We start from the raw sequence: 72,089 nt of genomic DNA, 5'->3' as shown, positions 1-72,089 counted from the left end.
TCCTAATTTGTATTTGATCTCATCGTGTCTATATCAATGACAATATATCATTATTTTCGAGGTTTTGAAGATATCATTATTTCTTAATAGGTCACCTAATCTGGAAAGTAAGCAATGACATTTTTTTTCTTTCCTCCCCCAGTTACAGTCATACAAAAGTGGTTGAATCGAGCAGTCGTATTAGTGTGAATAATGAAGCGCGAAAGGCCTAAATAAGGCGCAGTCAAAGTCAACTCTTTCTCCTCTCATTTGTTTCTTTCTTCATATCTAAAGGCTAATCAACAAATTAAATAATTTTTTTTTCATTCATTTTTAAAAAAATAGCAATAGTAGTAGCTAGTACACATCTCACCAACCTTCGATGGTGGTGGTGGACCCATGATTCTTCTGGTGGAGTAGTGGAGCCGCATTGTCCGTCCACCAACCTCTACACCTCACCAACTCCCTTTCTATTCCTATAAACCTTTTCTTTTTGTTTTTTGTTTTAATTTACAGAATATATTGAAACAAATAAAAAGATAAACTTAAATTATCATATCACCAACTCCAATGGACCCCACCAAAGCCAGCCATCGTTTATGTCATCAAGCCTAATCTCAGCTCTTACGTCCCTGAACTGATCAACCTCCATCTCATTCTCTCTTTCCTTCTCTTTCTCTCAATCTTGGAATTCAGAAGCCATGGCGTCCCAAGCGCCACCGAATTTCTGGGGTGACATGCCGGAGGAGGAGTACTACACCTCCCAAGGAGTATGCAACACCAAATCCTACTTCGAAACACCCAACGGCCAGATCTTCACCCAGAGCTTCCTTCCCTTGGATTGTCCCAAACTCAAAGGCTCCGTCTACATGACCCACGGCTACGGCTCCGACGCCGGCTGGCTCTTCCAGAAGATCTGCATCACCTACGCAACCTGGGGCTACGCCGTCTTCACCGCTGATCTCCTCGGCCACGGCCGATCCGACGGTCTCCGTGGTTACCTCGGTGACATGGAGAAGGTCGCAGCTACATCTTTATCCTTCTTCCTCCACGTTCGCCGTAGCGAGCCGTACAAGGACCTTCCCGCTTTTCTCTTCGGCGAGTCCATGGGAGGCGCCGCCACCATGCTCATGTACTTCCAATCGGATCCCGACGCGTGGACTGGGGTGATCTTCTCGGCCCCACTTTTCGTTATGCCTGAGGACATGAAGCCCAGCAAGGTGAGATTGTTCCTCTACGGTCTGCTCTTCGGTTTGGCTGACACGTGGGCCGCTCTGCCTGACAAGAAAATGGTTGGAAAATCGATAAAGGACCCCGAGAAGCTTAAGATCATAGCCTCAAATCCAAGGAGGTACACCGGTCCCCCTAGGGTGGGGACTATGAGAGAGTTGGCTAGGGTGTGCCAGTACATACAGGATAATTTCTCTAAAGTAACGGCACCGTTTCTGACTGTTCATGGTACTGATGACGGGGTGACGTGTCCTTCGTCGTCCAAGCTGTTGTATGAGAAAGCATCCAGTGCGGACAAGAGTTTGAAGATCTACGATGGGATGTACCACTCGTTAATACAAGGGGAGACTGACGAGAACGCTAATCTTGTGTTGAAGGACATGAGGGAGTGGATCGATGAGCGGGCCGAGAAGTATGGGCCTAAAAATCATTTCTAATTATTTTTTCTAAATCTTCGTTAATTAGGCCCAAAGAAAAAAATGAAAATGACACACTGGATCTTGTAACATTACGAAAAATGGCAGTTGCTTGTGTGTTTGAATGTGGGAAGTGACAATGTGGTTTTGGGAATTGAGAACGATGATTTCACTTGTAATTTCATAAATAAAATGAGCTATATTAATTTGTTTATTTTTGTTTAAAAGATACGAATCTCAAAAGAGGAAATTACACCAAATATGAGAATTTTTTATAAACTTTAAAAAATATGGCAGTTTTTTTTTTGAAAGTTTTTTATGGCATATTTTTTTTATTTACATTTTTATGGGAGTTTTTTTTCCATATTTTTGTAAAACTTTATTTGTATACCATATTTTATCTTTTATACTTTTTTTAGTACTTATTTTTTATTATTTTGAGATTATTTTTATAATTTTAATCTATTTGTGTTAATTTTTATTATTTATATTTGATAAAATATTTTAATCTATTTCTTCCTTGACCTGCCACACAGAGAAAGACTGACAAAGGACCACTCAGACTCCATGACAACTTAATAAAACAATTTAATTAAACTTAAAGCCTAAAATGAAAATCAATTTGTGATTCCTTTTCCACGTTTCTTTCTTGTACGCCTTTTCCTCTTCTTCTTCTTCTTCTTCTTCTTGCATCGTCAATATTGCAGCAAGCTCCAAGGCAGATGTCGATCTCCGTCGACGGGCAAGCAGAGGCGCTCAGGCATGGTCATGGTATCGTGATGCTCGCGATGCAAAAATCTAGGAAGGTTGGCGAAGGGCAAGGCTAGATCTGGGGCTGGAGCTTATCATATACCCAGAAAGAAGAACTTCACTGAGTACTGGAGACATCTTTTAGCTACTGGTTTTGGTTGTTAGTAACATCTAGCTAAGATTAGATTAGATCTATCTGTGGAAAAAATATATGTATATATATATATGTATATATTGAATTGAGTAAAAAGAAAGGAATTTTAATGGAGGTTTTGTGAAGAGGATGGGGGATGAATTAAACTACTGAAGAATGAGGAGAAGAAAAAATGGCTGAGAGGCTCAAAGCTTAGTAGGAAGATATGGTAACTGGTTACAGCGAGGTTTGAAAAAAAAATCAAATCTAAAAAAAAAAACCAATGGCTATGGTACCTGGTTACTTAGTAAAGTGTAAAAACAAAATCAAATCTAAACAAAAGAATCTAAATTAATCGTTATCGTAACTGGTTACTCATAGGTCTAAAAAAAATCAGATATGAATCAGGCGTCATGGTACCTGGTTACTTAAACAGATTTGGCAAAAAAAAACTGATATGAAAAAAAATAAACTAAATTGATCTTGAAGGTAACTGGTTACAACTAGGTCTGAAAAAAAAATGAAAAAAACAAAGACAGTTGCGGTGGTAACCAGTTACTTAACTGACCATGATCATAACCGGTTACAGCGATGTTTGAAAAAAAATCAAATCTAAAAAAAAGAACCAATTGCCATGGTACCTGGTTACTTAGTCAGGTGTGAAAACAAAATCAAATCTAAACAAAATAATCTAAATAAATCGTTATTGTAACTGGTTACAGTTAGGTCTAAAAAAAATCAGATATGAATAAAATGAATCAGGTGTCATGGTACCTGGTTACTAAAACAGATTTGGAAAAAAAAACCTAGAAAAATAAAATATGAAGGAAAAAATCAGATATGAATAAAATGAATTAAGTGTCATGGTACCTGGTTACTTAAACAGATTTAGAAGAAAAAAAAAACAAAAAAAAATCAAATATGCAGTACAGAAAAGAATAAGAAATACAGAAGAAGAAGAAGAAAGAATTGAGAAGAAGAAAAAGAAGATGTATATATATATAGAAATATCTTTTGATTTTGATTCAACTCTAAGTATGGGACTATTGGAATCATCAACTTGAAGTTATACTCAAATCTGGATATAAGAGGGAGAGAAAAAAAGAGAGAAAGAGTTGTTCAGAAATTGGACCAATATTCTCTTTCTTGGCACGTTTCACCTTCGGTTTCTCGGATTGGACCTGAACAATTTCAAGCTCCACGCATGAGGAGGAAGAGGAAGAAGAACAAGACGAAGAAGGTGACCTCTTCATACCTTTCTCTCTCTTACTTTTCCTCTCACTTTCCCAGAAAATTAAATAAGAGAAAAAGAAAATAAAAGAAAGAAAATAAAATATACAAGTTGATGAAAGACATGTTGGGTAAGTATATATTTTAATAATCTCACTTTTTCTCCGTTAGTTGTTAGAAGAAAATAAAAAAACAGTAGAAAAATTATGGTAATCTAAGTGGTTTACTGAAAACAGAGAGAGTAATTAAGTATATGGTAATTTTTTTTTTATATTTTATGGAATTACTATATTTTAAACTTTTTTTTTTCCAAAACTTACCATATTTTGTATAATTATTTTTTTTCCCATAAATTTAGAAACTATATATATTTTTCCCATATTTATGTAAACTACTCATCTCAAAATCCATTTTGTCATGGTGTGAAATTCTCTTGTTAATTTGACTTGTAAGGATTCACTTGTTGAGAATATATAATAAAACTCTTGTAAAATTTTATGAGGTGGTTATAGATTTAACATACACTTTTTAGTTATTTTAGTTTTGAAATAATAATAATTAAGTACCAACTTTGGAACAAACTTGGGTTTATTTTACCTTTTTCGTTTTTGTTTTCTTTATAATATTCCATTTCATAAATAAATTTAAGTCAAGTAAATACAAACTATTAGTGTTGAGTCTTAAACAATAATTTTAATAATTATTTTCATAATTAGAATGATCCAATTCTAAAATTAAGATGCAAATCATTATTAACTTTGCATTTAAATTTATATTGATTGATTTAATCAATTATTTAATACATTCTTGAATGAAATAAGAAACATAAATCAACTAATTAAACTCATGTTTCTATAATCAATTCAATTTTTTGAAGGTTCTAAAACTTATTCCGCACATGTCATACAATAAAACGCTTTGTCTTTTAAAAAAATGTAACTAGATATTTGAGGAAAAATATAATACCAAAATATTTGCTTCTTACAATGAACTTCTTTCTAAATACTCTTGGTAAAGTATTCATTAAAAGTTTAGTTGGAGGTTATAAACATTAAAATCATAAAATGGCTATACTCAATAACACTACTAGTCTTTTCTAAAATATAAAATAACAACATTAGTAGTTATTTCCAAACTCCTCCAATTATATTATTTATTTTTGAACAAATGCAGTTTTTATCAAAACTAATTACATGCACTTGAACTGAACGCTATCATGGATGGCAGAGGTCATATATGTGGTTGAACCTTGAAGATTTCTTCATTGCCTTAGATTTGCCTTGGTGCCGTAAATTTGCCTAATTAATGGCAGAGGTCATATATTTGGATGTGGTGATCTTGATGTGGTAGCTGCTGATATTCTTCTTCAAGAAGAAAATTTCCTTAGATTTACTTCTACAAAAGCAAATTTGTCCGTTTTACATCTTACAAAATATGCTTTGACTAGGAAAGCAAAGCTCTTCTTTGGATTTCTTCTTGTTTGGTTGTATTGCCCAACAATAAAAGTAAATAAATGGACTTTAAAGCGGGGAATAAAGATGAATTGATAGATAATTGAGTGGCAAAGTCTGAGGATTATTCAGTAGGTGCATCTGGTGTTCCATTTTTCTGTGTTACTTTTGAGAGTTTCATATTTTTTTCCTCTTACTTGTAAAGTTGTTTTTATAATTAATTCATTTACCAATAAAGTCGCTTATAAATGTGTCTAAAGACTCTAAAATGATGTCTTTATTTAATTATTTTTAAAATCCCCTAATATCTTTATGTTTAGAACCTCTCTACTTCTCTACCCAAAAATCTTATAAGACCAGACCGTCAAAATTTAATGGCATTAATTTTTTAGAATGACCATTAAGTTTTCTATATATACAGTATAGTATCTCTATATTCATTTTATTTTTATTTTAATTGTAATCGTAACATAACATTATTCTTTTGCAATTTATATAGAATCATGGCACAAATTACATTAAAATGAGATTTATAAAAATTAGTGATATTTGCGGTAAAAATAGCTAATGTTTGTGATTTGCAATATGTATACACCCAATTTTTTTTAGCGGATAAAATATAGTAAAATAGTAATATTAATTTTAAATTTGAAAAAAAAAATAAAAAATCAATTTAAAATAATAAAAATAAAAAAGAATAACAAATATTTAATTAATCTCTTTATCTAGTTCGTCTTTCCCAATCTTCATCTTCTTCTTCAATTTTTTTCCTTTGATTGTAACTATTGAGCAAGCATCATAGAAAGAAAAATGAAGCAAGATCTTCCCACTTTTGGGACCCCCATGATCTAAAGAGAAATGGTCGCGCCTCCCAAATTTGCCCACCCTTGGGATCCCCCTAATCTGAAGAAAAATGGCTGCGACTCTAGATTTGCCCATCCCCACCCCTAAAGCTGAACAACAACACCAAGTTGACGAATGGAGGATGATGAGGATCGGCCTGGTTTGATGCGAGCGGACGACAACACGGATGGTGGAGGACAATGAGGGTTGGCCTGGGTTGACGCAAACGAAGGACGACGAATACTTGGTTGGGTCGATGCAGCGGTGTAGGCGGGTGACAGGGACTTGATGTGGTCAGAGCCAGCAAGGGCGGAGGCTGCAAGCCTGCAGCAGGTTGTGAATTGTGTTTTTGAGATTGATTTTTTTTTCTTTGTGATTATGAGTTTGTTCAATCTGTCTATTTTGGTTGAATATAATTTGTGCTTTATATTCATCTGGGCTCAAGGATGAGTTTGATAGAACTCGTGAATTGGTTATGGTAGGATAATGATGATGTTGATGAAGAATATAACAAAATGAATATCGTTTTTGGGTTTCTTAATGGAGAGAGGAAGGAGGGAGCGATGAATTAAATATTTTTTTTAAAAATTGTTTTTATTAATTTTTATTTTAAATTTCTTTTTTCAAATTCTAATATATTTTTTTAAAATATTTATGAGATGTTTCAATTGATGATCCAATCAACACTAATAGAGTATAATGAACTTAAACTAACAGAATTATTATTTTACTAAGTACTTTACCGCTAAAAGAAAATATTGAGTATGCTATTTACAAACTGCCATAAATATCCATAAAAAATTATTAGCTAAGGATTTTATTTCCATTTACAACTAATAAAAAATAAAATATTATTTTTTGTTAATAAAACTTATTTTTAATATATAATTATATGGTCTTATATAAAGAGTATAGTTATGAAGAGATCTTGATGGAGTGAAATAAAAAGTTAATCTTAATAAGTCTAATAAACCAATTACTGAAAACAATAAATATTACTGAACGAATTCCATATTTATTCTCCATATATAAAATGTGTGTATTTAAAGATTTTTTTTGTTTTATGTATTAACGGTTTTTTTAACTTTAATTTAATATTTTAAATATTTAACGTAATATACTTATCAAACTAATTAAAAAAATATTTATATAAATTTAAATATTATAAAATATCATTATTATAATAATATTTAATACAAAACTAAATATTTAATAATTATATTAATGTAAATTTAAATTTAAATACTATAAAATATCACTATTATAATAATATATAATACAATACTAGATATTTAATAGTTAAATTAAAATAAATTTAAATGTTATAAAATATTATTATAATTTTTTTTTTAAAGAAACGAAGATTTTATTAAAAGGCAACTGCCTAACACCAAAGTCAAGGACTCATACATCTTGAGGTTTTATGCCCTAATTAAAACTCAAATTCTTTGTAATCTCATTTTATTATCAATAAATGAATAAAAATCATTTTTTGACTTGGTCAATCACTTTGCTCACATGTTTTATTTTCATGATTATTTGTTTAATATAAATTTTTATTAAATCCCGAGCATACAGCTAATCTTATTTATAGTGATGTAATCACAGTGGAATATAAATATGATTGTATGTTCAAAATAAGTTAGTCCTAAGATTAGTCAGTGCACAGGATTTACACTGACTTGCCAATCTACGATATAATCTACTTACGCATTACAGTGTTATGTTCTTGCCAGAACATTAGCAAAGTAGATAAGATCGGATGTATTTGTTACATCGGACTGGACCGATATTGACAGTTGATAAGATAAGTAAACATACCGTTATTATCTATTCTAGTCATATCATATAGTTGATCATTGCTCAATTCAATCTCAATTCTGAATGGTTAGTGTTAGAATTTCTAATACACTCAAATAACATGAATAAACAATAATCTCCAACACATAGTCCAAAATCATGTTATTATAAATGCATATATGAGAAATCCTAAATCATAATTCTATAGATACTTTGCTAAATTAAAGAAGAATATTAACACAAGAGCGGAAGCACTAACCTGAGGCCATTGTTGGAGATTACACAGAGGGTTTAGATCTTCCTATATAATATGTATCTCTATGAGAGAATAGTCTCTCTTTTCTTTTCTGTTAATGGGATTACAGACAGAATAGAATAATACATATATATAGGGGACCACAACCCTAATTTATAATTAGTGATTTCCAATTTTGCCCATTATAAAATTAAAAATTCACTTTCCTGTTTCTACACATTAAATCAATGACACTTTAATACCCTATGATATTTATAACATAATTGGTCACTTAATTTATATCACACTTTATAATAGCATTATACATTATACATATGTGCCCATAAAATAGGATTTTAATCCAACAATCTCCCACTTGGGCAACATATGTTTCCTTATAAATGTACAACCTTATGAGCTCAAAATTTGCTATCATATAAAGGTATTATTTAACAATCTCGTCCATCAACCATATCCATATAGGATCAAAGCGGTCTTTGTCATATTAATCATGACTAAACCTGTAACGCCCCAACTCCAGGGACCGCTACAGTGCATATTGCAAACAGTGCTAAACCCGCTAATCGGGTCGTTTGGCCATAAACGTGTAACTAAGTATGATTAGCGGTTTAGGGGTTAAAAACTTTGGTTAAGATATAACATTTCATTAGAACGTTTACTGTATACATTGGGATCCCAAAAATATAAATTAAGAGTTTATTACAAGAAAGTGTTTACAGCAGGTCGTTCTAAGCGGCAAAACAGGATTCAGCCCTAGTTCCACTTTCAAACCTCGCCCAAGTATTGGTCGAGCAGCTGCATATGTACACGTCATCACCTAAGCTCTCCAACTCAAGGATGGTCCAGCTTCCTTTTGCCTTTACCTGCACCACAAAGCACCCGGGAGCCAAAGCCCAGCAAGAAAACTCATATGCTCATAAACAGTCATATCATGATATCAAATCATATCTGGCGTGCCTAGCAATCATAGCTCTATTCAGCATGCAAATGAATTCCAATAAATGCTGGGGTATCCAGGATAAGAAATCCTGGTCTTCTGATTGGAGGACTATCAAGTCAATCCTAATCAGATGAGTGTCGCAACACTTGAGATTCCGATAAACCATGCTGAGTGACCGACAAACGAGTCACTAATTCAAGTGGAAGGGTGGCTGTTGGGTAAGCCTCTAGCCTTCAATAGGTTCTGGTAAACCATACTGAGTGACTGATAAGCAAGTCACTAATTCAAATGGAAGGGTGGCTGTTGGGTAAGCCTCTAACTAGGGGTGAGCACGGTGTGGTTTGGGCGGTTTGAACACTTTTTAATACACCACGCCATAAGTGCGGTTTAGTAACTAGAATACACCATGTGGTGTGATTTGGTTGCACCAAACCGACCAAACCAAACCATTTTTTGCGGTGTGGTTTGGGCGGTTTTCCACGGTTTGTGTTAAAAAATATGTCATAACAAAATTTAAAATTTTAAAAAAATACTAAATTCTTAGTTCATAACAAACCCTTAATAAGTTCTAAACAACATCACAAGTTATCAATTAAGTTCAGTGAAACACAAAAAAAATATACAAGTCTCTCATATTGGGTAACTATAAAAAATGGTATATATGTAAAGTTTATTTTTTTTTAATATATTTGTAAGTATGCGGTGCGGTGCGGTGCAAACCAAAATTTCACACCGCCAAACCGCGCACCGCACTGTACGGTTTAGCTCAAATACAAACCATACCAAACCATTACACTTTTGACACCGCAGTTTGCTGTGTAGTATGGTGTGGTGCGGTCGGTTACCGCGGTTTGTCGGTTTAGATGCTCACCCCTACCTTTAACCTTCAACAGGTTCTGGTAAACCATGCTGAGTGACCAACAAGCAAGTCACTGGGGCCTCAGTGCCCAAAGCCATGCATATGATGATCATACAGAGCTCATAACTCTGATCAGATGACTGAATATCACTTTGAGGTCCTAGTAAACCATACTGAGTGACTGACAACCAAGTCACTAGGGGCCCAGTGCCCATAGCCGTGTAACAACACTGTTACCTAGGCTTTCCTGCAATGGCTCTTATCAAATGAGTGACTGACAAGCATGTCACTAAGGGGCCGGTACCCATAGCCATGTGACCTCACAGTCACGGGGCTCGCTGGCCCTGGCTCTAAATGACTAGCCTTTGGCTAGATAAACGCTTGTTTATATTCATCGAACTTGAGGTTGGTCCCGCATTAATGCTCTTTAAGTCATTCAATGCAGAAGGTCGATTAGGTCTAATCGACATAGCTTGCACTAAACACACTAGGGTTGTCCTGACTAGTGAGTTAGCCCAATGTGACCAGTGCCCAGTACCACTGCCGAACCTGACTAGTGAGTCACAGCTTCACAGTTGATACTAACACCTTTGCCAAATCTGACTAATTAGTCAGTGCCATGCACAAGTAAGCGATGCTATCAGTGAGTATCATATGCCAATTATCCAAGAGTAGGGCATTCAGCATGCTTACTTAACAGTTTCCAGCATAATCATGATCGTGCACAAACACAGAGGCTCAAGCTCTGACCAATCTCATATTCATCATTCATGGCATGCCCTAATCACATGTTTCTCGTGCATCACATGCATCACACTTAATCATCCAGCATACCTCAATAATAATCATATGCAAATGGGCAAGATTTCCAATCATTCATTATGCTATCAATGTTTACATTTAAACATCCAACATGCATCAAACACAACCATGCATGTCACATATGGGGTGCAGTTTTCTTACCTTGGGTTCGAGCAAGAATTAATAAAAGAAACGACCTTTGAGAACGATCAGCCCTTTGGTCCTTTAACGGTCACCTAGTCATAACCAAAAATATAGGATACCATCAATGAAAAGTGAAAGCAAAGGTTTCCAAACCAATAACTAGCCTCCGGGACATCAATCCACACTTAACCGGGTAGTAGGATCGACCCCGAGGCCTTAAGCTAGCATCCCCAAGTCAAAAACCTATTTTTGGCCAAATCTGCCCTGATGGGCCGCGACTCACCATAGCCATGCCACGGCTCACCCTCAGACAAAGGCAAGAACTCGCCCAGAAGCACACTCAGGCCGCGGCACGCCATAGCCAGGCCGTGGCACATTACGCAAACAAGCAACAGTCAGATTTTCTTCCCCTGCGTTTCCCTCGAAACCAAATCTTCAAACCAGTCCCAAACCTCAACCTAACACCCAATTCAACCACTAAAAATTATCCACAACTCACCCACATCAAAACCCAAGTTAAACATCAATTAAACTTCCATTAATTCCAACTAACCACCAAGAAATCACAAGTTGAAACTTAAAAGAAAACAAAGTATAATTGTAACGCCCTGGCTACCCCAGAACAGTTACGGTGATCGGTGGACCGGAAATTTGACTCGTTACCTGAGTCCTTTGGTCAAAAACGTGCTCTAAGTGTAATTAACAGGCTAAGGTATAAAACCAGTAAAAAGGAAATGGAGATTTTATTACAAACTGCTCTGCAGAGCTAAACAAAACATTTACAAGTGGTTCTCAGTACAAAAAGGTCACTATAGTTGTAAAGTTACAATCCCGCCGACCTAAGCGGCAAAATAGGGTAAACCCCCTAGTTCCTCTGAGAACTCCTTGGCCGTGGTGGTCAAGCGGCCGCATATGTACACAACACCACATCAGCTCTCCACTCAAGGCTAGGTGAGCTTTTCTTTCCCTTTACCTGCACCACATAGCACCCATGAGCCAAAGCCCAGCAAGAAAACATAACACTTTTCATAAACATTATCAAATGATTATCATTATAATCACACTGAGCAATAAGCTTTAAGCAAATGAGTGAATATCACATGAGGTCCTGATAAACCACACTGAGTGACTGACAGGCAAGTCACTAATTCAAATGGAAGAGTGGCTGTTAGGTAAGCCACTAGCCTTCAACAGGTTATGGTAAACCATACTGAGTGACTGACAAGCACGTCACTGTTTTCAAATGAGAGAGTGGCTGCTAAGTAAGCCACCAGCCTCCAAGCGCTTATTTCATTCATCGACCCTCGGGGTCGGTCTGGCATTGATGCTCTTTGAGTCACTCAATGCTGATAATTGATTAGATCAAATCTTATCGGCTTGCGTAATACACGCTAAGGCCGTCCCGACTAATGAGTCAGCTCAACGTGATCAGTGCCCAGTACCACTGCCGAACCTGACTAATAAGTCACAGCTTCACAGTTGATACTAGCACCTTTGCCAAACCTGACTAATGAGTCAGTACCGTGCACAAGTGAGCAACATATGCTAAGCATTCTATATTCAATCCATGTCCACATTCTCACAACCAACATGCCTCATGAACATCCATGCATGTCACACTTGGGGTGCAGTTCTCTTACCTTTGATTCGAGGTAGAATGAACAAAAGAACGACCCTTGAGAACGGTTTAGCTTTTAGTCCTTTAGCGGTTACCTAATCACAACACATATGGGATACCATCAATAATCAAGATAATCAAGGGCTCTCAAACCATTATCTAGCCTCCAAGAGATCAATCCAAACTAATCCAAATAGCAAGGACACTCCCGAGGCCTAAAACTAGGTTCCCGGGGTCAAAACGAGCAAACGGGGCGAAAACAGGGCAAGGGCTGCGGCCCTAGCACCTTGGGCCGCGGCCCCTAGGGTTCCCAGAGGCTAGGGCCGCGGCGCCCAGCGAGCACAAGCTCCCCACCTGCTTCTTCAAAGAAGGGTCGCGGCGCCTCAAGAACAGGGCCGCGGCGCTCCACCCTGGGCCATTCCTAACCGTGTTTCTAACACTTCAAAGCCTCTAAAATCATCCCTAAACATTCCCCAATCATCAAAGCAAAGTTCCCAAGCTTCCCCACATATCAAAACCCTCAAAACCCAAGGCTCGAACGAACCGAAAACTCAACAATTCACAAAATCAATTCAAAGCTTAGAAACTCGGAAAAAATCAAAACTTAAACTTCGATTACCTTCAATTGGGTTGTTTTACATCGAATCCTTCGGTTAAGAAGCTTCTAATCTTCCCTAGGATCGCTATGCCTCGATCCTCACTCGATTCCGACTCCTAGAACTCAAGATTTCGTCAAAAAGGCTTAAACGGTAAAACGAACTTTGAAAAGGGAGAACGGAAGGTTTTCTTATCGTATGTTCTATCTGATAAGCTACTTCAAACTTAAATAACCTCAAATAAAACCTAATGCTCGAGGTCCCGAAAACACCCCCGGGGACATTATAGTCAAAACCTCCAAAATTTCACCCTGATCTCAAATATTCCCAATTTATCATCAAATGAACATTTCTATTACCCCAAAATTGACCCTATTATGGTAAAACCGCTAATCCACTAAAAATAACCGTCTCATGTTGCTTAGCTCGAATATATCTCCATAATAATGGAATCTCATTCACAAACCAAGTTATGCACCCAAATACACAAATTACCCTCAACGGGCCAAATTACCATCACACCCCTGTAATGAGAAATATGGACTCACATGCATGCATTTCACATCATATCATAATATAATCAACATATACATGCATTTAATCAATTAACAACATATTTAAGCAAGTATGGCCCTCCCGGCCAACTATTCATGCCGTTAAACACATCGGCGAATTCGAGGCATTTCAATAATCAGACTTTCATGGCTGAGTTTCCTTACCTCAAGCTTGGTTTTCAATCCCCTTCAATAGCTGAAACAAGTCCCTAAGCCCAAACCTTGATTTCCTAGCTTGTTATCTCAAATTGGCTCTCAAGATTCCAAAGGAAGAAAGAAGGAAAATGGTGTACGGGTGAGGAGAGAGAGGAGGTTGATGTTGCTTTGTTTTCTAACAATTCCACAGCCTTCTAAACCCCAAAGGCTGATATAAATCCTTAAGGTCAAAAGACCATAATGCCCCTAGGACAATTTAATCCCTCTAAAGACTTCCAAGGGTAAAATTGTCATTTCCAACCTATACCGTTAATTATAATTAACGCTCTCCAATTCCCGCTAATCTCAATATTCTCAAATACCAATTATTCACATCCCGTTACCCTTTAATTCCCAGCAACGTTCTAATCACCAAATTACCCCGAGACTTACTCCGAGCCCCGAACTTAATCCCGTTATGACTAGACCGAAAACTTGCATTCCCACGATCGTCTCACGCTGAATGGCTCGAACCAATCCACATATGATGTGGTAAAATTATAATTACCCCATATGCATGAAATTACACAATCACGCCCCCAACGGCCAAATTACCAAAATGCCCTTGCAATTAAAATATGAGCCCATATGCATGCATTCACCATCATATAATAATGTAATCAACATAAACATGCATATAATCATTAAATATCATAATGAATCAATTATGGCCCTCCCGCCCTCCTAATCAAGGTCCTAAACCTTATTAGGAAATTTGGGGCATTACAAAACCCATCAATGGTCACATATACAAATATAGTTAAATGACATAGATCAATCATGGATGCGTAGCATGGAAATTACATGCAATGTGAACCAAACATGTCTATTTCCAACTGGTCCTCCTTAAACTTTAGTGAGGTCAAAATAATTAAAAAAAAAAAAAAGAGTGAATGAACTGAAAAACTTCATGTCTGATCATAAAATAACCAAATACATAAATGTTTGAAATAAACATAAAGCAAATAAAATACAAACTCCCACTAAATCATGATATCCTCAAATAATACCACACCCATATGAGCAATGTGCTCATGAAAGACCTTCGGTGGTAATCCCTTTGTGAGCGGATCCGCTTTCATGGAGTGTGTCCCAATGTGCTCTATGGATATTTGTCCACTCTGCACTCTTTCTTTCACAACTAGGAACTTTATGTCAATATGCTTTGACTTGGATGAGCTCCAGTTGTTGTTGGAATATAATACTGCTGAATTATTGTCACAAAATAACTTGAGTGGTCTTTCTACATTCTCCAAAATGCGTAGCCCAGTGACAAAGTTTCGTAGCCATATTCCATGATTCGATGCCTCATAGCATGCTACAAATTCTGCTGCCATTGTGGAAGAAGCTACAAGTGTCTGTTTGGCACTTTTCCAAGAAATAGCTCCTCCAGCTAACATGTAAATATAGCCTGATGTAGACTTTCTGCTATCTTGGCACCTAGCGAAATCAGAATCAGAATACCCTACGACCTCCAAACGATCTGATTTCTTATATGTGAGCATGTAAACTTTTGTTCTCTGAAGATACCTCATAACCCTCTTGGCTGTTATCCAATGGTCCATACCAGGGTTGCTTAAATATCTGCCTAACATTCCAACAATGTACGCAATATCCGGACGCGTACAAACTTGAGCATACATCAGACTCCCAACAGCTGATGCATAGGGAATCTTTTGCATTTCTTGAATTTCAAGCTACTTTTAGGGCACTGACTAAGACTGAATTTGTCTCCTTTAGCAACAGGGGTATCACTTGGTCTAAAATCTTGCATGCCAAATCTTTTGAGTACTTTATCGATATAGCTCTTTTGTGATAATCCAAGAATACCTCGAGAACGATCTCGATGTATCTGAATTCCTAATACAAAAGAGGCGTCCCCAAGATCTTTCATCTCAAAATGCCTAGATAGAAATCTCTTGGTTTCGTGCAATAAGCCTATATCATTAGTGGCAAGCAATATGTCATCGACATATAGAACCAGGAATATATACTTACTCCCACTGAACTTGTGATATACACAATCATCAACAACATTCATCTCAAAACCGAATGAGATAACTACTTGGTGAAATTTGTGATACCATTGACGAGAAGCTTGCTTGAGTCCATAGATGGATTTTGTCAATTTGCAAACCATATTCTTTGGGTCTCCCGACACAAAGTTTTCTGGTTGCACCATATAAATTGTCTCGTCAATGTCTCCATTGAGAAACGCAGTTTTAACATCCATCTGATGTAGTTCAAGATCAAGGTGAGCAACAAGTGCCATTGTTATTCTAAAAGAGTCTTTCGATGAAACTGGAGAGAAAGTCTTTGTATAATCAATGCCTTCTTTCTGAGTATAGTCTTTAGCTACAAGACGCGCTTTATACCTCTCCACATTACCATTTGCATCCCTCTTGGTTTTAAATATCCATTTACAACCAATTGGTTTTGCACCGTCTGGTAATGGGACAAGTTCCCAAACTTTATTGTCTTGCATAGACTTATACTCTTCTTTCATGGCATCAATCCACTTTTGAGAGTTAGAACTTTTAATGGCCTGATGAAAATTGATTGGATCATCTTCCATCATTCCATTGTCATCCTCATGTTCTTGAAGAAATAAAGGATAATCATTTGAAATGGCATTTCTTCTTTCTCTTGTGGACCTTCTTAATGGTTCTAGTTCTTGAGGTTGTTGAGTTTGTTCTTCTGGAACAATGACCTCATCTTGATTTGGGGGTTGTTCAACATTGTCTTGTTGAGGTTTTGGATTCATTTCTTGAACAATGACAGGTGTAGAAGCCTGAACATTGTCAAAAATGATAGTAGGAACTGAGTTTGAACTCAATTCCTCCTCAAAAGCAATGTCTCTAACCTTATTTCTCCCCCCAAACTCAACATCCTCAAAAAATGTTGCAGTTCCCGTCTCAAAAATATTTTTAATTGTGGGATCATAAAACTTATAGCCCCTAGATCGCTCAGAATAACCAATAAAGTAGCTGCTCACTGTTTTGGAGTCCAATTTTTGTTCATGTGGCTTATAAGGCCTTGCCTCAGCTAGACATCCCCAAATGTGAAAGTGTTTTAGACTAGGCTTTTGACCTGTCCAAAGCTCATAAGGTGTTTTTGCAACTGCTAGTTGGTACTCTATTCAGTATGTAAACTGCTGTCTTTAATGCTTCTCCCCAGAGGGACACAGGTAAGGTAGAATGAGCAATCATACTTCTTACCATATCCTTAAGAGTCCTATTGCGTCTTTCAGCAACACCATTCATGCTAGGTGATCCTAGCATGGTGTACTGTGGGATAATACCGCATTCCTCTAGGAATTTAGCAAACGGTCCTGGACGTTGTTCGCCTGAGCCATCATATCTACCATAGTACTCACCACCACGATCAGATCTGACATTTTTAATCCTTTTGTTGAGTTGATTCTTAACTTCATCTTTATAAGCTTTGAACACATCCAGAGACTGGGACTTTTCATGAATGAGATATATGTACCCATAACGTGAGTAATCGTCTATGAATGATATGAAATATTGTTGACCATTCCATGATGTTGTAGGAAATGGCCCATAAATATCTGTATGAATCAATTCTAAGACATCTGAAGATCTGTTGGCACCTAATTTCTTAGTTTTGGTCTGTTTTCCCTTGATACAATCGACACAAACATCAAAGTCTGTGAAGTCAAGAGATTCTAAAATGCCATCAGACACAAGGCACTCAACTCTACCTTTTGAGATATGACCTAAGCACTTATGCCATAATGATGCTGAATTGTCCTTATTTAATTTGTGTTTAGTACCACGTGATTCCACATGCAAGGTTTCATTATAGGATGCAATTGTTTCTAGCAAATAAATGTTGTCATAAGCATTCAAGTAACCAGTTCCAACAACATTTGAATTTAAAGACAAATTAAACTAATTGTTTCCAAAAGAACAAGAATATCCAAATTTGTCCAACAAAGAAACATAAATTAAATTTCGTCTAAAAGACGGTACAACAAAAGTGTCTTTCAAATCCAAATAAAAACCAGTTCCTAACAACAACCTAAAATGCCCAATTTCTTCCACTTCCACCGATTTTCCATCGCCCACGAAGATGTGTCTTTCACCATCACTTGGCTTTCGGTAGCTCAGGCAACCCTGCATAGAAACACTTATGTGAGTAGTAGCACCAGAATCTATCCACCAAGTGTTCCTAGGTACTGAAGCTAAATTAACCTCAGAACAGACCAAAGTAAGAATCATACCTTTCTTTGCACGCCATGCGTGATACTTGGCACAATCTTTCTTCACATGTCCAGGCTTGTTGCAAAAGTAACAACCTTCTGAATCCTTCTGCTGTTTCTTTTGGGCTGGACCCTTAGCAGCTTCATTCTCAGATTTCCGTTTCTTGCCCTTATCCTTAGATGCAGTGGCCAAGTGAGCACTTTCAGTTTTGTCCTTTTTTAACCTTTCTTCCTCTTGCACACAGTGAGAAATGAGTTCATTGAGAGTCCATTTCTCCTTTTGACAGTTATGACTAATTTTAAATTGGTTAAACTGTGCAGGAAGCGTTAACAAAACCATAAGCACAAGCACATCATCAGAAAGCTCGATCTTAAGTGTCTTAAGCCTTGAGACAATATGATGCATTTCCATAATGTACTCCCTTACATTTCCTTGACCCTTATACTTCATGGTCATCAAAGAACCTAGAAGTGTTGTCATTTCAACCTTATCGTTTTTAGCAAAACGTTCCTCAATTTGTTCAAGGAAATTCTTGGCCTTAGTAATCCCTTTGGATTCTGTGCCCTAAGAGGCTTCTGGAATGCTGTGTTTCATAATCATTAAACTCATGCGATTTGAATGATCCCACCTCTCAAAATCTGTTTTCTCATCACGGGTGCTTTCCTTAGTGCGAGGTGCAGGTTGTTCATCCCTTAGTGCATGGTCTGAATCCATACATCCTAGAACTATAAGTAAGTTCATTTTCCAATCCTTGAAATTGGTCCCATTAAGCATAGGAATAGAATTAATATTAGCAGATATTGAGGCAGCAGAAGATGAACTAGCTGAATATAGAACAAAACAAACAAAACAAGCTCACATCAATATGCATAATCAAACAATAAATTCAAAATTTGGTTAATCCCATCTCAAGATACCAAGCACAACATTTATATTAAGTCTTTGGACAATAATATTAACTGTAAGCGATACTCTTGTTGTAGCAATCAAACATTGACAATAAATTATGTCAAACAATAAGTCAATCTTTGGACTAACATATTGCTCACACAAAATACCTTATAATTGTCACACATTTATTACCACATGTATGCATGAAACTTGGCCAAATATTAACTTACCTTTGGGCCAGTTAATAAATGCATGAATTACATACACACAATTATCTTAACATTTTAATTAAATTAATCTACACAAAAGATATCACTTTGGTGATATTTTGTTTCAATTAATCAATTTAAAATATTAGATATTCTTGATAAAATCTAAAACCAATACCAAATTTGAATTTAATTGTTATGTATTATTATTATTATTTTAACTGAAATTATTATATATTCAATAAATAATAATAATAAAAGTAAATGTACATTGAATCTAGAATTCAATGAATACAATCATAATAACATATATAACCATAAAGCCAAAAAACAAACAAGGCTATATACCCAGATGATTACAACTGCTTATATAAAGTCAAATTGATTCTTTATATACCATAAAGTGAAATTGATTCTTTATATACCAGATGATTACGACTGCTTATAGAACAAAACAAGGCTATATACCCAGGTTTATATACTACATATATTGCATATCGCAATCATCCGAAACAAAACTGAATGATTGCATGTGTTAAATGTCTAAGGCCATTAAATATCAATCGAATTGAGTCGTATATACTTATTAACTTATGCAAAACAATTGATGAGTAATCTGAAAGTCAATTTATATCATATATGATGCCAAAGAATGATTTATATATGAGAATATAAACGAACCCATAAAAAAAAACAAAAGATTCCAGCCGGAATAAAAACCCTAATTTTAGAAAATCTCCAAATTTCTTAAACAATAACATTGAATCTTCAATAAATCAAGCAAAGATGGCTCCGGTACCACTTTCCTTAGAATTTCTAATACACTCAAATAACATGAATAAACAATAATCTCCAACACATAGTCCAAAATCATGTCATTATAAATGCATATATGAGAAATCCTAAATCATAATTCTATAGATCCTTTGCTAAATTAAAGAAGAATATTAACACAAGAGCGGAAGCACTAACCTGAGGCCATTGTTAGAGATTACATAGAGGGTTTAGATCTTCCTATATAATATGTATCTCTATGAGAGAATAGTCTCTCTTTTCTTTTCTGTTAATGGGATTACAGACAGAATAGAATAATACATATATATAGGGGACCACAACCCTAATTTATAATTAGTGATTTCCAATTTTTCCCATTATAAAATTAAAAATTCACTTTCCTGTTTCTACACATTAAATCAATGACACTTTAATACCCTATGATATTTATAACATAATTGGTCACTTAATTTATATCACACTTTATAATAGCATTATACATTATACATATATGCCCATAAAATAGGATTTTAATCCAACAGTTAGTATTCTAACTGATTGTATTATTTGAGTTCTTTGACTTGTTCGTTACCAGCTTACCCTACGAACTAGCCCATACTTACATCTTGGGAACTCGGTAGTATAATTGAGTGGGAGTGTTAATCATAGATGTGAACATCTATAGCTTCTGATGAAGAAGTGAAACGATGGTTTCCCTTTAGTTTGGTTAAATGTGTTAAATGATAGAGATCTCATCTCAGTAATTAAATTAGTTTACTGAAATATCATTTACAAGGAACTAAGTGTTTTTAAGGATAAAATACAATGAAGGGTAAAACTGTATTTTAGTCCTATCTCATTGTAGACCATCTATAGAGGATTGGGTCACAATTGTGGTTGTAACAATGGATAATTAATAACATATATATATTTGTTATAGAGCATTCTATGAATTCAAGAGTGCAATTCTGAGTCTATAGTGGAGTCACGAGGAAATATTAAGTTAGTAAATTTATTTGTTAGATTTATGATAACTTTTTGGAGCTTGATTTCATAGGCCCATGGTCCCCATTGTACCTTGGATAAAATCATTTAGATAGTCTCAATTGATTGATTTAATTATCAATTAGAATTATCAAAGTTGACCAGGTCAATTTTGGATAGTTTCAGAGAGTTGTGTAATTTTGAGAAGAAAAGAGAAATTATGGCAGATTTATTAATTAAGATAAATTTGTATCTAAATTAATAAATAAGTTTAAATAAATGTTCAAATTATAAATAAGTAATTTGATAAAGAATTTAAATAATTATTTAATTAATTAAATCAATAGAAAATAATACAGGCCTTGATTTTAAGTCCAATGGGCTTCAAAATGGCTATTATTTTATTGATTTTTTAATTAAATTAAATAGTCTAATTGAGTCTATAAAATGAGTGCTTAGAGAGAAGTCACAAGTTCAGATTTCTGAGACGATAGAGAAGTTTAATCACTGGTTTTTTGATAGTTTTAGATTCTCTCTAAACACAAATCATTTTCTAAGCCTCTTTGATTATTTTCTCTTCTTCTTTTTTGTATCTATCTCATGTGTTGAGAATTTCTCACACTAGTCTAGGTGATTCTAAGGATACATTGGAAGGTTGTGAAGAAAATAGAAGATCGGTTCAGTTTCTTGATAATACTCTGCGACAGAGAGGATACAAGAGTTAGAGAAACTGAAGGAATGACTCTTTAATTGTGCTGCGTATACTGCAAGTATTCTATTCTTTGTTTCTTTTTTAATTCAATTTTAGAAACATATTTTAGGCTATCTCGTATTAATTTGTTTAATATTAGATATACATGAAAATAAATAAAGATACTGTATAAGCTAATCTAACACGCCCCAAAACCGATCCTACGATTATCGACCGCTAACCCTGCATCAACGTTGAGTTTCAAATGGCCAGTAGGAAGGGCGGACCACCGTGGCTATGCCGCTACAGTTACAGCCGGGGCATTAGTGGCAACAGGCATCTCGGATCTAAGAACCTCAGTAGCGTTAGCTTCACGATATCGTTTATGGAAATCAAGTGCCCACCCTAACACACCTTCCTCCTCAATAATGCGCTACTCATGCACAATCTTATTTCTTCGATACCAAATCCTCCATAGAAAAATCAACATAGTCTCAAGCTCATCCTTCCTCAACATAGCCACACATTCACACAAAACACATGTAAAAATCTGTATGAGGAGGAAAGGATGGAAATGTACCAAACAGAGCATGATAAGTAATCAAACGCAAACTAGAACAACCCCATAATGCATGAAAAGTAGACTCCATAGCCTCGTTGCAAATAGGGCAGTCCCTAGTAGTCGGAACTTCATGCGCCACCAAGTTGGTTCTGGTAGGGATCCAGTGTAAGCTAGCTTGCCAAGCAAAGATTTTTACCTTTGGAGGAAAAGAAAGGCCCCAAAGAGTTTTCCACCAAGAAGATTGCCCCTTCGAGCTCGAAAACTGCCCCCAACCCAAAAAACGGAAGGCATTCCAATACCCGTTCTTGATAGAATACTCACCAGAAGCATTATAATGCCAAATGAGGTAATCCCGACCTTGAAGCGAAATGGGAATGGACAGAATTTGTTGAGCCTCATCCACAGCAAAAAGACTATCAATCAAGTTACTATTCCAATTACCATTATCATGATTGAGATCCTGGATCGTGGAAATGAGAGGATGACCATGAAACGAATAGGTAGTATTGGCAAACTTTTTAGGAATCAAGACATCATCCTTGATATTAACCAAGCTACCATCACCAACAATCCATCTAGCACCCTCCAGGAACAGCTCTCTACCCTATAAAATGCTTTTCCAAAGATAAGAGCCCTAGATGGTTTCTTTAGGATGCAGAAAATCCCCCTGAGGAAAATATAACCCCTTCATCACTTGAGCTGCAAGGGAGGTTTGACAATGATAAAGCCTCCAAGCTTGTTTAGCAAGGGGGGCTTTGTTAAAAACAAAAAGATCTCTGAAACCCATACCACCATCGGACTTATGCCAACACAACCGCTCCCAAGTACACCAGTGCATCTTCCTATTTTTATCATCAACCCCCCCCCCCCCCCCCCCCCCACCAAAAACGGGAACAAAGTTTATGTATTTCAACCAATTTCACCGGAAGACGAAAAAGTTTCATAGCATACGTAGGAATAGCCTTGATAACTGACTTCAACAATACCTCACGACCTCTAGCAGAAAAAAACTTGGCCTTCCAACCAAATAACTTGTTCCAAATTCTATCCCAGAGAGACTGAAACAAACTTGATTTACTTCGTCCTGTAAAGCAAGGGAGACTCAAATATTTCTCATGACAGGGAACTTTATTGGCCCCTACCATAGTAGCCAAATCAATCGCCACTGCGTGACCCATTCTAGTAATAAAATATTATTATAATGATAATATATAATCCTAATTTTATAAAATTTTGGTAGAATAAATATATAGTAATTATATTAATGTAAATTTACATATTATAAAATATCACTATTATAATAATATTTAATACAAAACTTGATATTTAATAGTTCTAATTATATAAATTCAAATGTTATAAAATATCACTATTATAATAATACATAATATATAATCTTAATTTTTATCATTTGTATTTAAAAAGAAAAAGGAAAATATCGGTTTGGCTCTTGTGTTTTGACCGAATACTCGATTGGCCCTTATATTTTATTAAATGACAAAACAGATCCCATGTTTTGTAAAACAAATCAAAATAATACCTTGGACCTGATTTTGGTCAAACTTATTTTGAATATGACAAAAATACCCTCAAGTTTTATTAATTAATGAATTAGTTAAATAATTAAAAATACATTTTATAACAAAAAAAATAAAATAAATTGTTTTTAAATAAAAAGTAATAAAAAAAACAATTTCAAATTATTTTCTTCTCTCTCTTTCCTTTCTTCTTCCCCAACCCAATCGGTCCCAAGGAGTAGTTCATGCCTGCATAACAATGGCAATGGAGCTCCATCTTTCTTTTGTTTCCTTTCTCACTATTTTCTTCCTAAAGCTCTTCGGTCTCCCTCTAGTCAGTCCTAGATCGAAGAATTTTGGTTTCTTTCCCAGCCAACCCAAGAGGGAGAAGCTTCGGTCACCTACCCAGATGCAAAGCTTTGGTTTCGTGGTTGGAGGAGGAGCTTCCGTCTTCTACCCAAATTTGCGATAGAGCTTTGGGTTTCTGTTGGAGGAGGAACTTCGAAAATTGATTTTGTTGCTACTGTTGCGACAAAGCCGCTACAACTGCATAACCATTAGTTAGGACCATGTAAAAGCTCAAAAATACCACACCTTCCAAGTTTCTAACTCCCCGCCCTATATTTCAACAGTCTGAAACACACTAACAATTAGAGAAAGATCTTAGCTAGGCCATGGCATCTCTGGCTACCTTAGTTATTGTGCAACCAGCCAACAAATCAAGGGCCTTGGTGGAAGCTCCCTCACAAGAACAAAGCTCTCCATCAACCCCACCCGCCAGAGTCTCAAAACCAAAACCTTCAGGTATCTTCTAACTTGTAATTAACATTCAAAATTCATAGCTATATAAATTAATTTGTGTAATGTTTCTTTACCTTGTCCTTTATAACTGATCTTCAATTCTTGTTGTGACCAAATATGGAGACAAAAATGTGTACTCTGACTTGGAGGATTTGGGCAACACCACAAGACAGTGGGACTTGTATGGTTCAGATGCACCTTCACCATGAAACTCTATTCAAGTATGTCACCAACTCACCATAAGTAGCTGTGATTTTTTTCTCCTTCTATTGGCGCCTAGGAGTCGCAGATTTTTGCCTGGGTCGTGGATGCTCGGCTTGGGGTTATGGGTTCGTGGATGAGAAGGAGAAGAGGAATAGAATAAAAGAAAAGGAGAATGTCATGAAGGAAGGGGAAGAGAAGAGAGAAGAGAGAGAAAAGAAAAATAAAATTAAATATATGTCTTTTCATTTTGTATTTTAAAATCTATTTTTCATTATTTAATAAATTCATTAATTTAGAATTCTAAGGGTATTTTAGTCATATTGAAAAACTGCTTGACCGAAATCGAGTTCATGGTATCATTTTGTTCCACTTTGCAAAACACAGGGTCTGTTTTGTCATTTAACAAAACATAGGAGCCGATCGAGTATTCGGGCAAAACATAGGGGCCAAATTGGTATTTTCCAAAAATAAAATATGTTATTTTTTTTATTACTTAATCTAACTTATATAACTATATGGGAAATTGCCCTGTATATGTTAAGTTACCATGTTTTTTCAATTTTACGTTGCATTTTTTTCCCTTTCACTTTTATATATGTTTATTTTCAAATATACGGTTTATATATTTTATTTATTTCCTTTGTACTGATTCTTCTTCTCTCTACCTTGTCATTTCTTCTTCTATGTTTATTTATCTTTATAAAGCTTACTATCCTCCAATTTATGGAAACTTAGAACCATACTCTTTTTCATTCTATTGGGTTATTCAGCAAAGTTAATTATGAGTTTTGAATCATTATATATATATCGGTTGGGATTGTCGGTGATTTCAATAATGCGTATTGGGTAGTCTCATTTTGTTCTTTGAAACTACTTTTAATGTTTGGTTTAGAAAGCTTAGTCTTATAAAAAAAAATTACTTTTGCTTCAAGAAGCGATAAAGAAAGTATTTTACATATATCAATCCACATGGCAACTTAAATTCATGTGCTAATTTCATTATTATACAACTCATGCAACCTTAATTGCAAGATCAATTCAACCCCATGCAACCAAGAATAACTCATTGCAACCTCAAATGCAAGCACATGCAACCCAATACAACCTATAACAACTTAAAATCTCATATGCTAATTTCATCATCAAGCAACACATGCAACACACTGCAACCTCAAATGAAAACCCAATACAACCTCATGCAACCTAAAACAACTAGCTGCAACCTCAAATGCAAGCTCGTGCAACCCATTACAACTTAAAATCTCATATACTAATTTAATCATTAAGAAACTCATGCAACACACTGCAACCTCAAATGCAAACTTAATGCAACCCTATGTAACCTAAAACGACTCACTGCAACCTCAAATTCAAGCACATGCAACCCATGACAACTTAAAATCGCATATGTTAATTTCATCATAAAGCAACTCATGCAACATACTGCAACCTCAAATGCAACCCCATGCAACTTAAAACAACTCACCGCCACCCCAAATGCAAGCCCTTGCAACCCATGACAACTTAAAATCTCATATGCTAATTTCATCTTTAAGCAACTCATGGAACATACTGCAACCTCAAATGCAAACCCAATGCAACCTAAAGTAACTTTTAAAAACTCATTTGTAAATTCCATACGTATATGCAACTCATGTAATACATTGCAACCTCAAATGGAAGTCCAATGCAACCTAAATTAACTTTAAAAAAAACTCATTTGCAAATTTCAACATGTTAAGGAACTATAACAACATTATTTTGTAAGCTAATCATCTCTATGCAACCTGTTAAACAACTTAATTACTATTTTAAAGAAATTAAGTGAATTTAGACAAGCAAGCTTAAGCAACCTTAATCAACATAAAGTTTCATTTTATGTAGTTGCAACAATTTCAATCCAGTGAAGTAATAAGAGAAAATAGAGAAGGATTATTTTATGTGTGACTACTTTTGTTGCATATAAAAAAGCTGGTAAATTTTGTATATGTAGATTTTCTTGTACATGATGAAATATGTGTGTTCTTCATATATGATGTATACACAAAGATCAATATGGATAGGACATCAATATCATGATAAAAATATTCTAATTGAATAGATAGTGCACTAATTAATTTTGTAATTTGTTTTTAAAACGATTAAAGCATATAGACAATTTTATTTCATATTACGAACAAACTTTTTCCAGCATATATCATAGGCAAAAAAATAATGTTTTAAATTTACAAGTTGCATGTAGACAATTTAGCACCATAACTTTGCGTGAGACAGAGTAATTTTGCAAAAAAAATTAAAGTTATGCATTAATGAATCATATTTGCATACACCGTATAAATGCATTAAAAGATTTTTATACATGTATTAATAAAAAAATCTCTAAATATATTCATATTAAATAACAACAAACATTATATGTAAGTTTCGTGTGTGTACAAATAGTATGATTGTGTAACTACATAACAAATTAGAATAACATTTATCTTTTATCAAGAATAAGCAAGTTTCTTCTCCAATTATTAATGTGTGATTTGAATAATATCATAAATGTATTGTGCGTAAAATACGATAGTTTATGATCTAAAATGTTATCACACATATATATTTTTTAAATCATAAACGATGTTTTAGTTAATTTTTCTTTTAACATGTTTATATCATTCTTTTATATATAATATTATTTTTTTATTTAAAATTTATATGTGAATCATAAAAACTTAATAAAACTAAGTCAACTTGCTTGGACCTAGTATAAATATATATATATGTTTGGGTCAAAATCCCCCCCCCCCCCTCCCCCAAAATCTTTTATTCGATTTCACCTGATCATGAATTCAAAGTGTTGTTCCTAGTTGGTTTTGATCATCTGAGTCATACACATTCTGTTGGCTAAACCAATAGTATAAATGTGTTTTTTATTGAATTGAGTATAAAGAACAAAAGAGGGAGTATTTGCAAAAGACACTTCGATGCTTAAGTCAGCACGATGTTCTACTTCTCAATGCTCAATCTATACAAACTTTAATCAAACTAAAGTCCGAGGACCCGGAATTCGGTCTCTCTTCTCCTGTTTATATAAAATTGAAAAAGAGTGAGGTTAAAGAAGCTTATCGTGTTCGGTCCACGTGTCCGGCTTCATTAACTTTCTGCTCGCCTTTTTCTTTCCTTCACATTACGAGCTCGAATGTTCATTGATCCTTTCACTCAACCCAAGCCTTAGGCTCTTCCCGCAATCTATCTGTTTTAAGCTCAAGGCTCATTGACTCGTTCCTTCCCTTTGAGCTCAGAGCTCCTCAATATATTCAATCATTCCCAAGCTCAAAGCACATCACATCAATCTATTCAACCACTTTGAGATGAGAGCTCATCAATCAATTCAATAATGTTGAGCTCAGAGCTAATTATTTTGTTCAATCATTTTGAGTTTAGAGCTCATCAATCTATCAATCTAAGTGGTGATTCAATCGTTTTGGGCGGATTGGGCAGGTTTTGGGCAGTTTGTGCTGTTTTTTTATTGGCGGTTTTAGAAAAATGTAACCCATAACTGCCTAACAAGTGTGCGGTTTGGTCGGTTTTTTTATGGGTGGATTTATGCATGTTTATGGGCGGGTTGGGTTGATTTAAAGTTTGAAATTATCAACTTATGATATTTTAAAAAACAAAAAATTATAGACTAAAGTTTAGACGTATACCATCTTTACTCATCCACGTCATCATTAGTAATAACTTAATAAAATATTATCGTATCTCAAACTTGAATTTAAAACTCCACGAAAAATTCTAATAATTAGTATACTAATTATGTAAATTATACAAATTACAAATGATATCAAACCCATCAATCCACATATTAATAATTTCAACAATTTGAGTTTTATTTTCACTAATAGTTAACCATCAATACAAGTAACACTATTTTTTTCATCTATTTTTCCTAAACATATTTTTATATACAATTCTTAAGTTAGCACAATTAATGTCGTAACGAAGCTTTCATTAAAAAAAAGTTAAATACAGTGCATCCATTTTTTTAACAACACTGGTGCAGCACATCTCGATAATTTTTTTTCCAGTTTTTTATTTGACAGTGTACATTGTAATCATTTAAGATGCCCTGCAAAATTTCAAGAATTATGAATAATTTATAGTGTAAAAAACAAGGTTCAAATAATTGACTTTTACATGTATATACAAAAAAAATAAGCATACGTGCAACAAGTTGTTTGAACCCTGTTTTCGGTACCATAATTTATTCAGAATTTCTTGAAAATTTGTAGGATGTTCTAGATAGCTACAATGTATACCGTCATATAAATTTTTTTTTGGGATTACATCTCCCAAGTGCCGAAAATAGAAAGTTGATGCACTGGTGTTGTAAAAAAAGTAGATGCGTTGTAGTTGCTCCCTATATATATATATGTATAAATATAAAGAATACAACAATTCACATCCCAAAATCCAATATCTCCATCAAACAAATTATAAGGGTCACAAACTTTATAATTTTCAATGAATATTTTACGGGTTGTATTTTCAGGTTTTGTGAAAATTCTGTATTTTAATATTACCAAGTGATTCAAAATAAACAACTTAATTAAATGCGGAATACTGATTAAGTTATTTAGACAGATTTCAGTTTTGTTAACACTACTTATGCAACTGTTTAAACAGAAACAGAAAAACAAGTAAAAATTCAACACACGAGAATTTTTACGTGGTTAAGAAATCTTTTCAGATAACCTAGATCCACGAGGTCACACCCAGAGAATAAACCAATTAGTAACGAAATAATGTGTACAAAAGCATTGACTTAAACAATGTAAGACTTCCTCTTAAACTATTGCCGCAATCTTGTTGTACTTTTCTCTATGAAACTGGTTTTGATGAAACGCTGATTCTCTTGAAATCCCTTCAAAGAATCGTGAGTGCTCACTTCCTCCTGAAGTGAGACTTAGATAGAATCCTCTTTTGAAGATCCTTATGAACACGTTCACAACAAACACTACCTGTTTACAAGGACTAGATGGATATCCACAAGTACACTTAGCACTCTCACAAAGATTAAGATGAACAAACTTAATCTCTACAAATAAAAACACTATTCAAAATAACATAATGTTTACAAATTTCCAAATGGAAGAGGTGTCATTTCCAAAGACCTTGGTAAGGTATTTATAGAAAAAGAAATTGTCTAAGGCCATCACTTTCTGAGATCTTTGTAATCAATTTGCAAATTCCTTTGATTTAGGAAATCAGCCAGCCATATGAATTTTGTGTTGACAGAAAAGGAAACTGATGAGTTAGCAACGCCATCAGATTTATCTGGTGTTTAACGCCCAAAATGTGACAATCACTAAGCGGTGGTTGTAGTATAATCGGGCGGTCGATCCACAAGGAGGTAACCTAAAATCAAAAGGTTAGTAGAAAATAACACAAAAAGTTAGTAACAAGAAGTAAATAAAATTGTAAATGGAAAGATATTTGAGATTTTGGTATTGTATTTTGATAAAGTGATGAAATAAGATAAGTGAAATAAATGTAGGATGTAATCAAGAGTTTGAGAAAATGAAAGGTTTCAAGAATCATCCATATGCTTGTTTAGTTACTTGGTTACTTGATTTACAAAAATACACAAGTAAATAGTTCACATCCCAACATTTACTTGGAAAATCTAACATTAAAGTCCATAGTTTTTCTAACAAAAGTTCATTTGAGTTATAAAGTTCTTTACTTTAAAAGCACAATGTTAATCTTATGAAAAATCTAAAAATGACAAAATACCCAAGGGCAATAATGCAATAGAAGATTAGACATAAAATTATGTATCAATATTACTTTTACTAATTAGAAGCACATAGAAAGAGCATGACTAATCCTATATACTATTAGCATAAGTAAATAGAGATAACAAAATAAAGATAGAGATGAAAGAACATAAATAACTCAAATATATTACATTAAGAACATAGTAAATCAAAGTAGCAAAATAACATCACTTGCATATGGAATCATCCCTAACCTTCCTAAGAAGATTAGGCCATTATGCTCATGATTCTCACAAAATTCTAAGAAGAAAATATGAGAAGAAAGTGAGTGGAAATTTTGCTATAGTTTCTCTACTCTCAAAATTACATACCAAATGTGAAGAAAGTGTCCCTATTTATAGATGGGGAAAAGGACTAAAAAGAAATTAAACAACAAAATGGGGTTTACAAAATAAATCTGAAATATTAATAATAAGATATGATTTTGAAAAATCAAATCTTATTATTAATATTGCCCTAGCTATTTTTGTGTAGAGTCAAAATGCTCCTTTTCTAAAATACCACAAAAACATGAGCTTTAAAGCTCAAAATGGAAATTTTACAAACCCAATACCCACAAAATATGGCTGGTGACACAAGAGGGTTTTGACCCACTTTCATCCAATGAGGGGGTGCCACGTAGGCAGCTGTTGGAAGATGTCGGATTGGGCTTGCTGGGCCTTTGGGTCACGTTGGGAGCTAGATGCTCAATGTTTGATGTGTTGGAGGCTGAAGGGAGTTGGGCCGTTGATGTTGGAGTGAAGGCTGGGCCTTAAGATATATATTGGGATCTGTTAATTGGTGAGGCAAGTTGCTTGCTGAAGCCACATTCACGTTGAAGGAAGAAGGAAGATATGCATATATGTGCATATGGTCAATGCAAGTGGAGAGGAGATGATGGGTGTCTCTGGACACGTGGCGCGCTGGGGCGGTGACACCTGGCGAAGAGGTGGAGAAAGAGGCCAGCGGGCCTGGGCTTTCATTTGGGCCTTCGGAATTGGGCCAAACTCCTTCAAAAATGCCATTTTCTTCATTCCTTTCTTCAATTTTATTTATTTATTTCTTTTCTTTTCTTTGTGACAAAATGCATATTTAATTCCTACAAAATAACAATAAATTAAATCATAATTAAATATTTTCATTTATAAAATAAATCATACTAATTCAATGAAAATATTAATTAAACTTAATTTATTTTGGCTATTAAAATCAATAAATAATGCAATTTTCACCACTAATCACAACCCCCAACCAGCTTATTGCTAGTCCCTAGCAATTCGAGCGAAAAAGAAAATTGTCAAGTTGAATAATCAAGTCAAACCAAGCAAAATCATCTAAGCATTTTCAAGTTATCAGTAAGAAATCAGAAATTACTATCTAAGCTACTATAGATGCGATTTCAGAGTTGTGTATGTGTGTGCACCAAACCATATTCTTTTTATCACAAGTCATAACACAAATAGTATCGAAAAATCTCAAAAGTATAAAGATCTCAACTCCAAATTCCTCACGGGCATTGAAAGTATTGTATGGGAAGGATTACACTCTTGGAGTTGGAAATGTAACAATTTACGCTCAAATGAGAAAAGATAAACTTTTTAGGACAAGCAATTTGAACAAATATTGATCACAAGATAGGCAAATCAACTTATTGGAATTCAAATGACAAACAACCTTTGGGATTTACATGAGAAAACTCCAAGAACAAAATGACAACTAATTAGACATGATAAATAAGAAAATAAACTATAATGATAATAATAATTTTTATTTTTTTTTCAACAACTACAAAGTAATAGAAGGAAGTGTTGCTCTTGTTCTCTTTTTTTTTTCTTTTTTTTTTCATTTATTTATCATCATTTTTTTTTCATTATTATTTTTTTTTGACAAGAGACAACACAAAAATACAAAGGAAATTACAAATACAATAAATAGAACACAAATTTATTACAAAGACTTTTCTTAAATGAAAAACATCCCTCTAGTAAATGTCATGTTTTAAATTCCAAAGATGTGACTTTACCAACTCAAATGATCAATAAAAGTTCAAAAAGTTGTTTTCTCAACTCTCACAACTCACCAAGAAATGAAAAACTTTAAACTTGAAATTTCTCTCAACTATTTGTGTTAACAACCAATTTATTTATCATATGTTTGGAAAGTGCACAAAAGAACTCTGAAAATCACTTCTTAATAGCTAAACATAGTAAGAACTGACTCAAACCAACAAATTATACTCATGCTTGGATAATTTTGATAAAATTTGACTTAAAAATTCAGCAAGACAATAATGTTTTCCAAATGAATGCTAATGACGTAACAATAAGATTTTCCAAATGAAAGCCAATGCATGCTCACCACCCCCAACCAAAAATCAGACAGTGTCCTCAATGTCAAAATGAATAAGCAATGAAAAAGATAAGGAAAGAGAACACCTGGATGATGACCGTGTCCATGAGGTGAGAGCGAAAATAGCCTGGTAACAAAACCCCAAAACAAAATACAAAAACGAAAAGCATACAAAAATAAAAGAAAGACAGAAAAATAAAAAAATAAAAAACAACAACAAACCATTCAGAACTTCAGAGTGTATAGATTGGGTCCTTAAGAAGGACCTCTTCAACACGACTCACACTCTCAATGTAATGCTTCAGTCTTTGACCATTGACGCGAAAAATTCTCCCATCGGTTGGGTCCTCGACCTCCTCCGAACCATTGGGAAATACTTGCTTCACTACAAATGGACCAGTCCATCGCGATCGCAATTTACCAGGATGCAAGTGCAAGCGAGAGTCGTACAGATGCACTTTTTGATTTGGCTCAAAGTGTTTTCGCAGGATTTGTTTGTCGTGAGCGATTTTCAATTTTTCCTTATAAATCCTGGAATTGTCATATGCATCGTTTCTCAACTCCTCAATTTCAGACAACTGGAGTTTGCGATAGATACCTGCGGCATTCAGATCAAAGTTTAGGGCTTTGATAGCCCAATATGCTTTATGCTCGAGCTCAACAGGTAAATGACAGGCTTTTCCAAAGATGAGCCGATAGGGAGACATCCCAAGAGGGGACTTGAAAGCAGTGCGGTATGCCCAAAGAGCGTCTAGAAGTCGTGTAGACCAATCTTTGCGATCGGGATTTACCGTCTTTTCCAGAATGTGTTTTATCTCCCTATTGGCTAACTCGGCTTGACCATTGGTCTGTGGATGATAGGCATTTGCAACTTTATGAAGTACACCGTACTTGCGCATAAGAGCCTCAAAGGATCGGTTGCAAAAATGAGTGCCTTGATCACTGATGATAGCGCGAGGGGTACCGAACCTTGATAACACATTTTCTTTCAAGAATTTGACAACTGTAGCGTTATCATTGGTTCGACATGGTACAGCCTCGACCCATTTGGAAACATAATCCACAGCGAGGAAAATGTAAAGGTAGCCAAAAGAAGGTGGAAACGGTCCCATAAAGTCTATCCCCCAACAATCAAATATTTCAATAACAAGAATTGGGTTCAAGGGCATCATGTGCCGACGGGATAAGGATCCTAACTTTTGACACCTTACACAAGAACGACAGAAATCATTGGTGTCTTTGAACAAGGTGGGCCAGTAAAGGCCGCATTGCAAGATTTTTGCAGCGGTTTTCTTCACAGAGAAGTGACCACCACAAGCATCATTGTGGCAAAAATTCAGCACACTAGACACCTCATCGTCGTGGATGCATCTTCGCATGATTTGGTCGGGGCAATACTTGAATAAGTATGGGTCATCCCAAAAGAAATTGCGCACCTCGACCAGAAACTTGCGTTTGTCTTGTGAACTCCATTCAGATGGGAGTTCACCTGTTACTAAGTAGTTTACAATGTGAGCGTACCACGGCAACTTAGCAACAGAAAGCAATTGTTCATCGGGGAAATCATCATGAATAGGTGGACCGTCAGCGGGATCGCTGAATTCAAGTCGGGACAAGTGGTCCGCGACGACATTTTCAACACCTTTCTTGTCTTTGATTGTTATATCAAATTCTTGCAGGAGAAGGATCCACCGTATTAATCGCACCTTAGCATCCTTTTTGGAAAGGAGATACTTAAGGGCGGAGTGATCGGTGAAGATCGTAATAGGCGATCCAATCAAATAAGATCGGAATTTGTCAAGGGCAAAGACAACGGCAAGCAACTCTTTTTCAGTAGTGGAATAGTTCATTTGAGCACTATTGAGAGTTCGGCTTGCATAATAGACAACAAAGGGTTTCCCCTCCCTTCGTTGCCCTAGCACAGCTCCCACAGCAAAGTTGCTGGCGTCACACATGATCTCGAAAGGAAGACTCCAATCGGGTGACTGAATGATGGGAGCGGAAGTGAGCGAATTGACAAGCACTCGAAAGGATTCCTCACACTTAGGTGTCCACTCAAAGGTAACATCTTTGGCTAGGAGGTTGCTCAGCGGACGAGCAATCATTGAAAATTTTTGTATGAACCTCCTATAGAACCCAGCATGACCAAGAAATGACCTAATGTCTTTGACAGTCTTAGGAGTTGGCAGGTTGGAGATAAGGTCGACTTTGGATTGATCAACCTCAATTCCTTTTTTAGAAACAATGTGACCTAAGACTATGCCGGAAGATACCATGAAGTGAAATTTCTCCCAATTGAGGACAAGTCCCTTCTCGATGCATCGTTTTAAAACAGCTTCAAGATGAAGAAGACATGTCTCGAAGGAGTTGCCAAAAACGGTTAGGTCATCCATGAATACTTCCATTGATTTTTCAATCATGTCACTAAAGATGCTCATCATGCATCTTTGGAAAGTAGCTGGTGCATTACACAAGCCAAATGGCATACGCCGGAAGGCAAACGTGCCAAAGGGACAAGTGAAAGTGGTCTTATCTTGATCCTCCAATGCAATCTCAATTTGATAATAACCAGAATAACCATCAAGAAAGCAATAGAAAGGATGACCAGCTACGCGTTCAAGGATTTGATCAATGAATGGGAGTGGAAAATGATCTTTGCGGGAGGCGGCATTCAATTTTCTATAATCAATGCACATGCGCCACCCCGTCACCGTTCTTGTGGGGACAAGGACCCCTTTTTCGTTTTGGATAACGGTGACACCAGATTTCTTGGGCACAACTTGAGTTGGACTTACCCATTTGCTATCTGCTACCGGGTAAATAATACCAGCATCTAGCAATTTCAAAACTTCATTTTTTACAACTTCCTTCATCGTGGGATTCAGTCGCCGCTGAGGGTCTCTTCGAGGGATGGCGTCGTCCTCCAGATTGATTCGATGGGAGCAAATTAAAGGGCTAATACCTTTGATGTCAGCAAGCGTCCAACCTATCGCAGATTTATGCGTTCGCAGTAGCTCAAGTAACTGCAATTCTTGAGAATTTTGAAGGTTGGATGAGATGATAACTGGAAAGGTTTCACCGTCTCCCAAGAAGGCATGTTTCAAACCCTCGGGAAGTTGGGTCAATTGAACAGTTGGAACCTCTTCGGCTGAAGTTTTCGGCTGTGCCCTCTCGCGAGGTAGCTCTTCAAAGCGAGGTTGCCAAAACTGAGTCCTTCTATTGCGTGAGTCTATGCGATCTGATATTGCAAGAGTAGACTCAATAGAGCTTGGACTTTCGTTGTCGGACAGAAGGAGGAGTTCATCAAGATTATCAAAGTTGTTGCACAATTGAACCTCCTCGGGAATTAAAGAGTCAATCATGAATGTTTGATAGCATTCATCATCTTCTCGGGGTTGTTTCCCGATGTGGAAGATATTGACTTCAAGAGTCATGTTTCCAAACGATATCTTCATTAGACCATTCCGACAATTGATCAAAGCATTTGCAGTAGCAAGGAATGGTCTTCCGAGGATAATAGGAATTTTAGACTCCATGTTCACCACAGATTGGGTATCAAGAATAAGAAAATCCACGGGGTAATAGAATTTTTCAATTTGAACCAATACATCCTCAACGATACCCCTAGGCTTTTTGGTGGAACGATCAGCAAGCTGTAGTACAACAGATGTTGGCTTCATTTCTCCAAGACCGAGTTGTGAGTATACAGAATAAGGCATGAGATTGACACTCGCGCCAAGATCAAGTAAGGCTTGGCTGACTTCATGGGTCCCAATTTGGCAAGAAATGGTGGGACAACCGGGATCTTTGTATTTTGGCGGTGTCTTTTGTTCAATCACCGCACTCACTTGCTCGGTCAAGAAAGCAGTCTTCTTGACATGGTGCTTCCTTTTTGCAGTACAAAGATCCTTGATGATTTTGGCATAAGCGGGCACTTGTTTAATGATGTGAAGCAAAGGAAGATTAATCTTCACTTGTGTCAAGTGCTCAAGGAGTTCAGCTCGGTTATCAGGAAGTTTCCCAACAGGTTTCAAAGCCTGGGGGAATGGTACCTTTGGGGTGGCATTGACTGGTGGATTTTCGGAAATGACTTTTGGAATACTGGGAGAGTTGGATTTAAGGGGTGGGTCTGACAAGGTTTTACCGCTTCTCGTCGTGATGGCATTTACTTCCTTGACGTTTTGATCATTTGAATTTGAAGATTGGGCCATGTGTTGGCCTTGAACATTGAATTTCGGTTGGGAAGGAAGTTTGCCTTTTTCAGGAATGGCCAAGGATTCAGTCAATTTTGAGAATTGACATTTCATTTCCTTGATTTCTTCCATCATTTGGCGATTTAGTTTGGATTGTTCCTCCATGAATGCATGAAGAGTATTCTCGAGAGAATTGCGTTGTGGATGAGCATTGTAATGAGGTGCAGAATACGCCTTTGATGGTTGAACTTGTTGCTCATTTCTCCATTGGCCTCCAGACGATTGAGCTTGGTTGGAATCTCTCCAACTGAAATTTGGGTGGTTTCTCCAACCAGGGTTGTACGTATGGGAGAATGGCTTGTTATCTGCCCCTAAGGCATTGCATTGCTCCTCATAAACCCCCCTCATTTCATTCAAAGCTAAGCAGTCCTTAGCTAAGTGCTCCGTCCCTCCACAAACAAAGCAAGGTTCTTGCGGTTCCACTTGAGCGATCATGTGCGACTTTTGCCCATTTTTCGTCATCAAGACCTCAAACTGCTTTTTCAAAGCTTCGAGTTGGGCCTTAATGCTATCCTCTTCTCGAAGTTGATAGATCCCAGATGGTTTGTGTCGGTTGGTGTTGTCAGTAGCACTTGGACCAGTCCAGGTGTGAGATTTTTTTGCAGTTTCTTCGAGATATTCAAGAGCATCGTCTAGCTCTTTTTCGAGGAATTCATCATTGCATAGCATCTCTATAAACTGGCGCCCACGACTCGTGAGGCCTTCATAGAAGTAACTGACCAAGCGCCAGTTCTCATAACCATGGTGCGGGCACTGATTTAAAAGATCTTTGAATCTTTCCCAGACTTGATAGAACGTTTCATTGTCTTTTTGGGAAAATGTGGAAATCTGTCGTTTTAGACTGTTGGTCTTATGGCTGGGGAAGTGTTTCAGAAAGAAAGATTTGGTCATCTCCTCCCATGTTCCAATCGACCTAGGTCTCAAAGAGTACAACCAGCTTTTGGCTTTGTCCTTCAAGGAGAAAGGGAAGAACTTCAGTCGCACAGCATCGGCATTGTCGGCTCGGTTATAGAACGTGGCTACCACCTCCTCGAATTCTCTGATATGCACGTATGGGCTTTCGTTTTCCATTCCATGAAATGTAGGCAAGAGTTGAATCATGCCAGGTTTAAAGTCTAATGCGGGCATATTAGGAGGGAAGATAATGCATGAAGGTGTGGAAGTGCGAGTAGGATGGAGGTAGTCATTGAGAGTTCTTGGTTGGATTTCATCATTGCGAGCCATTGCGAATGGGTTATTATCAGCGAAAGTTTGTGGAGAAGCAGGAATGGTGGAAGGAGTTCCGGTAGGAGTGGCAGATGAATTGGAAGAAGTGTCACTGGAAGTTTCGTGATGATTCATCCACTCTCGGAAATCAGAATTAGATTTATTTTATGTCTTTTTCTTTTCCTTTTTTTATTTTTATTTTTTTTTTTGATTGATTTTTTTTTTTTTTGTTAAACTTGTTCCCAGGTAGAATTGGAGGTTTTCAGGTGATCTCCAACGCCTTACTAGAACTCCCCGAGGTTACTGAGTAAGTATGGTGGATCACAAGTCAACCTTTTCGACCAAATAACCTTTAAGCAAAGTGAAATTGCTTATTTTGACAAAACAAGCTTGGTTTTCTTATAGTAATAAGTTCAACAATGTAATAGTGCAAAGGTAGATGCTCGAAATGTTCCCAGGCCGATTGGGAAGGTTGCCAAGGTACCGCTTTAGGCCCACACTTGCCTAGACAGAACTCCCCGAGGTTCCCAGGTAAGTGTGGATGGAGGGTAACGCTATCACAAACCTTATTTAACAACCAATCTTTCTAGACAGAACAATATCGGTTTCTACCATTTGTAATATTACACAATTGTTCCCAATACTAAGTGTTTTATGAATGAAATTTTATGGACAATTTTATGCAATTTTATGTTTTTTTTTTTTTAAAACCTAAATCCTAAGGCAAAGAAAGTAAAAGCCTAAACTAAGCAACAAAATAAATAAAAAACAAAAATAAAATAAAGAAAAGAGAATTAAAGTGAAGATAGAATAACAAGCTTAATTTTTTTTTTTAATATGTATTAAACAAAAAAAAAATAGAATAGAAATTAAGAAAGAAAAATGGACTAAGAATGAATTAAAAAGGAAAAAAAGTGATTATATAAATATATATATGGTTTTTTTTTTTTTTTTTAAACAAAAGAAAGCAAAATTTAAAAAGAAAGGAAAAAGATAAGAATAAATATATAAATGTTTTTTTTTTGGATTTTTTTTTTTTATAGTTATATATATATATATATATGAATGTTTATAATATAAATATATATATATATATTGTACCGAAAAAAAAAAGAATAAAAAAAAAAAAAAAAAAAAAGAGAGAAGAAAAAGAAAAGGTATATATATAAATAAAGGAAATTTTGTTTTTATGATTGTTTTTTTTTTCTTTTTTTTTTTGTTATAATTATAATAATTAATTAAAAATTAGTAAATAATAAAAACTATACTAACACAATATTTATTCAACAAAAACACAAATAAAGTTACTACTATTTTTGTAAAAATTTCACTAACCTTTGAAAATTTACCTCCCTGGCAACGGCGCCAAAATTTGTTTAACGCCCAAAATGTGACAATCACTAAGCGGTGGTTGTAGTATAATCGGGCGGTCGATCCACAAGGAGGTAACCTAAAATCAAAAGGTTAGTATAAAATAACACAAAAAGTTAGTAACAAGAAGTAAATAAAATTGTAAATGGAAAGATATTTGAGATTTTGGTATTGTATTTTGATAAAGTGATGAAATGAGATAAGTGAAATAAATGTAGGATGTAATCAAGAGTTTGAGAAAATGAAAGGTTTCAAGAATCATCCATATGCTTGTTTAGTTACTTGGTTACTTGATTTACAAAAATACACAAGTAAATAGTTCACATCCCAACATTTACTTGGAAAATCTAACATTAAAGTCCATAGTTTTTCTAACAAAAGTTCATTTGAGTTATAAAGTTCTTTACTTTAAAAGCACAATGTTAATCTTATGAAAAATCTAAAAATGACAAAATACCCAAGGGCAATAATGCAATAGAAGATTAGACATAAAATTATGTATCAATATTACTTTTACTAATTAGAAGCACATAGAAAGAGCATGACTAATCCTATATACTATTAGCATAAGTAAATAGAGATAACAAAATAAAGATAGAGATGAAAGAACATAAATAACTCAAATATATTACATTAAGAACATAGTAAATCAAAGTAGCAAAATAACATCACTTGCATATGGAATCATCCCTAACCTTCCTAAGAAGATTAGGCCATTATGCTCATGATTCTCACAAAATTCTAAGAAGAAAATATGAGAAGAAAGTGAGTGGAAATTTTGCTATAGTTTCTCTACTCTCAAAATTACATACCAAATGTGAAGAAAGTGTCCCTATTTATAGATGGGGAAAAGGACTAAAAAGAAATTAAACAACAAAATGGGGTTTACAAAATAAATCTGAAATATTAATAATAAGATATGATTTTGAAAAATCAAATCTTATTATTAATATTGCCCTAGCTATTTTTGTGTAGAGTCAAAATGCTCCTTTTCTAAAATACCACAAAAACATGAGCTTTAAAGCTCAAAATGGAAATTTTACAAACCCAATACCCACAAAATATGGCTGGTGACACAAGAGGGTTTTGACCCACTTTCATCCAATGAGGGGGTGCCACGTAGGCAGCTGTTGGAAGATGTCGGATTGGGCTTGCTGGGCCTTTGGGTCACGTTGGGAGCTAGATGCTCAATGTTTGATGTGTTGGAGGCTGAAGGGAGTTGGGCCGTTGATGTTGGAGTGAAGGCTGGGCCTTAAGATATATATTGGGATCTGTTAATTGGTGAGGCAAGTTGCTTGCTGAAGCCACATTCACGTTGAAGGAAGAAGGAAGATATGCATATATGTGCATATGGTCAATGCAAGTGGAGAGGAGATGATGGGTGTCTCTGGACACGTGGCGCGCTGGGGCGGTGACACCTGGCGAAGAGGTGGAGAAAGAGGCCAGCGGGCCTGGGCTTTCATTTGGGCCTTCGGAATTGGGCCAAACTCCTTCAAAAATGCCATTTTCTTCATTCCTTTCTTCAATTTTATTTATTTATTTCTTTTCTTTTCTTTGTGACAAAATGCATATTTAATTCCTACAAAATAACAATAAATTAAATCATAATTAAATATTTTCATTTATAAAATAAATCATACTAATTCAATGAAAATATTAATTAAACTTAATTTATTTTGGCTATTAAAATCAATAAATAATGCAATTTTCACCACTAATCATCTGGCAAAACGAACATGGTCATTTCTTTTGACCATGTTCTTTTTCGAAACCTTCTTTATTCCAGAATGAACATAATCCCTGAAAATATTAATAACCATGTTCATTTTCGAAACCTTCTTTATTCTATAATGAACATAATCCCTGAAAATATTCTCATAAGATAAAACATAATATTTTTCTAATAAAGATTGATTGTGATAAATAAGGTAAAAGTTGTTGTAACACCCCAAACTCCAGGGACCGTTACAGTGTGCCTTGTAAACAGTGCTAAACTCGCTAACCGAGTCATTTGGCCAAAATCGTGAACTAAGTATGATTAGCGGTTTAGGGATTAAAACTTTGGTTAAGATGTAACGTTTCACTAGAACGTTTAACATATACATTGGGATCCCGAAAATATAATTTAAGAGTCTATTATAGAAAATATTTACAACAGGCCGTTCTAAGCGGCAAAACAGGGTTCAACCCTAGTTCCACTTTAAACCTCGGTCGTGGAGGACGAGCAGCTGCATATGTACACATCATCACCTAAGCTCTTCAACTCAAGGATGGTCCAGCTTCCTCTTGCCTTTACCTGCACCACGTAGCACCCGTGAGCCGAAGCCCAACAAGAAAACACAATAAAGCATGATATAATATCAACAACGATCATAATAACCATTCAGGACTATCAGTCCAAGCAAATAGGTGACAATAGCCAAAAGTCACAATAATGAGCATCGCTCCTTCTAGCCATGTGACGATAGGGTCACCAGGGCTTAACTGATACATGATCCTTTCATAAGTTTGATTAGGATAGGTGCAAGGTGATTAGTCACCAACATAACCTTCCTCACGACTCTAGAGTCGAAACTATGGACAACGTCCCTTAGCCATGTGACAAACGGTCACCGGGGTCATATACCTTGGCTATAAACATTTGGTCATAGACCAGGCAAGCGCTTATAAGTTCTTCGACCTTAGGGTCGGTCTAGCACTAATGCCATAGAGCCATTCAATGCGTAATCATCGACCTTAGGGTCGGTCTCGCATTAATGCCATAGAGTCATTCAATGCGTAATCATCGACCTTCGGGTCGGTCTAGCATTAATGCCATAGAGCCATTCAATGCGTAATTCTCGACTTTAGAGTCGGTCCCTGACTAGTCAGTGTCGATCACAAGTAAGACATGCCACCAATCACATATTTCATGTTCCATATCCATAAACGAGGCATTTAGCATGCTTACTAAACAGGTAATAGTGCTATTAGGGCCATGCATAAACACAGAAGCTCAAGCTCTGGACAATATCATACTCAGTATATAAAGCATGTCCCAATCACATGTTTCTCATGCATCATATGCAATATATCCAGCAATCCAACATGCACCAATAACAGCCATGCATGTCACGTTTCATAGTCAACCAACATGCATCAAGTATAGCCATGCATGTCATACATAATAATCAACCGACATGCATCAATAATAACCCCGCATGTCATACTCAATAATCAACCAACATGCATCATAATAGCCATGCATGTCATGCATAATAATCAATTGACATACACCAGTAATAGCCATGCATGTCTCATATACACAGGGTGTAGTTTTCTTACCTTTGGTCCAAGCACAGGTAACCAACAAACGAGCCACAAGAACGATCCCGATTCCAAGCCTCTAGTGATGACCTAGTCACAACCATAATATAAAACCTCATCAAAATGAGTAATTAAATACTTCCAAACCCAACCCAAGCCTCCGGGACGTCGAATCCCACTCAACTAGGTAGTAGGATCGATCCTAGGCCCTTAGAGTTAGGTTCCCATCACAAAAACCACCATTTAGTATTTTTTTTCCCTTAAGGGCCGCGGCCCTACATGGACCATGCCGCGGCCCGCCCCCCTGGCAGAGCCTCCTCCACCTTCTTCAAGCTAGAGCCGTGGCGCACAAGAACAGGGCCGCAACCCAACCTCGAACCAGCCATTTTTTCTTCGTTTTCCACTTTTAAAACCTTCCAAAGACCTATCCAAACATCACCAAATCCCAAAATCAAAGTTCCCAAACATCCCCATGATCCAAAACCCATAAAACCCAAGTCTCAAATCACCCAAAAACACATCAAAACACAAAATCCAATTCAAGCTTAAAAACTTTTAAAAACTTAAAACTTAAAACTTGAATTACCTCCGATTGAGTTGTTTCCAACTAAATCCTCCAGCTAATAAGCTTCTAATCTTTCCTAGGATCGCTATGCCTCGATCCTTGCTTGAATCCGAGTCCTAGAACTCAAGTTACCTTCGAAAATGCGATCGGGAGACGAAAATGGAACTTTTTGAGAGAGAGAGAACGTACAGAACGTTCTTTTTATTTCTTAAAAAGGTTACTTCAAGCTTAAGTAGCTTCCAATAAAACCTAGTGCTCGGGGTCCCGAAAACACCCCCGGGGATATTATAGTCAAAACTTCCAGAATTTCCCCCTAATCTTACTAACTCCCAATTTATCACCAAATATTTACTCTCATTACCCAATAACCCGGTAATGCTCTAAATACCCCTTGACTTACTCCAAGTCAAGCTTAAATCCCGTTGTGACTTTCCCACTAGCTTACCTCCTAGGATCGTCTTGTGCTGGGTAACCCTGGCATAACCAAATAATAACAAAGCACCACGCCCATTTCACATATACGCCAAGAATGCCCGAAATGGCCAAAATATGAAAATCACCCAATTACCCAGAAATGGGTTCACATGCATATTTAATACACCTAACACATGCATATTATCATTTAATAACACAATAAAGCAATTATGGCCCTCCCGGCCTCCTAATCAAGGTCCTTAAACCTTATTAGGAAATTTGGGGCATTACAGTTGTATTCACACTAAAAGAGATTTTCACTTAAAAAACCAACTGAATTATGAGATAATTATTTAAGGATATGTTGCTGATTTTTTGCAATTTTAAAATATTTTGTCTAAAAATAAAGTTAGCCAATTAGTGTTTTACATTTAGATTATTACTAAATATATATATATACAAAAAAATAGCGGGAGCAGGTTGAACCCTCCTTATATTATTGCAACCCGTATCCAATCCAATTTCAGTTGATTTTTTAATGAGAGAGTTCAAAACGGATGAATTTTGATGGGTTGGGCGGGTAGAGGCGTATTAGCATGTTTTTTTCAACCCTAAGTGGGATCCTAAATGTCTGATTGGTTTGCGATTAGAAAACTGTATTTTTGAAAAGTGGGATTCTGAAATGAAAATCTGAATTTAGTGACTGAAAACATATTTCTGAAAATGTGATTAGTTCAATGTCAGTAAACTGTTTTTTAGTTTTAAAAAACTGAATCTGTGATTGAGATTAAATTTGAAAATATAACAGAAACTGAATACGTGATTGGTTTAGCTGAAAGTAAAATTTAACTATATTGATAAATTAAAATTTAATAATAGTGCATTAATTAAATTCATAACAATATTTCATTGTCATTAACTTTGATTTTTTTTTATAAATTAAAGTTATATTTTTTTAGGGCATGATTGATTAGTGATTTAAAAATTGTATTTTGAAAAAGTATGATTCTGAAAAAAGAATCTAGATTTAGTGTCTGAAAATATGTTTATGAAAATGTGATTAATGTATTGTCCGTTAACTATTTTTGAGTTTTATAAAATTGAATAATTTTTTGGTAGAAAATCTAAAAATTGAATATGTAATATATATTTTTTATTTTTGGTATAATAATAATTGAAGTAAAAATATTTTTTTTATTTATTTGTTGTAATTTTTATTTGATCAATGAATTTTTTTAGCAAATATATTGTAAATTAGAATTAAATTATATTCTGTTATATGATTTTATAATTAATTATTTTACTAAATTTATATAGATAAAAATTTTAAAAAATAGATTGACTTGTAAAAAGGACAAAAGAAAAAAAAATCAAGACTGTCAGAAAAATAAAAAAAAATTAGCAAGAATTTAAAAAAAAAAAAAAGTAAGATCATACTAAAAACATAAAATTTTCGTTTTCAAAATCCTTCATTAGAATTGAAGTTGTTTTTTGAATAAGTTTCCAAAAATGTTTAACCAATCAAGTATTATTTGTAGGTCCCACAATTTTTAATTTTTGAAAACATAAAATCACATTTGAATCCTATACCATTCATGCCTTAAGTTTCTTTGTTTTGTTGGGCTGGGATCCTTTAGTTCTTCTTTAATAATATTTTTTTGGATCTTACTTGAATAAAAAAATAAAAAAACACTTAGGGTCTGATTGGTTCGCGATTAGAAAACTGTATTTTTGAAAAGTGGGATTCTGAAATGAAAATCTGAATTTAGTGACTGAAAACATGTTTCTGAAAATGTGATTGGTTTAATGTCAGTAAACTGTTTTTGAGTTTTAAAAAACTGAATCTGTGATTGAGATTAAATTTGAAAATATAACAGAAACTGAATATGTGATTGGTTTAGCTGAAAGTAAAATTTAATTATATTGATAAATTAAAATTTAATAATAGTGCATTAATTAAATTCATAACAATATTGCATTGTCATTAACTTTGATTTTTTTTTATATTAAAGTTATATTTTTTTAGGACATGATTGATTAGTGATTTAAAAATTGTATTTTGAAAAAGTATGATTCTGAAAAAAGAATCTAGATTTAGTGTCTGAAAATATGTTTATGAAAATGTGATTGAATGTATTGTCCGTTAACTATTTTTTAGTTTTATAAAATTGAATAATTTTTTGGTAGAAAATCTAAAAATTGAATATGTAATATATATATTTTTTATTTTTGGTATAATAATAATTGAAGTGAAAATATTTTTTTATTTATTTGTTGTAATTTTTATTTGATCAATGATTTTTTTTAGCAAATATATTGTAAATTAGAATTAAATTATATTCTGTTATATAATTTTATAATTAATTATTTTACTAAATTTATATAGATAAAAATTTTAAAAAGTAGATTGACTTGTAAAAATGACAAAAGAAAAAAAATCAAGACTATAAGAAAAATAAAAGAAAATTAGCAAGAATTTTTTTTTTTTAAAATAGTAAGATTATACTGAAAACATTAAGGGGTTAATTGGTAATTAATTCAAAAATATAATTTTAGAAAATTATTTTCAAATCAAATGATTTGAAAATATTGAATTTAAAAATAAATTATAAATTTTTGAGATCTTGAATGATTGGGTGTTTTTAAAATTTAAAATCTATAGAATAGAAAGAAAACAACAATTTGTTGTTTTCTCTTTTGGTGAAGGATTTTAACTTAGTTTTCAAAAATGGTTTTTAAAATTTTCTAAAACAAGTGTGCCAATCAAATTTTCATTGCTGTTTTCATTTTTTAAAATCTGAAAATGATAAAATTGTTTTTGAATCTCCTACCAATCACACCCTTAGATTCTCAGCTATGGGCTTCACAATTGAGCCTGTCTTCGATAATGGGCTGGACAGTGAAGCGTAGGGAAGAGGAACGAAGTGCCGTAACGTAAACAGAGTCGTTGTTACTTGTTAGGAGGATGTGGGAGTGGGAGAGACGATGACGTGTCCCAACAAACAAAGTAGCGTTTTTTGTGGTAGATTAGATTTTATTATTTAGGCCACGGCATGGGTTTTCGCGATTTCAATTCTCATTTTCGAGGATTTTATTTTGGACTGGTGCCGTGTGTGCTGTGCTGGACTTACGCCACTCTCCTTTCTAAGCCGCTCACACACACCTTTGGACCCCATTCAATTAGCGTCCGTCCATCCACGCCCACACTCGACCTGGTGACACAAATAAAGATCTCATTCTTCTCTTTAAAAAATAAAAAATTTATAATAAAACAAATCTATTATCATTAAAAAAATGACAACATATATCCGAAGTTATTTGGACCGTTCGTTAGAAATTTTGAGACTTTGAGTTGGTGGCAGCTATATGGTGTGGGGGTATTATTGATATTCAAAATTTAATTGTGTTGAGGTTAGGTGTGGTATTCTTCTTCTTGGCTCTTTGTAGGCACATAATTGAGTACTCATTTTTATAGTCAATGAAAGGGTTCCTTAATATAACATGTTGGCAATTTCTCTAATAATGTACTTTTATTTTTCTTTCTTTATTTCACATCCGATGTGGACAACATCCACCAAATGATTATAATGCACTCCTAAAATAGTTTGATTAAACTCCAGAGTTACATCATTACAATAATACTAAAATCTTTATTATAAATCCATGTGCTTGTGATTTGTGAATGCTTTTAACAAATCTCTCAAAATATCACAGATTCACAGTTTACACAACAATCGAAGTTATCTCATTTTGCGTTTCTTGATTAAAATTAGGGAACCATATATTAATAAGGTTAAACAAATTTAATATATTGCACTTTTGGATATAACAATGTTAACTCAAATGAAACTTGAATTATATATATTCTTTAAAAATTATAATAATTTAAGAGAATAAATTATTTTCATTGAGAATAATTCGTGGGGAAATTCTATTACGGGTCAACCAAACAACTTCATTTGGCTATATATATCGAATAGAATAGAATAGAATATTCAACCTTATAAAATTATACGAGACCGGGTTGAACATTCTGATGAAATACTAGTATTGTATACGTGCACTTTACAACTATACATATATATATGTGAAGGAATATTTGTTTTTTGTCTTTTTTAAAAAAAAAATTAAGAATAGACATCGATCATTAGTCTGCGGTCCTAATAAATCTTTTTACAATTTGTTGTGATTCATTATATATTACCATACAAATAAAATGGGAAAATCAATCTTAAATTTCCAACCTATATTTTCTATTATAACAATCGAACTTTTATTTGAGTTGTTTGAAATAAAAAGCAAGAGCCACTTGATGTTGTAAGGCCACTTGTTTTGACTTTGAAAGTTTAGGTCTTATTGGTCATTTACTATTATTATTTATTTTCTTTTAAATTTTTGCTGAAATAAAGGGCTTAGTTTGAGCAAATTGGTAGGGAAATACACTTAATCCATGTATCTGTGTTGGGTTATTAACAGGGCATCCTTCTACTTAACATAGTATTGAAATAAATAATGTAATGGAGTTCAAAAAGTTGTGGATAGGACTAATGAAGTTTGACAATGCAATTCGTATATATGCCTTAATTTTTGTTAATTTCTTTTTAAATAAAAAGATACATAATAAATATAATTTTATGGTGCACTCCAAAAAAGGATCTAGTGTTCACTCTCTGCGTGTTTTGGGCACCTGTATAATTATAATTCAAAAAAAAAATTATAACTATATATCTTGTAGTTATTTTGAACATTTACTAAATTTTTAAATTTTTTTTAATAATTCATTGTGTTGAAAAAAATTCAAATAGTATATTACACGTGTTATTTTATATATATACATATAAAATAATTTGTTTAAATCTAATTTTCAACATAATACATTATTAAAAATTTACACATTATTTTAAATAATTATAATATAGCATTTTTAGAGGTAAAATCCTTTTTTTGGCTAAACTTTAATTTAGACAAAATATTTTAATTATTTAAAGAAAAATCAGTAGTATATCTCCATATTGATTTTCGGTTTTATTGGCAATATTTTCAGCTGGTTTTGTAATGTGAAAAAATCTTTAAGTGTGAATATATTTGTTGCCTTATTTATCTCAAATAATCAATTTTTGGTAAAAATATATTGTGCAAATATCTTGATATTATTTTCAGGGATTATATGAGATTATGTCTATTCTGGAATTAAGTTGGTGTCGAAAATGAACATGGTCAAAAGAAATGACCATGTTCGTTCTGCCAAATGAGACTGACTACGTTGCTGACTCATCAGTTTCCTTTTTGGTCGACACAGAATGAATCAAAGGAATTCACAAATTGATTTCAAAGATACCAGAAAATGATGGCCTTGGACGATTTCCTTGCCTATAAATACCTTGCCAAGGCCTTTGGAATTCTCACCTCTTCCATTTTGAATATTTGTAAACGTTATGTTATTTTGAAGAGTGTCTTTATTTGTAGAGATTAAGTTTGTTCACCTTAATCTTTGTGAGAGTGCTGAGTGTACTTGTGGATATCTATCTAATCCATTGTAATCAGATAGTGTCTATTGTGAACGTGTTCATAAGGATCTTCGGGAGATGATTCTATCTAAGTCTCACTTCGGGAGGAAGTGTGCACTCGCTATTCTTTGAAGGGAGTTCAAGAGAATCAGCGTTTCATTAAACCAGATTCGTAGAGAAGAGTACAACAAGATTGCGGCAATAGTTTAAGAGGGAGTCTTACATTGTTTAAGTCAATGCTTTTGTACACTTTGTTTCTTTACTAATTGGTTTATTCTCTGGGCGTGGCCTCAAGGAGTAGGTTATCCGAAAGGGTTTCTGAACCTTGTAAAAATTCGTTGTGTTCTTTAATTTTTGCACTGTCTATTTTTTGTGTTCTGTTCTGTCGTGACAAGTTCGGATTCTGTTCCGACAGAACTGCTTTCTGTGTAAACAACTAATTACTATTCTGCATTTTAATTAATTCATTGTTTAATTAATTTGGTAATTACTAAAAACGGAATTTCAGAGGGGTACATAAAATTTCTTTAATAAATATATTTAATTAATAATATTGGGAGAAAAAAAACACAGAAGTTGCATGCCCAATGGAGTCGGTCACTAATTATGACACATGGTCAATGCGGTTTACATGCTGTATTGTTATTGTATCGCTTTGGGACTTCTCTCTGACTTTTAGATAATTATTACTGTCATATTTTTTTTTGATAAAAATTCCAACTACCTCTCTTAGCTTCCATCTATCTCAAGGGTAATTGTTTTTTGTTTTTGTTTTTTGAAAAGGGGTAATTGTTAATTTATCGAAATGATCTTCTAATCGTAAATTAATGTATCATATTGTTAAGTTTGACAAATTTGATAAATTACTAATAAATGAGCACGCTTTTTTTCTATGGAGTTGAAACTTCCTTATTTATAAAAAGATCAGTGCCAAAGAGAGTCTATAACACACTTTCTTTTTTACTATATATTATCTTTTAGAGAGTATCTATTTTTATGTAATAAATAGTTATAATATTTTAATTTTATTACAATTATACTATTATAATTAAATGTATAAACTTATTTCTTTATTTATTTTTAATTTTTTTAAAGGAACTTACTTCTTTATTTGTGAGGAATAAAAATTAGGAAAATACTCAATAAGTAATTTTTTAAAACTTTTTTATACTAAAACACATTTTACAATTATATATATATCTTCTATATAATAAATGTGTAGATAACATATTTTTTTTTATTTTAACTGTTTGTTTTGTTAACTTTAACGAAATATTCTAAATATTTAACTGAATATACATTTAAAACCAACTTAAAAATAAATATTTATCAATTATATTAATATAAATTTAAATATTATAAAATATTATTATTGAAATAATATTTAATATAAGACTACATATATATAATAATTATATTAATATAAATTCAAATTCAAATGTTATAAAATATCATTATTATAATAATATATAATGCAAATATTTAATAACTATATTTGTTATCTCTAAAAAATCCAGGGATGACGTGGCGAATGAGAAAGAGGCACGTGACATCACAAATCAGGGAAAAATGACGAAATATTGAAAAAATACCGATGAGCAAAAATGATAGGTCCAGGACCTATAGGAAGTCGACCAGGCTTAAATCCCCTAGGTGTAGCACCCACATTATTTTGATATAATATAGCCAATAATCACATGATTGCATTGCATTACATATCATAATTTATGTATAATTTGAGCATATGCATATTCTTATAAGTGTTTTCATGTATAAGTATAAAAGTTGTGTATGTGATGCCTGTATGCTCAATATTATTAACCTTGTGGCATTTGAGTTGTCTTTTATGGGTGTTTGATGTGCTCAAGATATAAGAAAGTATGAAAAATATGGACAAGGCATGGAATTAAGTGATGAAAGTGAGATATAGAAGGCAAAATAGGTTAAGTAGTGAAAAATAGTACAATGTTGATTACTAGTATTTCGGTGTAAAATTGAGTATTTATGGATTTACCAAATGTAATCGAGGTATGATTAAGGTCTCACTGATGATGTAAAAATGGTTTTAAAACCATTAGATCAATTCTTGATGGGAGGTATACATAATCAGTGGTATTGATGCAAAGTCAAAACGAGCTTAGCATAAGTGCGCTACGCTCGATCGGGTAAGCATAACTATTGGGTATGAAGTCATATGGACCTAAGGTTTGGTGTGAGTGTTTTACACATAAGGAAAATAGGCCTAGCAGATGATTAAGTCGAAATTATTGAAGTGATAAGGTTTTCATAAGTCAAAAGGTGAAATGATGAGATGAAAGGTGTCAACTTTTGACAATAAGGCTAAATCATTGAAAATAAGGAATTTGCATCAACCTTATCACTTTGCACGATCATTATTCTGAAAAAACAGAGAGAAAAGAAAACCAAAAACCATTTCTTGGCTGGTTTGAAGAAATTCTAAGGAGATCCAAGTGAAAGCAAAGCCAAAGAAGTAGATTAAGCTTAGTTCTAACCTTTTTATGGTAAGTTCTTGTACTTGGAAGTTAAACTATGTTTTTGAATTTTTCTGAAAGCTTATATATGGTGTTTTATCCTTTTTAAGATATTTCTTGGGGTTTCCAAGTGGTTTGAGGTTTAGAAAAGCTTGAAGAGATTGTTTTCGCCAAAAAGTTGCTCGGTAAGTGAAATTTTGTGTTTTATGAGGTTTTTGGGGTTCTTGGAGTACAAGATGATTTTTGGTTATTTGATTGAGTTTATAAGAGAGTATATATGTTTATAAATGTTTTAATAGATGTGGAGACTCATTTAATTTGGATGATGATCTAGGAGATAAGAATTTTATCAAAATCGGTATATGATAACTTTATGATGAATCATGTTGGTATTTGGGATATATGGTTATGGCAGGTTAATTGATGTTGATTATTGGTGGATTTTGATATTTGAGGATAGCTAAAATTAAGGGGAAACTCTGTCAAAATTTCCCCAAATGTCTAAGATAAATCTAATGCTCGATCTAGGTGGTTTAAGGCGTTTTAGGCATGTTTTGGGTATGAAAGTTGATATGATGTTTTATGGGTATTTTTAAATGATAGTTCAATGTTTTACTGCCTTCATTGTGATGAGAAATCCATGCCATTGTCAGGATAAGCATATCAACACCTAAGACATCACTTGTTACACGGTGAAATATATTGTTGACAAAAGGTAAGTAAAGTACTCAACTGCAACACAAGAATTATGTGTTATGTGAAAGTATGCATTATATGAATATTTTGTGAGTAAGTGGTATTAACATACAGTGACACTTCATCATAAATTTGTATGCATGGCATAATAGTGATATGGTAAATTATTATATGATATAAGACCATGCATGATATTATGATGATTAATTATATGATGCCTTTGCAAGTTTTGTGCAACATAAAAGAAAGTTGTAATAAGAAGTTTAAGTTCAGTGCCACTATTTTGAAAAGGCAAATGAAAGTGTTAATAAGTGTAAACGGAGGCCTATAGTAGGCTTATAGTGGCTGCCCAATAATTTGGGCTAGGTTTTAGTGAACCAATTATATTGTTTGCCATATTTCTGTTTTTATTTCTCCTCCATATGAGTTATTGTTATATGTATTGACACCACAGTGTGTGGCCGCCTTAACTCTTGAGCCTGACGGGGCAACGATGGAATAAGGTTTTTAATGTGCCCTACTGTGGTGATGGCTAGCCGGAGGAGAACCCATGGGATTTTATATTGTATGTGTAACAAGCCCTGCAGGCATTGACCAATTCAAACAGTGTGCACAATATTAAGGGGCCCAAAATTTAAAAAGAAGTTGTGTATGTCCATTGATATTGGGTAATCATTAGCATTGCATGCATTACTTTGCTTACTGAGCTTTAGGCTCACAGTTGTCTTGTGTTGCAGGTAGAGAAAGAAATGTGTGAATGACATGAGGATAACTGAAGCATGGTCCTGACCCTGATTTGTACATATGAACATATCGACATTTTGTGGGTTATTTCAGTTATCAGTGAGATGTTTGTAATAAAGTGTGAAGTTATGTTTTGAAAATAAATTGGGTTATTTAATACTTATGTATAATATGTTTGAGACCCACTTTATGTTTAATGTAAATAATGTGAAATAAGTTTTCAAGTTTAAAAAAAAAAAAAAAATGTCCAAACTTTTGCAGTAATAAATTATGATATAGTTTTAAAACGTAACACCTCAAATATGGTTTTAACTAAAATAAGTGAGGGTGTTACACTAGGGATGGTCGCCCTGGCATTGGCTCCCTAGGGGTGGTCGGCCTGACCCCAATCCCTAGGGATGGTCGGCCTAAGCATGGCCAAGAAACCCTTGGGGTGGTCGGCCTACACTCCCAAAGACACTTCACTAGGTAAAACTCACGCTCCTTCAAATTGAAATCAACAGGCCTAGCACCCAAAGGGTCATCAGGCCTAGCACCCAGAAGATCAACAAGCCTAGCACCCAGAGGGTTATCACGCCTAGCATCCAAAAGACCAACGGGCCTAGCACCCAAGTTCTAAAGGGTCGTCGAGCCTAGCACTTAAGTCTCATAGACCAATCAAGACTTAGTGTTTTCTTGAAGGTCTCAATCGTGCATTATCGACCACGATCTAGAGAAGACAATGGGAAGACCTACAATCTCATAATCATGGGAAGGTGGACACGTATCTCGACTCCCAATGATCGTGTACCAAACCACGATCCCACTCTTACTGATCATGTAACAGCCCTTGGGTACTATAAATAAATGATCCACGACTTCGTTTCAGATGACTCATTTTCCCTTGGAGGGATCTCTTTTTCTGGACTTTTTGGATCGATCTTTAGGGCGAACTTGTGACGTGAAATTCGAGTTTATCTTTGTAATTGTCTATCGAGTAATTTAATACTAAATACTAAGTGGATTAGGTTATTACTGTTCAGAAGAACAGGGCTGAACCACTATAAATTCCTGTGTGTTTTGTTTAGATATTTGTACTCTGTCGTATATTATATTCATTATGTTAAAAATGTGTCATATATTGTACATACGACCGTTGACCAATTTCACAGCCCAATAATATTAATATAAATTTAAATGTTATAAAATATTTATTATGATAATAATATATAATCGTATTTTTTTACTAATTATATTAATATGAATATAAATATTATAAAATATTATTATTATAATAATATTTAATACAATACTAGATATTTTATATATATACCAATGTAAATTTAAATATTATGAAATATTATTTTAATAATAATATATAATACATAATCTTAATTTTATTAAAAAAATTATTATTTATGTTTAAAAATGTTATCATATTATATATATTTAAAAAAAATTGTAAACAATGTTTTGGTATAATTTTTTATTTAATATGTTTATGTTATTCTTTTATATATATCATTGTTTATTTATTTGAAATATTTACATGACAATGATACAAATTTAATAAATATAATTAATAAATTATATAAATAAAACTAAGTAAATGTGCATTGCACGTTGCTTAGTTTTAAAGTTGTAAGCATTGTCTATAATTTTAATAAAATCTGGTTTACTGTTTAAAAAAATATATATAATAGAATGAATTATAGTTCTATAGTATATATAAATATTTATATCAATAATTTCTACATACATGACATTTAAACATAACGTTGACATAGATATATATTTACATGACTACATGACATATATATAAAATACAATAATATTTAAAAAGAAATTAATGATAGAAATAAAATAATAATAGAAAAGTTATAATGTAGATTGTAGTATATATGCATCAACTATTTTTAGTTTCTAATAAATTTTGTAATGTCCTTTGTTGAATTTGATGAAGAAAAAGAGCTCCAATCACTTGATAAAAAAAATTATCACACAAATTTATAAGATAAAAAAATGATATGTATGCCTTTATTATTTCTAAATAAATACGAGTTAATTATTTAAATTATCTTAAAAATATTATATTTTAATTAATTAATTAATTTATTTTTGTTTAAGTTTATGTTTGTTATAGTTTTTTAATCTGGCACTGACAAAAAAAAATTATATACTATATGTTTAATATAATATTAAGTTTAATTAAATTTTATTTAAGTTATAAAATGTATGGTTTTATTATTTTTAAATAATTACATTGTAAAATATCTCAAAAATATCATATTTTAATTTGTTTAATTATTTATTTATTTAATTTTATTTAAGTATATATTATGTTTACAATCTACCATTAAATATAAGAATATTTCGTTAAAGTTAACAGAAAAAAATAAATAATTGTTAAAACCAATAATTTTTGTTATCTACATATTTTTTATATAGAAGAGATATAAGAGAAAGGTAAATTAGAAGACAACTATTTAAAAAATAATAAGTCATCATTTTTTAAGAAATATAAGAGAAATGTAAACATTATTTTTTTACCAAACTAATGGAAGAAAGCTTCTTTTAAAAAATAATGAAAAAAAAACATCACACTTTTCCTATCCTATGCTGAAAAATAGGTAATATTATTTTTTATTTGCTCTCAAATTCATTTATAATTAATATAAATATAACAAATAAAAAAAGGTTCAACGTGATATATATATAAATAAAACTTAAATAAAAAATATTTCTTATAAATTTGTATTAATATAAATAAATAAACAATATAAATAAGAGATTATAATTTTTTAGATCATGTGTTTTGTCTTATTACATGTTTGGATCATGTGTTTTGATAAATTATTTTTTGGACACTATATTTTGTAAAATAGTTCAAATAGAACCCTAAACCCGATTTTGGTCAAAGTTTTCTCAACTAAAATCACAAATAATTCACCAAACTAACAATTCATAACAAAAATAAAATCATTATGCTTAAAAACGGTATTGTTATATTCAATTTTTTATGCATCAAAATTGAGTTTAGGAGGCTATTTGAATAATTTTACAAAATATAGAGTCTAAAAATAAATTTTTTGAAACACAAAATCTAAACAGGTCATCAGAAAAAACACAAAGTCTAAAAATGTATAACACCATGTAAATAACTTATATATTTGGGTTTTGCGTCATATATTAACTCAACAATATACAGGGGTATAAATGCAAAAAAGTTAAAATATTATGATTATATATTTTGTAAAAATAGATATTCTTTAAAAAAAATGACACATCACACTAGATATTGTTTTGTTTAGAAGTATATCGGTATTTTTTTTTATAAAAGTTATAATATCATAAGATGAAGAGTAAATTATATAAAAAAAATCTTACGTTATTTTTACAAACAACTTACATCACATAGCATCTTCTTCGAAGTCTTTCTGTCAAATAAAATTGTCAATTTTATAACTTTTGCTTAAAGTTTTACTCATAATTTATTTTTTATATAATTTCGTTAAAAGGGTTTGGTAAAATATTATTTAAAAATGTAAGAGAAATGTTAATATAAAAAAGTGAAAGGCTAGTTAATACAACTGGTATTTTATTGTCCAAACATTTTGATATTTGATCAAATTAAATGTTCATCATATATTTTTGTTTGGTCCAAACCAACCCATTCTCTTTCTCAAAAAAAAAACCACTCTCTAAAATCAACTCATTAATAAATTATCTCACGTTCCTCTTGTCATATATCTCACGTGTCGCTTTCGCTGGCCGCTAACACACGGAAAAGTAAATTAAAAAAGTGCAAAACCTGAAAAATATCTCAAGAGGTTTTTTCGGTCATTTACTAAATCAAGGGTATTTTAGGTAATTCAAGTCTTGATGATACAAAATTTTCCCTAAGATACTTAGGTATCTTTTTGGTTTGGTCTGGCTGTTCCACGTACACTTTCCCATTCCCATTCCTATTTTTTATTTTTATTTTATTTTTCTTATACTGCAAATACCACATCTAGTCCATTCTGAATTGGTCTGTGAAATTTGTCTCATTGTTAACAAAGATTGAAAATTTTACCGAGTGTTATGGGTTCTGATTCAAGAACCCGCTTTCAACTAAACCATTTCATAGAAAATTAGAATCTTTCTATTGCAATTTTATTTTATTTCGTGGGAATTTATTACAATTAATTTAATATTATTTTTTCTCAAGGGTTTTGGTTGGTTTTGTTTATTGTCAGTGGTATATAAAGATATTTGTTATGCCCTCGTTCGTATTTGAGAAATAAAAATAATAATCTTCGCCAGCAGCAGCCACCTTATCTCTCTTTCTTCCTCCTTTTCTTCCATTCACCTTTCCTCTCATCTGTGTCTCTCTTCATGTTCTTCTCTTGAAAAGTAAAGTTTTTTTGAGTGTTGGGTTTTCTTGAAGAGAGACATGGAAGCTATTCTACAAACAAAGGGGCTTCTCTCCTTGCCCCAGAACCCCAGGGCAAGGGTTTCGGTCCCATCCCTCGGCTTAAAGCAGAGAGTTTTTTCAACTAAGCCTAAACCCCTTGGTGGGATTTCATTATCCTCAAATAGGTTCCAGAAATTTCCAAGCTTTGTCTCAAAAAATCCTGGGTTTGGCTCAAAAGAAAAAAACTTGTTCATCTGCAAGGCAGAGGCAGCTGCTGCAGCTGAGGACCAGCCTTTATTTAAGGAGCCTGAGGCTCCTAAGATATTGGGTGTTGAAATTACAACCCTCAAGAAGATTATACCACTTGGGTTGATGTTCTTTTGTATTCTTTTCAATTATACAATTCTTAGGGACACAAAAGATGTCCTGGTTGTGACAGCTAAAGGGAGTAGTGCGGAGATTATTCCATTTCTGAAGACTTGGGTGAATTTGCCCATGGCTATTGGGTTTATGTTGTTGTACACAAAGTTGTCTAATGTCTTGTCTAAGAAAGCTCTCTTTTATACTGTGATTCTTCCCTTTATCGCCTTCTTTGGGGCATTTGGGTTTGTTTTGTACCCTCTCAGCAATCATATCCACCCCCAGGCCTTAGCTGATCAGCTTCTCAACACCCTCGGTCCACGGTTCCTTGGTCCTCTTGCTATCCTTAGGATATGGAGTTTTTGTTTGTTCTATGTCATGGCTGAACTGTGGGGAAGTGTGGTAATTTCAGTGCTATTCTGGGGGTTCGCCAATCAGGTATTTTAACCATTTTATGATATAGCTTTTACTTCTATTAATCGCTTGATAGTATATACTGACTTTGTAGTTTGTAATCAGGTATCTGAGTTTGTGTTGCAATTTCTTGATTACTTTGTTAAGGTTGCTTGAACATTTAATCATATCTAACAAATTTGTACTTTGGGGTTGAATTGTTATCTCATACCAGTAATAAATCATTTTATATGCATATAGAGATAACGTTTTAATTTTCCTTTTGCTTTTGTTCTTGGAGCTATATTTTTAAATTTTAAGTGATGTGATTGGCTTTGGTATCAACTACTTGAAATGGAATTTGGCTACTTTCTCAATTGTTGATGTTGTCGTTCTTCGATATCACAATCTATTTTGTCTGTGTTTTGAATGTATATTTAAAATTGTTTCCTGCAACTTTTGCAGATAACGACCGTTGACGAAGCAAAAAAGTTCTATCCTTTGTTCGGACTTGGGGCCAATATTGCTCTTATTTTCTCAGGCCGAACAGTGAAGTATTTCTCTAATATGAGAGCAGCTCTGGGTCCTGGAGTCGATGGCTGGGCTCTTTCTCTTAAAGCTATGATGAGTATCGTGGTAGGGATGGGGTTCACAATCTGTTTCTTGTACTGGTGGGTGAATACTTATGTCCCTCTCCCAACTCGTAGTAGGAAGAAGAAGGTAAATTTCTTCACACTTCGGTTTCCGTGAAAATTTTACTCTCTTTCTACATGAATATATTTACAAAGTACATTGCAACCGGCTATTACTTTGAGCGAGTTTGATTTGCCGCAACAGTTTTGTGAATAATTTTGTGTTCATTTTTCCTTCTGCAGGAGAAGCCGAAAATGGGGACAATGGAGAGTTTGAAATTTTTGGTGTCTTCAAAATACATTAGAGATCTCGCCACTGTAGTTGTTGCATATGGTATTAGTATCAACCTTGTTGAGGTTACATGGAAATCGAAGCTCAAAGCACAGGTAAATTAAAGCTAAATTGACTAACTAATATGTACGCCATTTGAGCTGGCTAGTTTGTTTATTAACCTGTTCTCCTTTCACACTGGTATTTTTTGTAGTTCCCAAGCCCGAATGCGTACTCATCTTTCATGGGAGACTTTTCATCTGCAACTGGAGTAGCAACCTTCATAATGATGTTAGCAAGTCAATATATATTTGAGAAATATGGATGGGGAGTTGCTGCGGCTATCACACCAACAGTCCTGCTCTTGACCGGAGTTGGTTTCTTCTCTCTGATATTATTTGGTGCGCCACTCACACCAGCTCTTGCTGGTTTGGGGATGACTCCTCTTCTCGCAGCTGTTTACGTAGGTGCGCTGCAGAACATTTTCAGCAAAAGTGCCAAGTACAGCTTATTCGATCCATGCAAAGAAATGGCATACATTCCTTTAGATGAGGACACAAAGGTTCGAACACTTAACATTCAAGATTCAAAATGCATTGGCTTATGGTTTAAAAATTTGATTGTGCTCAAACAAGTCAATACTGCTTTCTAAAGCAAAAGTGATGTGTGTCACTGTCAACTAAGACTATCACTCATTGGTATTTTTTATTTTCTTGTAGGTGAAAGGGAAGGCAGCCATTGATGTTGTGTGCAACCCATTGGGGAAGTCTGGTGGTGCATTGATCCAGCAATTTATGATTCTAACCTTTGGCTCACTTGCAAGTTCCACTCCTTACTTGGGAGGAATACTCCTTGTCATTGTTCTTGCTTGGCTGGGGGCTGCAAGGTCCTTAGACACCCAGTTCACAGCTCTGCGCCGGGAGGAAGAGCTTGAAAAGGAGATGGAGAGAGCGGCCGTTAAGATCCCAATTGTGTCTCAAGAAGACGGTAATGGTTCTCTGAGCAGTGGTTCAGCACTGAATCCAACCGCAGGCGATTCCAGCAGTAGCTCATCTGAGACCTCAACTCCTCGCAACATTTAAATAATGTCTCTTCTGTTTAATCATCAAAAAGAGGATGATGAATAAGTGGAGTTGATGAGACCCAGTGTGGAGAATGTTAATTACACTGGCGTGTGGTGGGTAGGATTTTACATCTCTTGATCTTTAAGAATGTTTAGTGACTTGCTCTTATAAGCCCCAGTTTTCCAATAGATGAAGTTGGTCCCAGTTTCTTTAGTTTAAATTTACATATTTTGTAGTGACGCATTGGATTTAATTAACTTTGTTTAATTAAATTTTTTAATAAAATTATTATTTCAAATGAATGAAGACGACAATGTGTATAAATCACGTCAATTCTGTTCACCTGTTCGGTTTGGGTTTGGAGCAAAATGTTCATTTCAAACTGAGTTTATACTTTTTTTAGACCCTTTACGTTTGCCTAATTACTTGTTTGTTTTGATTGTGTGATTTTATATATTATTTTTTAGATTTTTTAAATTTTGGGTTTTGTAAAATTGTTTAAATATGTTCTAACAGCACAGTTTTTAGGCAAAATGATTATATTTTTTGTTTGAGTTGTTAGTTTGATGAATTATTTGTGATTTTAGTTCAATTTTTTTTTATCAAAATCGGTTTTAGGGATCTATTTGAATTATTTTATAAAATACAGGGTCTAAAAAGTCATTTGTCAAAATACAGGTCTAAAAAATTATTTGTCAAAATACAGTTCTAAAAAAGTATTAACCTTTTAAAAATAGCCTAAACATTATTTTGCAAATTACTATTTTATTCTAAATATTCTATTATTATATTGTACATATATTAATTTTGTTTAATTAGTTTATATTTTAGAGTAATTTTGATTTTTTTTTTCCATTTTGTATGGGTTGATTACTAAAAATTATATATAATATGTTAATAAAATTATATATTACTATTAAAATGTATATACCATGATACAAAATTATGTACTACCATTATAAGATAGAAACTAAATATCATAAAAAATAATATATCACATAAAACATATACACTAGTTGGAAAATAATATAACAATTCATACAAAACTTAAAAAATCAATATAACTTTAAAATAAAAACTAATATACATATATCACTATATTAAAGTCATACACTCTTAAATAAATAAATAAAATTATAGAAAATGACAATTTAAGTAATCAACAATGTAAAATGATCATTTCTATGCAATTTAAAAAAAGAGGATATTAGGTTCTTAATGCCATTATTTTGGGCCATTTATTATAGAGGAAATTACATTTTATATGAGATTTTTAATAGTGTGCAAAAATATGGCTTAAAAAAAAAAAAATTTAATCTATGGCTTTTTTTTAAGGATTTTCACTTTTATGGGTTAATTTTCCCATATTTTTGTATAAACGTTGGTTTATGCCATAGTTTTACTCTTATTCAAGTTTTATTAATTTGGAAGGGTATGCTTGTAATTTGATTATTATTTTTTTAGTTTATTTATTTTTTTATATTGTTTTTATACTACTAATTTTATATTAAATTTTTCTTTGGTTGTTTTGCAATTTTATTTTTTTGTAATATGAATTGTTTTTAAAATTAATTTTTATTTATTATACATGTTTTTTTTTAAATTGTACGTTTTTTTCTTTCAAATCATGGGTAAGGTAAAGTAACCAATTACTTGATTGATCTTTGACAGTTATGTAAAAAAAATAATCTTAGAGCTAGGTTAAATAACATGCACCAGGAGAGGTAACCAGTTATTCTGAGATGAGTAACTTTCTGCCATAAGAGGGGTTACCAGTTATCTAGGATGGGTGACGAGTTACTCATATTAAATATGAAAAGCAACATCAAATTTGAAGAAAAAAGTGGAAGCACACTTCATTAAAAAAAGGAAGAAGAAGTAACTATAATTTTAGTAACATAGGTAACCAGTTACCATAAAGAAACTATAAATATACACACACCAGAGTGTGAAGGTAACCAGTTACCCTCAGAAATATACACACAAAGAACGTGAAGGTAACCAGTTACCCATTCACGTTTTCATATTTTTATTAGTTTTCTTTCCAAATTTTGGTATTCCTATAAGTGTTAAAGTAAAAAGAAAATGTTGAAAAAATTGATTTGAATTTTTTTTACATATAGTGGAAAAAAATTATAAAAAAAATTACAATAATAAAATATAATAATAAAAAAATAGTAAAATAACTATATAATGTTAAAATATATGTGTGAAAAAAAAGAAAAAAAAAAGAAATGGAATGAGAAAAGAATAAGTACAAAAATAAAAAAATATATGAAAAAAAAAAACAAAAAAATTGATGAATGAAAAAAAATAGATGAATAAATAAGAATGAAAAGAAGAAAAAGAAAAATAATGGAAAAATGAAAAGAACAAAATATGAATGATAAAATTGGTAGAAAAAATTGAAAAAAAAATAGAAGAAGAAAAAAAGCTCGTATGTGTGAAAAAAGAAAAAAAATAGAAGAAGAAAATAATAAATATAAAAATAAAGAAAAAAATAGAATGAAAAAGATATTAAAAAAATGAAGGAAAAATTAAACATTAAAAAATAAAATAAAATTACATTCAAAATCAAAGAAAACATAATTATGATAAAAAAATGTGGCATTTCCATATTTTAGTTAGCTACTAATTGTATTTCTCATACTTTAATTTTTTATTTAATAAATTTTTCCATACAAATTAAAAAAAAGCTATGTCTTTTAAAAATTCCCCTTATTATAACTCTTCTCTTTGCCAGCTTTGGGCTCAAGTGTTCGGTTATTATGTTATATTGGGCTTCTAAGACGGAACGGGCTTTGGTACGGTAGAACATGTTATGGCTTTAGGCCCATTACACTCATGAGGCCTAAGCAAAATAAGTGGACATTTTGTATGTATTCTCTCCCTAGTTACTTTAGGCTGCTATGGGCCCAAGAAAGCAAAAGGCCCATTGCATGAATTGTATTACAAATCGATCCCTTGTTACTTTGGGCTATTATGGGTCTTATATCTAGACCATTTATGGACCTACAAAATGGGCCACGAGTGCATCCAAATATACGTTCGACAGATTTTACATAGTGGTGACTGAATGGTGCCGAATGAAAATTTCACGTGCCATCTGTTGTCCAAAATGAAAAATTGGCAGCACCCCGGAATTATCTTACTGGCATTTTATTTTCTCATTATTATTATTATTATTATTTGTTGCGTGACTAGTGTTTTTTCCGGCAGAAAAATCCACAATTGGAATCCAAAGAACCCCATAAGGGAATGATCCATGATTTGTAGACAAATTCGTTTTGAAACAGAAAGATATTAGAATATGTGTTCGTTCTTAACACTTTATATTGAAAAATATGTTTTTGTTTTGCTATAATTTACGTGTATCAATCAGTTAAATATTTACTCTACGCAATTCATATATAGACATAATAATGTAACGATAATAATCAAAATCAGATTTTTTTTAATTGGCTATTTTCCTAAATTCTTGCAAGTAATGTATATTAGAGCATTAGTAGCTCAAGAGTAAGCAATTGTTTTAGATAGTAAAAATATTGGCCATGATCACAAAAAACCGTTGCTTAAGAGGGTGTATGTTTGTTTGTTTGTTTCAAGTCTTTTTCAATCTTGGATGGTGTTATAATTAATTTTTGTTCTTCACGCCTATGCCAGAGAATCTTGTCATAGCAAGGAATATTTGCATTAATAACACTTGTCTTCTCTCATCTCTTATCTTTTCTCGTTTTGTCTTCTTGAGCAAACCTCTTTAATTAACATAACATATACTAATGCTTCTCTCACTTCTACCAATTAATCTGGGATTGAAGTTAGATAAGATTAGAAATCCTCAATTTGTACAGTTATATTTATCCACAAAAATACATATAACAAATAGTACCAGTTATACATGTGACATAACACATTTAATTCGTACATGACCTAAATATATAGATATATATATATCCGTTATAAAATGTAAACCACATAATTTTTACAGTAAAATTTGGTTAAAGGGACCACACAGTACACACTTTTTTTTTCATTCTTACAAAACAAATTCAGATCAGAAGCATGTATTAGTTGATACCACAATTATAATTTAACACACTAATTAATTAGTTTAGACATACTATATATATAACACTAGCGAAACCCTCAAGTGGAATGGCCACCATTTCTCATTAACAAAAAATATAAATGAATACAAACTTTGGTATCTTCAATGAGGATTCCGCTACTTTACCGGGAAAACAATCGCCGTTTGCGGCGGAGTGCTGGTTCGACGACGCATGTATCTTAGACATGGACTACTTCGTCAAAACCCTATCTGGCATTAAGGCCAAGGGCGTACGTCCTGACCTAATCGGCTCCATCATAACACACTACGCCTCCAAATGGCTGCCGGACCTCGTCACCAACACCGGCACCGGTGAATCTATGACCGACACCACCGGTTTCGTAACCAACGGCAACTCAACTGAAAGCGTCACCGTTTCGTGGATGAAGAAAAGGTTCTTTGTCGAAACCCTTGTCGGAGTTCTGCCACCGGAGAAGGACGCCATCCCATGCAACTTCCTCCTCCGGCTACTCCGAACGGCCAAAATGGTCGGGGTTGAGCCCTCGTATCTAGCGGAGCTGGAGAGGAGAATCTCGTGGCAGCTGGACCAGGCGTCGTTGAAGGAGCTCATGATACCGTCGTTTAGTCACACATGCGGGACTTTGCTCGACGTCGACCTGGTCTATAGATTGGTGAAGAGGTTCGTTAGCTTGGACGAAGTAACGAAAAGTAATGGGGCGGCGGCCTTTGTGAAGGTGGCGAAGCTCGTCGACTCTTACTTGGCGGAGGCCGCTGTGGATGCCAATCTCAGTATGACCGAGTTTGTGGCCCTCGCTGATGCTCTTCCAAGTCATGCGCGTGCCATGGATGATGGTTTGTACCGAGCCATTGACACTTATCTAAAAGTAAGTTTCATAATAACTATTTAATTTGTTTAATCTTATCTGAATTTGGATTCTAAATCATGACATCGTAGCCCGTGATTTCTTAATCTGAATAATTACTTGGTAGCTTGGCCAGACTCGACTAAAAAGTTGTTCCTAAAGTTGAAAGTGACTTGACGTATATGCCCTTTATAAGTATTTACTGTTATATTGCCCTTTAGGTTTCTGTACATGCGTTCCCTAAATTGGCTTTCCTATTGCACAACGCCACTGCAACAGGTAAAAAGAAAGTGTAAAACGTACTCAATTGGTGTCGTATTGTGACAATTTCTTTGTTTGGCGTGTAAAAGAACTCAATAAATTGGTGGCAGTTTCTTATACTTGTACCAGCCCAAGATTGGCTAAGTGGGAGTGGCTAACATATTTGGTGTCCTTATATAGTACGATTTGGTTTATGTTATGTGCTAAAAGTTATATTTTAAGTATAAGCCTAAGAAAAGTGACATGTGTCCTTATAGACTCTATGTTACATTATCTTTTTCACTATCTTTTTAATTTTTTTTTATCCGGTGACATGTGTTATCTCTTAAATAGTATTTATTTTTATATAATAAATAGTCATGATATTTTAACTTTATTACAATTATGATATTATAATTAAATAACTAAACTCACTTCTTTATTATTTTTTGAAAGGAACTCATTTCTTTTTCTATAATTCTCAAAGCTAAAAATAGTTCATATTAATTTTTTATTTGCTCTCAAATTCATTTTTTATGTGCTAAAAGTTATATATATTGTTGATTGTCTTAATTTTTTGCTATTAATCCAATCTGATAGTATAAGAAAATAATGTAGAAGAACACAAGAGTTTTACGTAGTTCAGGCTATAAAAAAGTCCTAGTCTACGAGTCTTTGATATTTAGTGAGCTTGAAATTTGTTTTGCAAGTTTCAATAATGTTTCTCAGGTAATGTATATATTGCACTGAGTTATAGAATTTCTCTCTCTAAAAATATGAATCCTTTACAAAGAGATACTCCACCCTTTTTTTTATAGGAGCTAGGATCATTAATGTTAATTATCTATCGTTAATAAAAGACTCCCATCCTAGGGTATTAATGTTGGGTTAATACAAAAAGGGGGCTGCACTAAAACAAAGACTACGACCCATGTAGATTCTACGAGGCCCATAGCAGAAAGTCAAGCGCCAATTTTACGGGGAACCACAGCAGAAAGTCAAGCGCCAATTTTACGGGGAACATATTTGTGATTGTGAGGGTGCGACATACGTTTGCCCATATCATGCGGTGTTGTGGGAAATTCTGATTGTCGAGTGTACGAACTCGACACTACTAATCGAGACTCACAAAAAGTTTTCAGATGATCTTCTGGGAGCCCACATCCGCAATAACTGACACTTGGCATCAACTCTAGGTTTGAGGACTAGAATCCTGGACCTGAGGAATGGCCAAGTAAAAAGGGCCTCTCGAGACGTGACCTCACTCGATATCCATGACTTGGAGACTGGCTCGAAATGTGACCTTACCTAGAGACATCCTCGCCTCGAGAGAAAACCTCGAGACATGACCTTACTTGGAGACATCCACAATTTGGCTGGACTGAATTTCATGGAAGAGCTCACACTCCAAGAACTTCTTGACTTATCGCTAATTACTCCCAATTGTCACTTGTGGAGTGGAGAAAACATTGACAATATATATATATAACATATAACAAAAGAAAATATCGGTTCAATCTTATTAAGTAATGTATATATTTATTAAAAAAACTCCATATTTATATATATATAAATAAATAAAAAACAACAAGAAGAAAATAAGTACAGTTATTAAATCAACAATATAAATTTATTTATATGAATATAAATAAAGATCTATACACACGTACCTATTACTATTTATTTAATTATAATGACATAAAGTTAAAATATTATGAGTATTTATTATATAAAAACACATGTGCAAAATAGTGTAATATAGAGTTTCTTTAGCAGCTGATACTTTAGGACACCAAATCTGATGATGGGACATTCATAAAAGAAATTGATGATGTAATTAAATATAATATATATTTGCAGGCACATCCGAGCGCGTCAAAGCACGAGCGGAAGAGTCTTTGCAGGCTGATCGATTGCCGGAAACTGTCGCCGGAGGCGTCGCTCCACGCGGCACAGAACGAACGGTTACCAGTTCGAGCCGTGATCCAAGTACTATTCTCGGAACAGTCCAAGTACTCTAGAAACAATAATGTGAGTGATTGGAGCGGGTCGTTCAGTGGGACCCGGAGTCCGAACCTGGGACTGGAGCAGCCGAGCCGTTGCTTATCGAAGCGGGAAATTTCGGTTCAGCAGATGGAGATAAAGAGGCTGAAAGATGACGTACTTAGGCTTCAAAGTCAGTGCAACTCCATGCAAATTCAGATGGAGAGACTGTTGGAGAAGAAGAAATCTTCTTCTTCGTCTTCGTCGGGGTTTTTCAAGTGGAAGAAGTTTGGTTTTGTGTCTTCTCTCAAGTCTAGTACTACTGCTGTGAGTATTGTTACGGATCTGCAGAAGAAGAATATTGATCATCATCATCATCATGATAATGATCATGATGATCTTGTTGGGTTTGATCAGCGGCAAACGCCGACGATGAACATGAAAACAAAGTTGGTGGTCAGAGGTAGAACTCCCCCCAAATGGAGGAAATCCATGTCTTGATAATGATAATGTTAATCACCATCATATATATATTATGTATGTAGCTGTGCCAACAAAAAAAAATTATGTAGCTGCCTGCAACGTATTAATGTGTTACTTTAATATGTAATATCATGTATATGTTGGTTAATTTGATTTTATTGCGATAATAATAAAATTTTCATATTTTATTGAAGATATGTTTGATCAGGGTAATACCTTTTTATCCAAACTAATTAGTAATGTTATAAGTTATTATCAAATTTGGTGCAATGATTTCACTGCTATAGCTCGCTACTAGTTCAAAGCTAGCTAGACTTCACAAGAACAATCTATATAAGAGATTCTTCTCATAACAAACGTGTTAAATTTAAAAACAATATACAATCTGGTAATTTGAGAATGCTCAAATTGACAAATTAAACAGCGAATTATTTAGGTTCATCAAATTTTAATAAAAATATACACAAAATTCATTATGTCATTTTAATTTTCTACAAAGCATTCTTCATCTTCAAAAAGTACGAGTAATGGCAAGAGGGAGATGAAATTTTCGCCAACTCTGTCTCTCGTACCACATGTACTCACATCTTTTGGGCTCTTGCTACTCAGTCGATCAATCTTACTATGGTTCATTTCCTCATTTGTATTTATGCCAGTTCACACCAAATATACAAACGATATACAAACGATATTGAAAGTGGGTGTGCTACTTTAATGATTGGTTCAAATTGCTTACAGTAATCAAATAACCTAATACTCAAAAACTCAATTATTAATTGACCATGAAACACTTGTAATCTTTCAAGAAGATTTATTATAGAACTGAAATTATTCAAACAGAGTTTACAAATACAACTTACAACCAGCAATACAGAATATAGATTGACTGTACAATCAAATCAATCTATGTACACCAATTAGTAACCAATTACGATCTATAGCAAAAACTTGACAGAAATCCTTCTTCGAACTCCCTTCAAAGAAACGACTGAACTCCCTTCAGTGCATGTCTGTTCCAAGCTTTAGCTGCTTCTCTTCAATAGCCCAAGAAGATCACTAGCTTCTTCTCCACACTTATCTCTGCACTACAAAGAAAAGTCCAAGAAACAAGATCTACAATCTAGGGTTTTTTTCTCAAAGAGTTAGTTGTTCTGTTTAGCATAATGATCTATATATAGAAGGAACAGAAACAAATGACAATGGCTTGTCACGTGGACTGCCAGCTGGAAAAGACCATTATTATTTTAACTAATAACTAACCTGTCAAAACAGTGATAACTCTTTATACAGTTGAGATAAAACAGATCGAAAGCTAGACAAGACAACATGCATAATTTTTGACAACAAACAGCAAGAGCTAAAACTTGTCATTAACAGATATGATAGAACGATTAACTTCCCTAATCCAGCAAAAGAAAAATCCAGGTTCTAGCTTGAACGAGCTTTTATATTTGACGTATGAAATATCTTTTATTGCTTACCCCCACAAAATAAAAAACATTTATAAGTGACAGAACGCAACAAACAGAGTAATCTTTTATTAAACAACAAGCTGTTATTACAAACTTGACCCAACAAATCTTATACACAAAACAAGGACAAAAAACAAACAAACAAATAGACTACCTAGCTTCACACAGTTATTTTTAACTAAATGTGCCGTGTCTAGCACAATTTGAAAAAATATGGTAACAATCTTAATAGGATTAAGAAGAAGAAAATATATGTAAAGTGGAACCCAACTGAACTCATGTTTTGACTGCTTTCTTGATACTCTTAATGGATGACTTCAGGAAGCTATTACTACTTGTGACATCATAATCTTCATCATCACCACTAACCATGGGCTTCTTTCCTAAGCAGTCCACACCTTTTTTCATACCCAAGATAATAATGGATGGAGATGATGGGATTCTACGAAATGCCCTGAAACTATCAGACCTCACAAGCTTCCTTTCCTTTCCAACACTCTGACTCCTTCCTCTTTCTTCAGAAGCCTTGCTGGTTTCAGCTCCTCCTTCTACCACACTTCTTACTTCAACATCATGCTCGTAGCTCTTTTCTTTTCCCTTCTTATCACCAGCAGCAGCAGCCGCATCTTTTCCTTGGTCAATCTTTTCCTGTATTTGAGGGTACTTGTTATTTAGTTTAGTGATAATGTTGTCATCATCAGTCTTGTTTCTTTTGTTTTCGAGTTGATGTTGAGCCTCAACCAAGTCTTCTTGAGCATTCTCTAGCAGCATCTGAAGCCATTTTTCTACATTCCCTTTGCCACGTTGTTTTCTGCTCTCCTCATCTTCCTCAACTTCTGGTTCATGAGAGGTAGGAAATCGCATCTGGTATTTGTTTTCTTCCGATGCGCTAAATTTAGGCCCCGTCATGTTGTCATCCTCCAAGACAATAATGGCTTTACTGTGTTCCCCACGTTTGTCTATGGAGAAATTCTTTTCAGATTTTTTCAGTACCTTTCCTATACAAAATTGCTTTTCCTCTTCACTCAGTGATAATCCAGCTTCAGATGCTTTCTGCTCTTCCTCAAGAAAAACTCTGAGTTCCTTGTGTAAAGGTGTTCTTGGTTTGATTTCAGGCAAATACAGAATAGGCTTCTGGTCTCTCTCTTCAATTAAGGCATCATCATTCATTCTTGACCTCTTTCGTGCCTCCCATTCTGGTCTTATTTGTTTCTCAAGATCATCCCTTTCTTTATATTTTCTATGGAGGTCTTTCTCAGATGCATCACAGATGGCCTTTTGAGCTTCAAGTCTTGCCATGAGCGCGGTTGATGCAGCCTGGTTTAGTCTCATCTGCTCTTTATAAATGACACTCCTTCAAGAAACAATACGCAACAAAATATCAGTCTGACAAAAAAAAAAATATATGAACTTGTAATCTCATTTATGAAACTATATAATCATTCAACTTACTGGTGCATAGCATCTCTTATCATTTTCTCAAGCATAGTCCTATATGAAGACTGTGCTTCCGCTAGCCGCCTACACTTCTCTGCCCTTCTTCTACGCTTTATCAGTACCAACTCCAAGTCCTGAATGTTCACCTTTTCCTCTTCATTCTTTCGCCTTATTTCGCTAACTTCATTATCAATTTTCTGAATTTCTGCCTGCATCTTGGAAGTTTCTTCTCTTTGTTTCAGGGAATCTCTAGCCATGACAATGGATTGATATGGGCTTGAATAATAAGCTGGATTTTCATTTTCTTTCGAGCTACTACTAGCCTTGGATTTTCTTGCAGCTGTCACAGCCAAATAAAAATAGACAATTGAAAAGGATTAGGAGAGCAAGTGATCTACCATAAAAGAAATGGCTAGTAGTTCTGAGTAGTAGTATCAACCCAATGCTGGAGAACGTGGCCTAAGCCTATTATAATCCAATGACAGCAAAGCCATTGAAGTTGAAGATGCATAAGACTCCCTTCGAGATGCAACAATGGCGGCTGGAGCAAGGCCCAGTTTCTCTTTGGATTCAACAAAGTGCTGTGGGAAAGAATGAGATTCAACTGTCTGTGAAGAGTTCAATTCCTCACTTTCACCTTCAGAGAACAAAAAGGAAAATGCCCTGTGCCTGCAAAAATTAAGAGAAAGGAGATATTGTCATAAGCCAATACCTTTGAACTTCCTAGGCATGTAAACGTAGAAACTTATATAGACCCCACCTATAATCTGAGTTGGAAGAAGCAAATATTGACAAGAACTGGTTTACAGAAACGCCCAATTGAAAATCCCACCATGGAATGAGAAACTCCAGCTTGTTATGCTTCTTCTTGCAGGCTTGCCACTGCAATATCCTTAAATTGCTTGGTACGGTCAATCCTCCCCCTGTAACATACCACAAATATATATTTGAGTAGGAGAAGAGGTTGGATGGAGAGAAGAGGAGAGAGTTGGTAACTAATAGTGTACTTGAGCAAGGAAACCAGTGATCTATATCCCAAGCGAGAGGAGAAGCCGAATCAGCATGAAAGTAGAGGACATTTCC

At 34.0% G+C, this 72,089-nt stretch overlaps 4 protein-coding genes, 1 long non-coding RNA gene and 1 other non-coding gene across 6 annotated transcripts in view; 5 read left to right on the top strand and 1 right to left on the bottom strand.

Moving 5' to 3' along the window:
• The first annotated feature begins 477 nt into the window (after window positions 1–477).
• Window positions 478–1,837, top strand: LOC133796334 (caffeoylshikimate esterase). The gene has a single exon (XM_062233802.1). It carries the CDS (start codon window positions 681–683, stop codon window positions 1,644–1,646), a length of 966 nt encoding a protein of 321 aa, XP_062089786.1. The 5' UTR covers window positions 478–680; the 3' UTR covers window positions 1,647–1,837.
• A 35,963-nt stretch (window positions 1,838–37,800) lies between these two features.
• LOC133798946 (small nucleolar RNA R71) lies at window positions 37,801–37,906 on the top strand. Its single transcript, XR_009876162.1, has one exon. It is a non-coding gene; the product is annotated as a small nucleolar RNA R71 (small nucleolar RNA).
• Window positions 37,907–51,751: 13,845 nt separating this feature from the next.
• On the top strand, window positions 51,752–53,580 carry LOC133796333 (uncharacterized). Its single transcript, XR_009875429.1, has 3 exons — window positions 51,752–51,954; window positions 52,035–52,109; window positions 53,358–53,580. It is a non-coding gene; the product is annotated as an uncharacterized LOC133796333 (long non-coding RNA).
• Window positions 53,581–57,608: 4,028 nt separating this feature from the next.
• Window positions 57,609–60,761, top strand: LOC133796332 (plastidic ATP/ADP-transporter-like). Its single transcript, XM_062233801.1, has 5 exons — window positions 57,609–58,537; window positions 58,958–59,212; window positions 59,368–59,511; window positions 59,610–59,957; window positions 60,115–60,761. Exons 1-5 carry the CDS (start codon window positions 57,779–57,781, stop codon window positions 60,475–60,477), a joined length of 1,869 nt encoding a protein of 622 aa, XP_062089785.1. The 5' UTR covers window positions 57,609–57,778; the 3' UTR covers window positions 60,478–60,761.
• Window positions 60,762–64,597: 3,836 nt separating this feature from the next.
• LOC133796330 (root phototropism protein 3) lies at window positions 64,598–68,290 on the top strand. The gene is made up of 2 exons (XM_062233800.1): window positions 64,598–65,412; window positions 67,492–68,290. The coding sequence occupies exons 1-2, from the start codon at window positions 64,648–64,650 to the stop codon at window positions 68,113–68,115; spliced, it is 1,389 nt and encodes a 462-aa protein (XP_062089784.1). The 5' UTR covers window positions 64,598–64,647; the 3' UTR covers window positions 68,116–68,290.
• A 1,315-nt stretch (window positions 68,291–69,605) lies between these two features.
• The window catches only part of LOC133796329 (uncharacterized), a 3,337-nt gene continuing 853 nt past the window's right edge, over window positions 69,606–72,089 (bottom strand). Inside the window, exons 3-7 of the mRNA XM_062233799.1 lie at window positions 72,014–72,089; window positions 71,767–71,929; window positions 71,446–71,675; window positions 71,022–71,346; window positions 69,606–70,923 (exon numbers count right to left, since the gene is read on the bottom strand). The exon at window positions 72,014–72,089 is cut by the window's right edge and continues 43 nt beyond it. Coding sequence (XP_062089783.1) covers window positions 69,846–70,923; window positions 71,022–71,346; window positions 71,446–71,675; window positions 71,767–71,929; window positions 72,014–72,089 — 1,872 coding nt within the window. The 3' untranslated portion in view covers window positions 69,606–69,845. The remainder of the gene's footprint in view (window positions 70,924–71,021; window positions 71,347–71,445; window positions 71,676–71,766; window positions 71,930–72,013) is intronic.

Source organism: Humulus lupulus, chromosome 8 (assembly GCF_963169125.1).
Source record: "Humulus lupulus chromosome 8, drHumLupu1.1, whole genome shotgun sequence".
Taxonomy (NCBI): domain Eukaryota; kingdom Viridiplantae; phylum Streptophyta; class Magnoliopsida; order Rosales; family Cannabaceae; genus Humulus; species Humulus lupulus.
The sequence above is the reverse complement of the archived record's forward strand: the minus strand, read 5'-3'. Positions and strand labels throughout refer to the sequence as shown.

Coding starts and splice junctions, on each gene's coding strand:
- LOC133796334 (XM_062233802.1), top strand. CDS start 681: ATGGCGTCCCAAGCGCCACCGAATTTCTGGGGTGACATGCCGGAGGAG.
- LOC133796332 (XM_062233801.1), top strand. CDS start 57,779: ATGGAAGCTATTCTACAAACAAAGGGGCTTCTCTCCTTGCCCCAGAAC. Junction 58,538..58,957: donor TCTGGGGGTTCGCCAATCAG/GTATTTTAACCA, acceptor CAACTTTTGCAG/ATAACGACCGTTGACGAAGC. Junction 59,958..60,114: donor CTTTAGATGAGGACACAAAG/GTTCGAACACTT, acceptor ATTTTCTTGTAG/GTGAAAGGGAAGGCAGCCAT.
- LOC133796330 (XM_062233800.1), top strand. CDS start 64,648: ATGAATACAAACTTTGGTATCTTCAATGAGGATTCCGCTACTTTACCG. Junction 65,413..67,491: donor CCATTGACACTTATCTAAAA/GTAAGTTTCATA, acceptor ATATATTTGCAG/GCACATCCGAGCGCGTCAAA.